This window comes from Lycium ferocissimum, chromosome 6 (genome assembly GCF_029784015.1).
Source record: "Lycium ferocissimum isolate CSIRO_LF1 chromosome 6, AGI_CSIRO_Lferr_CH_V1, whole genome shotgun sequence".
NCBI classification, from domain to species: domain Eukaryota; kingdom Viridiplantae; phylum Streptophyta; class Magnoliopsida; order Solanales; family Solanaceae; genus Lycium; species Lycium ferocissimum.
The window spans coordinates 13,367,636-13,439,724 of NC_081347.1; the positions used below are offsets into that span (position 1 = coordinate 13,367,636).

Sequence of the window (72,089 nt, forward strand, 5' to 3'; positions counted from 1 at the left end):
ACTTTTCTCAGTTAGACCGTTGAACTGTTGAAGGCCACAAGTATTTCGACAACAATATAATAAGTTTGTTTACCCCGAATTTAGGTAATCAATTGAATTTATAAGTGAGGTATAGGATATGTGGGCAAACTTCAATCCATTTTGGTTTTTCATGGAGTATATATATGGATTCGTGTGCAATGGTTTGTGTATATGAATCTATGCGTTAATAACTTGAATAAATACGTTGCTATGGATGATCAAGTAAATGATGTTAGAAGAGTAAGCTAAAGACAATAATATTCCAATGATTCGGACCAAAGAGAAGAATGATATTTTGATTTGCTATTACAATGCTCTAGATCCCAAAAAGCTAACCCTTAAAAGTAGGGAAATGCCTCCTATTTATAGTTTTGCCTTATGGGCCTTGCATACAACATAAAGCCTTTTTAGAATAAAGTAAACCCTAAAAAGATAAGGTTGGGTCGTACGGTCTGACACCCGTACGGTTGTCGGTACAAAGTGACAAAACGATGTTGACGCATGACGATTTTGTAACTGATTAACCGGACTAACGGCTACGATCAACTAGATCACGCTGAAGCCGGACCAACGGCCACGATCAACTTGGTCACGGAGCAATCGGATTGGCTGAGATGCCGAGTTTGGTCCGGAGATACCGGACCAACCAGATTTGCTTCACTTTTCTCAGGTCAGCCGCAGCCGATGCAATTTCACCGGTTCTAAGAGAAGACTCGGTGATCATGCCTGTCTCTTCTTATCTCCTGTCCCTGGTCTCACCGGTCTTGTATATATCCGGTTTTTATACAAAGTTACCTACCGATTTATTTTTAAGAAAGACTAAAAGTCAGTTTGGTTTCTTTTATAAGACTTTTATAAGTTGCTAGAACTCATAGATAAAATTTGTACATGGCATGCCTCCTTTTTACTAGTTGAATTTCTTAAATAAGTTCCAACATAACTTAAGTAAATATAATTCAAAAGAAAAGGAAAAAATATGTGTGTAGCCTCATTCAACAATGAAATTATACTTTAATGACATCACTCATTATATGCCAAGTTTGTTAACGACTCTTTTTTTTTTTTAATATTATTAGCAGGTGTAGTTTCAAAAACTATAATAACGCATATACGCTAAATGAAGAAAATAAAAAAATAAAAACTACGAGCAATTACATGGAATCACAAGAAGTAAAGGTTGAAAAATGAGAAGAAAGAAAATGAAAGATAAATAGTATACAAAATGTATTTTAAAAATAAAAACAATATAAAAGTCAAAACAAAAAAGAAATTAAAATAATAGAAACAAAATATAAATTAAAAAGAAGAGAAATTAAAATAATAGAAATTTAAAATAAATTTAACAGAAAATAAATTAAGATAAATAGAAAAGAAATTAAAAAGTTTCCATGTAATTACACCCCATTCTCAACCCCCCATGAGAATTGGAGAGTATAATTACACCCTCCCAATTACACCAAATTCCCCTCTAACTTGATAATTGACTGACTAAACTAGCATGATAAACAGTGTAACTACATCCAATTATACTCACTTCCAATTCCCTTATGACTTTCCAAACAGGCTCTTAATTAACCTGTTGGTGGAGATTGTTTCCGCTACAACTTTCTTTGTAAATCACCACCCAAGCTTTAATCCCCTTCTTTTTATATTATTTTCCATTTACTATTTTAATGGTTTTTTTTTTATTAATAAAACAGAAAAAGTAAAAAATGCACTTCACATATTGAAAATGACTTACATTTTTTCCTCCTTTTACCTTTTGGACTTAAATTGCCTGCAACATTAATTTTCGAGTTAAAAGTTTAAATTGCCTGCAACATTAATTTTCGAGTTAAAAGTTTCCCTCTTAATCATCTATTGAACCCCTATTGTCCTTAACGTTAATTTTTGAGTTAATAATGCCCCTCAGTTTTGATGAAATTAAAAGATGACACATATGGGGCTTTACTTAATTAATAGGTGACACTGTTTTATTGATCAATGTGACCCCAACAATAAATAGCCCGACCCACCTAGGTTAACCCGAAACAATAAGAAACCATTTGCTTGTAACTAGTTCTTCGATGCTTCATGTTTTGCAACTGAACGGATTAAAAAACAACAACAATGTCTTCTTCGTTCGAAGATGCCATTTTTCATTTAAAATCGGTGCAAACTCCAATTGATTCTAGGTCTAGGTTTAACTCAACTTATTTCATCCTTTAACAATAGTAGATTTTTAAAGTTCAATCCCAACAATTATCAAATAAATAAATTCGGATGGGTCAAGTTATTTATGGGTTGGTCTAATATCCACATGGATCAATAGGTCAGTACCACCTATTTAATTAAAGCCCCACATATAGCATCTTATAATTCCATTAAACGGAAGAGCATTTTTAAATCAAAAAGGGCAATCGGGTTCAATAGGTGAAATGAGGGACATTTTAACCAGAAAATTAAGCAAATAACTATTATATCCAAAGAAGAAAAGAAAAAAATGCGAGGTTGAGGTAAAATTTGCTTGGTGTATTAAGAAGTAGTACGGAAAAAAATTAAGAAGAAGTAAGAAGAAATACACAAATGGAATAAATTATGATATGACAATTAACGACTGAAAAATACCCACTTAAAAGCTGATTTTTTTTTGCACCAATCTCATGCACTTAAAAGAAAGTAATTAGTACAAGTAATAACTTAAATGTGCCATGCCAACATCCCGAGGGTAATGTTATTATAAAAAAGTGCCAAGTTTAAGAGAGCAATTAGTATAAAGAATAGTTTAGATGTACAAATATACGATGCCAAATTCAGAGGAGTTTCAAGATATCATGCTTTTCTTTAGTAATCCTACATTTAGCACTATTTGGTAGAAACGTTTGAGGGCGGCCTAACGTTAAGGTCTCTGAAAATGTTGGCTCCCATGGCGTGCTCATCTCTATTTTAACAGTCAATTGGGTCAAATAAATTTACTTTCTATGAAAGAATGAAAAAGAAATTGAAAACCATCTACTGAGACAGTTGGAAATACACTGTAGTTGATAGAGACAAAAGAAGCAGAGTCACTATTGTAGAAATAGTCTTAAAAAGGAATTGAAAACCATCTACTGAGACAGTTAGAAATATACTGTAGTTGATAGAGACAAAAAGAAGCAGAGTCAATATTCTAGAAATAGTCTTGTACGTTGTAAAGTACTTGACAAGCACATTTGAGATAGTTAGAACAATTGTTACGAAAACTAATCAGCCTAATTAACATTTTAATATACACTAATACGAAAAGTACTAGTAGTTGTTTTTCTTTCTCTGTATTATCTGAATTGTACTGCTTCCCCCATTTTAAATTATATAAATCTATTTTTCTTATAGTCTGTTTAAAAAAGAATCATTTCTTTCTTCAGAAACAAATTAATTTAAACTTTTCATTTATTCTTAATGAGAAGCTTTATTGCCTCAAGAATGTTATAAGTAATATGCTTAAAACTATCGGTTTCAAAAGACCTTTTCTCTTTCAAAAAATACGTGTCCAGTCAAATAATTTCACATAAATTGTAATGGAGGGAGTATTATTTTAGAGAGACGAAATTAAATACACTCTAATATTATTTAAAAGAAGGATGAATAGCACCTTTAGTCCCTATGTTAATGGTATATTATGATTTTAGTCCTTGTGCTATTCAACATACTACTATTGACCTTCAATTATAGCATGTGAGTGATTTTAATCCTTCAACTAATGGATCCTAAATATTCTAACAGAAAGTTGATTTTACTGAGGGTCAGTTCCGGTATTAAATTTATTTGGTGAAGAACCAGCGATCCTACACATTCCGAGGTGAAGAAAAGCTCGATATGGCAAAATCAAGAGTAGCTCTTTTTCTCTTCGTTGTTATACCACTGCCTATAATTTCTCATTCTGAGGGATACTTTCATATAAAAAAAAGAGTCACTTAACAAGATCTAACAATCTTTGTTGTCAGTGGAAGTCTTAGGAAAGGTTTTCCTGCATCTTTTTCATATAACTCTTATTCTAAACTTGGTCAGCAAATGTAATTTCTAATAGCAATCCAATGCAGTTGAAGGCACTTTGAAATCCACTAAATTTGGAGGTGAAGGAAAATATCAAAGAGGGTTGGTTTAAGCAGCATTCGCAGGCTACAAGAAAGAGCTTATTTTTGTGTGGGAGGGGGAAAGGGGCTCGATTTGTGGCGGTTCACCACAAACAGCAAGATAAGTAGAAACTTTGCATTTGCAAATAATGATGCACACGAGGAAGTTCGCTGAAATATAGAAAACAAAGCATTGATCCAAGATTGGAGGACTCAAATTGGAAAGCGATTCATCCATAAGAAGCAAACAATTGGTGCAGTTGATCTTCAACCAGCAAACCAGAAATTTAATACTGGAATTGACCTTCAGTAGAATTAACTCTTTGTTACAATATTTAGGGTCCGTTAGATGAAGGATTAAAATCACTTACATGTTATAATTGAAGGTCAATAGTAATAAGTTGAATAGCACAAGTTATGGAATATAGGCATACGCAGCGGAAGCAAATAGCCAGGATTGAACTTGCATGTAATAGAGACAATACATAATCAAGATATTAATCAAACACAAAATTGATATTTATCTCTTGAAGCGTGATTGCGGCCAAGAATTGAATCTTCAACCACGAACACACACTATCCACGAGATCGTCATACTTCAGCTCCACAGTTTTCTACTGTGTAACCCGAATATATCAGAATTTGTGAAATTCACGTGGGTGAATTTCTATGGAAAAAGTGTAGAAACTTGTAAAACTATTAACCTCCTTATGGAATAAGACCCCTATTTTATAACTATATATTTAGGGTTTTCACCCTTTTTCAAAACCTGTTGAGTCTTTATTTTCACCAAGAAATAATATTCCATTTAATTCTTTATTATCCGGGCACATCAGGGACCACAAAATTTAATTAACGAGGCTTCCTATTATGGAATTAATTCAAAAAATCTGAATTAATCCTACCATAATAAATTATGAATTATTCCACAAAAAAAATCGTAACTGCACTCCTCAGTTCTACAGATACCAATTAATTAAATTAAATTACTGACAATTTAATTCATTGACTAATTGAATCCTTTATATTTCTGCTTAACTTACATCATGTGACGGATACAAAATTCACATGCAGGGTTTTCACATAAGACCTATAAGCATCTATAAAAGGGTATCATCAATTTCAAAGTCGAGACATAGATTCTATCAACTAATTATTACTTCATAAATGTAATTTGCCATTATCCAATTTACCAGGAATACATAGACCCGCAATTGAGTCGTACCTTTTAATAAATCAAAATAATGAGCAAATCACATTGATCATAATAATTATATCAAGATTAAAAGTATAAGTACATTTAATGAACTAGAGAGCACTTATCTCTACGTGGTCCGTTCAATACATACAAAATGTACTAGCACAAGAAGACGGAATTATAACGTTCCCATAATGAAGATACATTATATTAATCTTGTACTACAATCATACCGATGGCTTTGTCCAAATTCCATCTTAGATTGTGAACATAAACTTTATACTTATAAGAACCAATAATTTAATCTTCCATGTATAAGCTAAACTCTATACACTAAATCATCTACTATACAAGTAAAGGACACACATACTAGTACATGTTCTATTTAACTCTTTATTAAAAAAGAATAAATAATTATTCTATAATAAATACTATATCCATACACATGGTTAATAGTATATATCCCAATAATCTCCCACTTAGACTTTTAACCATGACAATTGTTAGAATATACCATACTTAAACGCATGGTTAATGGTATATACCCCAACAATCTCCCACTCGGACTTTTAACCATGCATCTACAACTTTCATATGTATTCTTTTTGCATGACTACCAAAAGTCTTAGTAGTGCTTCGTCGTAACTGACCGGTTCTGTACTAAGATCTTCAGGGATCCTATCATGAAACTCTCAGAAAAAAATGTATCTCTTTTCAGGATCCTATCATTAGACTCTCCCAATAATATACATCGAACCAGTCTTGATTATATTCTTCCATTATGACTAAGTGCTACTACTATCATAGTCACACTATCATTTTCCTGGGTCCTAATATTATCTTCATTGCCTTTCTGTATCGAAATATTAACAACTTCATATAGGGTTATTTGCTCAACATCACTCCCACTACTTATAGGTAGTGAATTTCCTTATGCCTATTAATCTTTCTCCCACTACTTAAATGCAATGGAACATCAACCTTGACTTGTCGGTTAGATGTTCTTGAACTTTTGAATTTTAGATGACTCATTTGCTATTTCTTTGCTCAGTTCCTATAAAACTAGTTTACTTCTAGGGACTTGGTTTATTAAATAGTCCTTTTCTAAAAAAAAAAAAAATCAGCAATTGTATTAACAATTACCTTATTTTCTTTTAGGACAGTAAATAAATCTCCTTTCGTTCCCTTTGGATATGTAATAAACATGCGTACATCCGTTCTTGATTCCCACTTATTTGTTTTCCCTTTGAACACATGTACTAGACAACCTCATATCCGAACATGTTGCAGATTTGGCTCACACCCAATCCACTGTTCTATGGGTATCAAAGGTACAAACTTAGAGGGAATTAAATTAAGAATATAACTCACAGTTTCTAAGACATATCCCAAAACGAAAAAAGCAAATATAAATAAGTCAATCATTAATCTTACCACCTTCAAAAGGGTCATATTTCTTTTCTCTTTCACACCAATCTATTGTTGAATACTTGGTGTAGACAATTGAAAATGCAATCCCTTTATCTAATAAGTAACTAATGAACTCTACAAAAAGGTACTCACCACTACGATCAGATCGAGTGACTTAATATATTTTCCCTGACGCATTTCATTTTCGCCTTAGATACCTTGAAATTTTCAAAGCATTCGGATCTACAGAGCATCAAATAAATATATTCATATCATGAGTAATCTTCTATGAATGTCACATAATACTCAAAATCACCTCTTGCCTTGAAGTTCATTATACCACACAAATCAGAAAGGATTGGCTTAACTTATCATTAACTTTATTTCCTTTTAAGAGAAAAGGTTTCTTAGTCATTTTTCCTTCTAAATAAGACTACACAAGTTGGTAGTGCCTCCACTTTCAATGAACCTCAAAAGTTCATCATTTGATCAACTTCAAAATTCTATTCAGATTAAAATGACCTAAACACAAGTGCCACAGATAAATTCATTTAATTCACGAAAGAAAAAAAAAATCTCTTATGGGACAGATTAACATTATTCAGTTAAGAAGAAATATTAATTTAAAGTGTCCACACATCAATGTACCACAAGAGATAAAATGTTTATTAAACTCAATAACACAAGAGTTACAAGAAAAATAAACTAACTATCTATCTCTTGTTTGGTTAGAAACTGAAAATAAATTCTTTCGAACAGAAGTTACATATAATGCATTCTTTAATTAATGTCTTATCTCTATCAGAAGAAATTCCTGACTAGTAGTAATTGGGCTGGATAAAGTCTATTGAGAATTTGAGATATAATCATTAAATAGATCATTAGTTATGTAGTAAGAATAATAAAATTCAAAACGCACATCACACATACAACCATGCATACTGAATAGCTAGATTCGATAGGGAAATTTAACTATTCATGCAAACTATATGAGTCATGACAGATAATTCACCCCATAAATTCAAATAGGACCAACTCAGATGGAGAGTAAACTGCTAATTTAAGTTAGGTAAATATCACTTTTAATAAACCCTAGTTTCATTAAACTAACGTGTAACTCAGTTAGAGAGTCAAGACAAGCTATCAATTAACTAGGGACTGAAGCACAGTAATTTACCATAATGAATTTATCCGATGGGGAAGAAGACCTATGTCAACATATAAATTCATTATATCACTGTTATATACAATGGAGACCATAGAGAATGAACCCTACCACCATTGTTTGAAGAAATAAATTTTTTATTTAATAATTTTTTTCCAGAAAACAGCAAAATGACCAAAAAACTATCTAAACGACCCCGGATGGCCAAAAAGGGCTCAGTTCACGAGCAAATCTCGTGAGTATCACTCAATGGGTCGTTTCCGATGAACATACCAAATTTCGAGTCAATCGGAGTTCGTCAAAATCAGAATTCCGAAACCATGACCAATTCGGATAAAAAAATCCTTTTTTTCCAACCAAAATAGAATTTAAAAAACATCTACATTTGTTCAGTAGTTCTTATCACATATCATCATTAGCGTACTAATATACATGAATCAAGAACAACGAACAAAATTTTTAAAATATGTTTACATAATCTCAGTGTTGCTTTCTGGAAATTAGCATGTTTATGTAGTCATTAAATATAAAATTCAAAACACACCACATAGATATCCATGCATCTTGAACAACAAATTTCAATATAAAAGAACAATTCGTGCCGCATATATATGTGATGCCAGATATTCACTCTATAAATTTAAAACCAGAGCTAACTCAGACGAAGAGTATGCTGCTAATTTAGGCCAAGTGCATATCATTATCATTATCTCTAGTTCCATTGACCCAACATATAACTCAGATGGAGAGTTAATACAAGTTATCAACAACTAGTGATTATACCTAGTGACAACCCATAATAAATTTATCCGATGGGGAGGAAGACCTAAAGTCAACACATAAATTTATTATTTCACTAGTATTTAGTCATGAAAACCATAAGGACGAAAACCAGTAGATCATAGCCAAGTAATTTTTCCTAAAAAATTAATTTTTCAGAAATGAAAATTGCCCGAAACACCATCTAAACAACCCCGAATCACCGAAAAACAACATGATTCACTGCAAAGAAGTGAGTATTACTTACTGGGTCGTTTTCGATGAACCTACTGAATTTCAGATCAATCGAAGTTCGTAAAATTCTTGATCTCCAAAACTATGACCAAATCCGAAAAATAACAGATTCAGGATTTAACATAAATAAAACTGACATAACGGGTTGTTTTTTCATACTTAAAACACGTTTTAATCCGAAAGAACAGCCTAAAACCCATTTGAACAGCCTCAAAGATTATTTCTTACTGGGCGTTTCCAATGAACACACCAAATTTCAGGTCCATACGAGTTCGTGAAATTCTTGATATCCACAACTAACCAAATTCGTCAAAATAACCGTTTTAGGCATAGCTAAGGATTAAATAATTTGATTCAGGTTTCTATTTTACTTTTATAATTATCCCACGAGCTCAATGCATACATTGTGTCCCTTCTTTTGGGTAAGGCGTGCAACACCTAATTACAACAAATTGTCCTCACAATTAATACACTTGAGAATCAAGATATTATATTTCTCTTTTTGGGTGAACACCACAATATCTCTTCCCGTGAATTAATTAAGCGTTATTAGTATCTAAAGGTACATCTCTTTTTCAAGTAAATAAACCTTCACCACTAGTTTATACTTATACAGGACAATTTATACATGATACCTTGAGCATATTCTAATGAGTAAAATAAACTACTTTCATACATCATGTTTATTAATCGTAATTCTCAATTCATGTATTGATATAATATCACATATATAAACCTATTAAGAATTTCATAATTCCAAATAAACAAACCACTTTAATGGTAATCGTTTATTAACTAAAAAATTCTTAATTTCTACATGTCAGATACAAGTGCGTCATCAATAATACTCATATAATTATAAAAAATAAAATTGACCAATTAAAGAAGAATTCACGAGTAGCTAAAAGCTAAAACTACCAGCAACTAATAACCAATTAAACACTCTGTAATCAAGAATATAAAATTAGGGGCAGCCCTAAGGAGTCATGCCGCCGCCTCCACTAACACAGATTAGTCAATGCTCCTTTCCCTTTTTTTTTTTTCTTTTTTTTTTTAAAAAAATAAATTATATTTATGTTAGAAATTGTTTGATAGCCCAATATCAGGAAGCCCTGTAACCCCATTTTGGAACACAATTACAGCATCTCTTCCGCCGCCGTACACCCAAAACAACGAGCATCATCTGACCAACTACACAATGGCCATATAAGACCACTTTGTGTCCTTGATGTCAAGCCGCCGAGTACAAGCAATCAAAGGGACTAAACACTTTTCGAATACACAATTATTTAGTATAAGAATTAAACAATTTCCAGATTTAAGCGATTAAACTTAGAGGTGAAATCAAATTAATAGACACAGTCGAATAACCCATAATTATGCGACTATAATCTGTCCCAATCCTGACAGCATATCATATCTATAGTTGCACATATAAGCTTCTCGTTATCTATTTGGATGCAAGAAGGCTCTTTATGCCAATTGGAATACAGGCATACGCAGCGGAAGCAAATAGTCAGGATCGAACTTGCATGTAATATAAACAACACATAATCAAGATATTAATCAAACACAAACTTAATACTTATCTCTTGAAGCGTGACTGCGACCAAGAATCGAATCTTCAACCACGAACACACACTATTCACGAGATCGTCATACTTCAGCTCCACAGTCTTCTGCTGTGTAACCCGAATAATAGCAGAATTTGTGAAATTCCTGTGGGTGAATTTCTATGGAAAAAGTGTAGAAACTTGTAAAACTATTAACCTCCTTATGGAATAAGACCCCTATTTTATAACTACAGGTTTAGGGTTTTCACCCTTTTTCAAAACCTGTTGAGTCTCTATTTCCACCAAGAAATAATATTCCATTTAATTCTTTATTATTCGGGCACAGCAGGGATCACAAAATTTAATTAACGAGGCTTCCTATTATGGAATTAATTCAAAAATCAATTAATCCTACCATAATAAATTACGAAATATTCCACTAAAAAATCGTAACTGGACTTCTCTGTTCAATTTCGAAATCATACATTAAAGCTTATTTAACTCCCCATGTTAAGATTACAGATACCAATCAATTAAATTAAATTACTGACAATTTAATTCATTGACTAATTGAATTATATTTCTGCTTAACTTACATCATGTGACGGATACAAAATTCACCTGCAGGGTTTTCACATGAGATTGATAAGCATATTTAATGGGGTATCATCAATCTCAAAGTCGAGACATAGATCCTATCAACTAATTATTACTTCACAAATGTAATTTGTCATTATCCGATTTACCAGGAATATATAGACCTGCAATTGAGTCGTACCTTTTAATAAATCAAAATAATGAGCAAATCACATTGATCATAATAATTATATCAAGATTAAGAGTATAAGTACATTTAATGAACTAGAGAATTTGCTTTATATATTCAGTACAAAAACCCTTATCTCTACTTGGTCCGTTCAATATATACAAAATGTACTAGCACAAGAAGACAGAACTATACCGTTCCCATAATAAAGATACATTATATTAATCTTGTACTACAATCATACCGATGACTTTGTCCAAATTCCATCTTAGATTGTGAACATAAACTTTATACTTATAAGAACCGATAATTTAATCTTCCGTATATAAGCTAAATTTTATACACTAAATCATCTGCGATACAAGTAAAGGACACACATGCTAGTACATGATCTATTTAACTCTTTATTAAAAAAGAATAAATAATTGTTCTGTAACAAAATACTATATCCATACACATGATTAATAGTATATATCCCAACAACAAGGACTAAAATCATAATATATCATTAACATAGGGACTAAAAGTGCTATTCAAAGAAACTTTACCATATACAAATCCAAAAGGAATCATGTTTAATCCCTCTTTAATAAGAAGTTTATAAACGTATATAAAATATCGGTATATATAACTTGGAACGGTATCAACAAAGCTAAGATGGTTCAAATTAAAGTTTTAGTTTACTTTTCTTAGTTAGACCCTTGAAGGTCACAGGTCATCCGCCAACAATTTAATTCTCTTGTTAAGACTCATAGATTAATTGAATTTGTACATGGTTTGCCGCATAACACTACTTGAATTTCTAAAATGTGTTTCTCTCACATTTTAAATTATTCTAATTGCCTCTATATAAATATGATACCAATGACAAAAGATTAAGCAGAAAACACTGAAAACCCAACATTCAAATAAGTTTTCAGATTTTGCAATTATACCAAAATATAGCAACAATGACTTCATTGACTGGAAATGTAAACCATGAAGATGGGATTTTTCGACCAGAGGCTAATTTTTCTCCTAGTCTTTGGGGAAATATTTTTAGCTATTCTACTGTGGATAATCAGGTAAATATATATACACACTGTCAAACCTCTCTATAACGACGCCGTTTGTTCAGATAATTCTTGACTGCTATAGCGAGATGTTGTTATAAAGAACATATAATATAACATAAATATGAAAGTCCGTTCCAAATAATACTTGACCGTTATAGTAAAATATTGTTATAGAGGATAACCGTTATAGAGATGTCTCATTGTATATGCTTCTTTAGTTATTTCTTAGTAAGCCTTTTTTCATTCTTTACTATTAGCTTTGACAAAATTACTAACAATGAGCATTGCATTTACAGGTATCCGAGAAAAATATAGAAGAGATTGAGACCTTGAAAGAAGAAGTCAAGCACATGATAATAAGTACTACTAACAATACCACCATAGAGAAAATACATTTGATTGACACTCTCGAACACCTTGGTATTTCGTATCACTTCGAGTTGGAGATTGAAGATCAAATTAGCAAGATGTTTGATCTAAATGTCATCCATGAAGAGGATGATCTATACAAGGTTGCTCTATATTTTCGATTGTTTAGGCAACATGGCTATCCGGTCTCTTCTGGTATGTTTATATACCCATCTTACAAGTTTGCTTTCTATAATGTCTTAAGTTTGTATTAAATAGTTTTTGAACTAGCTCAAAAATAGTCTTAATAACATGGTGACATTGTTCGTTTTGGGGCAAGTCGCCACGGTTTCCCTATCCATACCTATACATAGTTTTTTTTTTTTTTCAACTGCCAATATGAGACTTTGTCCACATACTCAACAATAACTAACATAATGAAATATTTGTAAATTAGATCATTTCAACCAATTCAAGGACAACAATGGGAAATTCAAGGAAACTCTACTTACAGATGCAAATGGTCTGCTAAGTCTGTATGAAGCGGCACATGTTAGGGGACATGAGGATGTCATATTAGAAGAGGCTCTTAGTTTTGCAACATCCCATCTTGAAAGGATAGCACATAATACCTTAGATTCTACTCTTGAGAAACATGTAACACATGCCCTAATGCAATCTCTTCATAGAGGCATCCCAAGAGCTGAAGCACACTTTTACATTTCAATTTATGAGAATGTGGATTCAAGAAACGAAAAGCTACTGAGGATTGCAAAACTAGATTACAATTTGTTGCAAATGCTACACAAGGAAGAGCTTAGAGAACTCACATTGTAAGTTATTTTGAGTTACTTTATGCTTTCATTTGACTATTATATGACTTCTTAATAAGAAAAGAATGAAAAAAACGATGTTTCCAGCTTCTGGTCTTTGACATAAAGAAATTAACTTAACTAAGCATTAATCTTCTCTACTGTGAAGGTGGTGGAAAGATTTGGATCTTGCGTCTAAACTTTCTTATGTCAGAGACAGAATAGTGGAATGCTTCTTTTGGACCGTAGGCGTGTACTTTGAACCTCAATACTCTAGAGCTCGGATTATGCTTGCGAAGTGCATAGCTATGATTTCAGTAATTGATGATACATATGACTCTTATGGCACTCTTGATGAACTAGAAGTATTCACGGAAGCGGTGGACCGGTATGAATTTTGTCAGATAATTTATCTAGTAATTGAGTTAGCAATTTCATAGTATCTCTAGTCTGATTTTTAACTCTTTATTTCTAAGATTATTTCCAAAGAACTATAAAAATAGAGTTTAAATTATATACATCGTTTGAAAAGAGTTTTTTTTTTTTTTTTTTTTTTTTTTTTTTTTTACAATCGTGTCATCTAAAGGATATTTACGATAAGCTCCTTAAAAATGTGGTGTTTGTAATCTTGAAAACAACGCAAGTTACCTGCTATAACAAGTAAAAGTGACCTTAAAAGCAACCTGATTGTGTATAAATTAAACTCGTAAAATATTAGATCAAATCTTTACGGGGTAATATATATGCAGAGTGGGATACATTAATTAAAATATTTTCCGATCATTACAGGTGGAATGTAAGTGAAATAGATCGACTGCCAAATTATATGAAACCGATATATACAATTCTTCTCGATCTCTTCGAGGAATATGAAATCGAAGTCAAAAGCCAAGATAGATTCAATGGAGTTTATTACGTCAAAGAGGCGGTATGAGACTTAAAACACTAATATAATTTTCCTTTGATTTAATGAATTTCAAATATTTAATGGAAGATACAGAAGTGTAATAAATATTGTTTCATGATTAGATGAAAGAAATCGCGAGGAGTTACTATATAGAAGCTCAATGGTTCATCGAAGGAAAAATTCCATCATTTAAAGAGTACCTAAGCAATGCACTAATCACCGGAACTTATTACCTACTAGCACCAGCATCATTATTGGGCATGAGGTCAGCATCAAAGACCGCATTCGATTGGATGATGAATAAGCCTAAAATTCTTGTTGCTTCAGCATTAATTGGTCGAGTCATTGATGACATAGCTACTTATAAGGTATTGTTATACAAATTTGTACATATATTTTTACCAATATATAAATATTGTTTCTAACATTCTCATGAATCTTTTTTTTCCTTATAGATTGAGAAAGAAAAAGGACAACTTATCACAGGGATAGAATGTTATATGCAAGAGAACAATTTATCAAAAGCGGCAGTGAAAAGTAACTTTCCGAAATAGCTGAAATGCGTGGAAGGATTTGAACAAAGAGTGCATTAAGCCTACTTCTATGCCAGCTGAAATATTGATGCGTATTGTGAACCTCACACGTCTAATTGATGTTGTTTACAAGAACAATCAAGACGGATATAGTAATCCAAAGAATAACGTGAAGTCTGTGATTGAAGCCTTACTCGTCAATCCCATCAATATCTAGGGAACTTTTGATACTCATGAGTTGACATGAAAGATGGTCATTAACGAAATAAGTTGACACAAATCATTACTATACTTTATTCAATAATTTCATAAATAAGTAATTTGTAATCCACCATATTTTCTTTATCAAGTAAATTTAAAATTAAATTCCAATTATTTTAATTTCTGTGACTAAATTGTTTGTGCTTTTAGAATATCACTCAATTCGATGTATTTTGCCAAGCATTTTATGTTTTAACTTGATCTTCTCTTGTTCTTCTTCTTTTGTTGAAATTCTCACATTTTGTTTTTACATGAGTTTATTTGCAATATTTTCACTACCATATTATTTCCATCAGTTGGGTCTCTAGCTCGTTTGTATTTTATGGAGGCAACAAAGTCTAACAGGCTTAAAGGTTTTATATAGGAAGTTTTTTATTTTTATAAAAGACCAGGTGGCATCCACGTACTTAGCACGAGAATATTATGTAACACTCTTGACCCACAATTTAAAGGTGTCAACCGGTTGATCCGCAATCGGAACCGGACCCGGTTGGCTAACCGACTGGTTATCGATTTTCGAACCGGTTACCGGTTAACTAGTTCCGGTTAGCCGGTTGGTTTTGCTCTAACCGGGACCGGAACCGGTAGGCTTTGTAAAAATCGATAATCGGTTAGCCAAAAAACGTATTTTTTTTTTTTGCTTAATTACGTATTTACACATAAATTAACACTATAGTTTATTAGTTTATATATATATAAACATATATATATATATATATATGTTTATATATATATATATATATATAAATTAAGTTATGTTTGTATATTTATATATGTTATGTTATGTTATATATATATATATATATATAAATTAAGTTATGTTTGTATATTTATATATGTTATGTTATGTTACTATAAGTGTATATATATAAGGATAAGGCACTATTCCCTCCCCCCGGCCACCCAACTTGTACTAAAGTTACTAGGACATACCTTTCCTTTCATGGGGTCCTATTACCTCCCTAAACTATTTTTACCCGTAATTATTTGCACCTTTTGTGCTGACCTGGACTAGTGCGTGAGATCAAATATGTGAAATGAATAGGAGGTAAAAAAACATACTTTCTAACGTATGGGAAATTGCCACGTATCACTCCCAAAGCTTATGTGAAGACCCCATCATCTAAAATACACTATATTTCATCCTATATTCAACCGATTATACACCCAATTTAGAAGAACTCAAATTCTTATTTTGGTCTTAAATTCTCATCTTTTTCGACGAGGTAAGTAAATTATTGTGTAAATTCGTTATCCTTTCTCCATCTCATGTCGAATTTCTAGTTTAGGGTTTTAATTTTCTTCCCCAATTTCTGTGTATGAAATTTTATGGTTAGGAATGGCGAACAACTTGTTGAATAAGTTGTGTATGGACGAAGAAGATCCTATGCTCATGTTACACCTCAAAAATTTTCAGGTCGTGTGCATTGTGAGTAAACTAATGTAAGCATGAATAGGTCATGGAACACTTATAAGGTTAAGGAATACTCTTAACAAATGTTAAGCAACTGTCTAAAGGTTCCGGGATCAAGCAAATCGAAGAAAATAAGTTTGTCAAAAATTTGGCAAAATTTTGGATAGAAATTTTGGGGTCAACTTCAGAGAGGTCTATCTCTGGGTATATCAGGAGTTTTAAGGTGTTTCAAGAGCCTAAAATAAAATTCGTCGAGTCTAGTTTCCAACGCAACAAACCGTTAATCGATACGACATCAGAGTAGAGAGTTATGGGCATTTTAAAATGGATTGCCAAAAGCCCGCGAACCTATGCGGAAATTCTAGAAACCTCTTAAAAAGTCCATTCATTTCGGCCCACCAGCCCAACCCGAATTGGACTACTACATCTACCCCTTTAAGTCATCTAAATCACCTAATTTCTCACCATTTCTCATCCCCACACTTCTCTAGAGCCTTCCACACTTATCTCCCCATTATAAGAGAGTTATTGAGAATTCTTGAAGGTTCTACAACATTCCACAACCTTCCATACCATTGAAAGAAGATCAAACATCAAAACCTTAAGATAATCTATGGAAGATGATTATTCTTGCTTCTCTTCAATGTTGTCATAAACTTGAGCTTGGGAGAAGTTGAGTGAGGTGAAGTTCTTCCATTATAAGGTATGTTCCCCATCTTATCTATATGATTGAGTTGGCTTAAAAGTTTTATAACTCTTGAAAAGGAAAAGAATCAAAGTGGAGAAGTCACAAAGTATTGAATTGAAGATGATGACTATGGGATGAATTTGAAAGGAGATTTTGGATTAATTTGAGATTAAATTGAAAATAATTTTTTGATTATGGTATTGTTAATATTGTTATGGTTGGTTGAGAAATTGGGAAAAACATCACGTGAGATGTTTTATGGAGTATATTGGTGTCGATGATGATGTTGTTGATATTAGGGTTGCTATTGTTGTTGTTTTGTTGGTATTGTGATTTACGGGCCGGGGATATAAATGAGAGAAATCTTGCTCGAATTTTTTTAAAAGGGAAATTAATTTGAAGACTTAAGATAGCATATGACGATAAGCCTAACGATGGTATGAATTCTCTTGTATGTAGATTTACGAGCTTGGAAAGATAGTATTAAGTAGTAGGAGACCAAAAAGTTATGTAAGGCTAAACCTTTTCTTTCTAAAGGCATGACTCTTTTCTTATGAACCCATACATATGTTCCATAATATCCTTATTTCCAAAAAGCTAGAAGTTGATGATTCTCAAAGTTCTTATGATGCTAAAGATAGATCTTTTCTATGATGAAAACAATGATGATGATGATTCCATTTCTAGAGATTTCAAAGCTTATGGTCTTGATGCTATTATGAGATTATTGAGTTTATTTCAGGATTTTCTTGATTTCATTCATTATTGTTGATCTCAGCTTATGATAATTTTTCCTTCAAGGTGAGATATAGCTATGATGATTGTGCCACGATATAAATCAGAGGTTACTGACCTTACGCCACTCCGATAAAGTAGTAGCTTTTATTTGGGCTCTCATGCATGCTATGAATATAATATATGTATATAGCTATTTTGTGATATTACTGAGTCCTATTATTTCATTTTACTTATGCATTGCACTCATTCTCATTCTTCATATATATATATATATAAGGCACATTTGACAGGGGGTGACGATGTGGCCTATGTTGTGGTGTTCATGTATATATATATATATAGGCACATTTGACAAGGGATGACGATGTGGCCAATGTTGTGGCATTCATGTATATATATAAGACACATTTGACGGGTGACGATGTGGCCTATGTTGTGGCATTCATGTATATATATAAGGCTCATTTGACGGGGCACACGATGTGGGTATATGTGGTGGCGTTCCTATATATATATATATATATATATATATATATATATATATATATATATATATGTTTCCTGATATACAGTCATACAGATTCATTCAGATTCACATACTCACTGGCATGTCTCAGATGTTTTTCCATGATTTTATGTACATGTTGATCTTATGCCTTACATACTCGATGAAATTATTCGTACCGACATCCTTTCTTGTGGACGTTGCGTTCGTACCCGCAGGTAGACAAAGAGACGGACTAGACCCTGTAGGAAACCGTCTGCGGGTTTCAAAAGCGCCCTCCAGGTTGCTTCGGGCTGTGATTATCGGGGTACTACTCTTATGTATATATATACTTGGGCAAATGGGGTCCCGCCCCGTCTTCACGGATTCCTGTATTATACATAGAGGCTCGTAGACAGATATGTGTAGCTAGAAGTCCCGTATCGTCGTCAGTTCATATTGTTGTATTATATTTTGGTAGCATTGTTGGCCTATGTTTATGGACATAGTTATTGATGCTTATACAGCGAGGTGTCTTTATCTTGTGATATATGCCCTTATAGATTATGATAACCATGAGCTATCTTTGTGGTCCACCTAGAAATGATTATGAGATGTATGTTCGGAGGTGCTCGGTGGGATAGCTCCGGGTGCCCGTCATGGCCCTCTGGTTGGGTCGTGATAGCTCAATTCCGGTTGCGATGCAAACATGGCATTTTGTTGAAAATGTAGACTTCTTGGTCTGATCGCAATCCTGGAAGGAGATTTTGGTCTTGTCATCACTATGAGGTTTGTGGTCATATTCTAATTTGGTTGATTAATTTTAGTGTTAGTGTTAATTAGAAGTGATTGTATTCTTCAAATTTCAGCCCATGAACTGCAAGTTTTCAGATGGAGAGATACGGAAAGAGTTGATTAAAGAGCAAGGTTTATTATTCCAATATCGGTGAACAAAATCAAAGAGTTAGAAGAAAATTACGAGCGTGTTCGGGTGCATTTGGATGAGCTTGAAAGTCTTAAGATGAAATATGATAATGTCGACACGAATTCACTTGAACTTGAGGAGAAAATTTAGTTGGGTGAGGTTAAAAGTCTTACCCTTCAATATGATAATCTGAACATCAACTCGATTGATCTTCAAGATTCAAAAGATAAAAGTGAGTTGATTGAGCTTCAAGATTCAAAAGATAAAGGTGAGTTGAATGAGTTTGAAGATTCAAAAGAGGAGAAGGATGAGTTGAATGAGTTTGAAGATTCAAAAGAGGATAAGGATGATTTGAATGAGCTTGAAGATTCAGAAGAGAAGGGTAATTTGAAAGAGAAGGATATGACAGAAAAAAGAAAAGTGTACCAAAGGTGTTGGTTTAATAGAAACTTACTTTGGTGTTTGATGGTTTGTGTATTTGTTGTGTATCTTAGTAGTTTATTCGAAATGGGCAACTTGAAAAAAAATCAAATGAAGTTGCCATAGTAGCTAGTGTTCTCTTAATAGTACCTCATTTTCTTTGTTGTAATGGTACTTGAATGATCTCAGATAGGCTAGGTTAGATGTGTTTTGTTGGATGGTACATTTTGGTATTGTAATGAAGCATTGTTCTGGTATTTTAATGGTGGTCTTGTACCTACACTTGTTTAGTTTATCCCACTTCTCATAGTGGTGTTGTTTCACTAAATTTTGATAACTTTCTTTTGGTGTTGTTTGAGTAAATGTTGGGCAAAATAAGATCACATAATGCAGCAAATTGCACCAGATTTCAGCAAAAAAAACGATTCTCAAATGCCATAACAACCTAACAGTTTTTTCACTCTAAAAGTGCACAAGAATTTGTCACTTAATTGTACCAGATTTCAGCATCAAAACCATTCTCAAATGCCATAACAACCTAACAGTTTTTTGAGTGACAAAATGCACCAGATTTTTTCACTCAAATGCACTAGAATTCAGCATCAAAACCATTCTCAAATGCCATAACAACATAACAATTTTTTGAGTGACAAAATCTGGTGCAGATTTTTTCACTCAAATGCACCATATTCAGCTTCAAAACCATTCTCAAATGCCATAACAACCTAACAGTTTTTTGAGTGACAAAATGCACCACATTTTGTCACTCAAATGCCTCATAGATAAACAAAACAGTTCTTAAACATTGCATCTAAATAATAGAATTCAGTACTATTTCATACATAAACATAGTTTCTCACATAACAAAAAACAAATGGTACATTTGAATACCAACATGAACAAAACAGTAGATTCAAACAAACAAAATACAACACCTCCAGCTGGTACTTAATTAACATTAGATCTTCCATGGGTCTCTTAGCAGTGAAGGATTGGTACTTTGGCTTGCATTAGCCCTTGCTTGATCTCTAATCTCTTGAAGCCTTCTTGTTATGAGTGCTTTAGCTCCTTTCCACTTCAGTCCACTTGTTGGTTTGAAACCAATATCACCAGTTATATCAGTTGATCTTACTATTTTTTTGGTCCAGTAGATACTATTCTTTAACTTGGCAGCCCAGGCTGTTTAAAAAAATAATCATAAGTTGAAGTTATTAAGAGAACAGTACAATATAGTAATGTATCAATACTTAAATTAAAAGTTGTGATGCCATTCTTAGCTTGAAACACACCTACTCCCATCACTCTTGGCCTTTTATATGGTGTCGTTCTTGCCACACCTTTTCCTTTTCCTCTAGTTTGTTTGAACTAGGTACGGAGTTGAACTAGGTGCAGGCTCGTACTTTCATACGCTTAAACCAACTCTCGGAAGTGGATGGTTAACATCCCCTCCCACATTTCTTCCCACACTTTTTCTTTTCCTCGAAGGTGCGGTTGAACTATGTGTAGGGCTGGAACTAGGGTAAAGAGTACTTCCAATGTAGTTGAACCAACTTTCAAGTAGGTGATTAACATCCCCTCCCATATTTCTTCGCACACCCCTTCCCCTTCCTTTACCACTTCTAGTACCTCTGGTTCTTTTTGTACTTTCAGCAGCTCTTGAAGAAGTTTTAGGTGCCACATTTGGTGTTGTGTTAGTAGCAGATGGAACTTCAAAAGAATCGTGTTTTTCTTAGTCTACCTCTCCTTTCTTCAGCAGTGTTCAACTTAATGTTGTTTTCTAACATACAAAGACATATATATTAGAAGACATAACCAATATTAGAAGACACACAATAAAATAGTACATTACCTTTGGTCCCTACCATTCTTGTTGTTGAACTTGATGGAATTGATGAAACAGGATGATCATGTGCATCAGTTGAACTTGATGGAACTGATGAACCAACATTTTTCAAAGGACACCCTCTTCTGTTTTGACCCTTAACATGGCAGAGACCTCATGTCATAGGCATACCACTTTTATTTAATTTCCCAAACTTCTTTGTTTAATTTTGCTCTTTCCTTTTATTCTTTTTGGGCCTGCCTGGCATTGGTTTCACCACTGGTGGTGCAACAACAGCATGTCTATTATCAGGCCAAAATGGCATATTAGTTACAGGCTGAATGAAGTGAGAATATGTCATCAAATATCTCTCCCTTTTGTAGTAGCTGTCAACATATTCAGTTGGGTCATATTGTTTAAAAATCATGGCAGATATGGCATGTGCACGCATGTGGTATCCCCCTAAGCATCCATGATCTACAACTACATACGCTCTTTCTTAGATAAACAAAGTGTTGTTTGTCTCCTTCTAATACTTCATATCCTATTTGTCCATTAAATTCCAATGAACAGTCCATTGCCTTGTGAATATTATCCTCCAATATCTTCATTCCCATTGGAGAAATGTCCCCTATCCAAGTATTTGCAAATTAACTTAACCTAGCAATTCTAGTCATAACTTTTACTCTTATCTCCTCAAGCATGCTAATGATACTTTTGTGCCTAGCTGCCAAAATCCAAGCATTGACACTCTCACACATATTTTTATCAACTGAATCACACTTCACATCAGTGTTAAAAAGCACCTTGCACCAATACTCTTTATCATAGTAGAGTAGATCATCAACTATTCCCTTTCCAAGTTTTCCCAATAACTTCATATTTGCATTAAATTCTACCTCATAAGTTCTTTTAGCACACTTTCAAAATACTTGCTTCCTTTGAAGCCCTCTCCATTCCTTTGACCTCTAGCAAGAATGTGCCTAGCACACCTCCTTTCTTCACAGGCTAACAATAGTTCCCTAGTTGTTAATTCAAATCCCTACAACAGTTGGCATCAAAGTATGAAAAAACAGAAAGAATAAAGAAACAAAAAATATGAAAATAACTAGATAGCATGATAAGAGAAAAAACAAAAAGAATAAAGAAACAGAAAGTATGAAAATAACTAGATAGTATGATAAGAACATACCTTTTGCATGTCTGAAATAATGGTGTAGCCTGTGTCATCTCCTAATCCCAAGTCCTTCTTCAACAAAGTCAAGAACTAAGTCCAATTATTTTTGTTCTCATATTCCACTACTGCCCAAGCAAGTGGAAGCATTTGGTTATTCCATCCTAACCCAAAAGCACATAGTAATTTCCTACTAATTCCTTTAAGGAAACAACTATCTAATCCTATGCGTTTCCTAATAGCCATGAATGCCTTCTTGGGTGCATCAAAACAGATGTAAAAAGCTTCAAAAACTGGCTGACCAAGGTCATTAGCATCACTAAGTTTAACAACACAACTACTTCCAGGGTTTTTCCTTAACAACTCATCCATATAATCAAGAATTCTTCCAAGCTCAAGAATATGATCTCCCATTATCTCCTTCATCATCTTAGCTCTTGCTCTCTGAGTTGTGGTCTTACCAACATGGACTTTAAACTTCTTCCTAACTATCTTTTGCAACTTAAAACTCTAATGTTTGGTTGTTCAATTATTCTCTTTTTAAGGCATAAGCCAAGAATTTAGCATTGCACATGGAATTTCTGGAGGATTTTTCACAGCTATGAACTGGAATGTAAGTCCTAATAATAAAATTATTACTTACTTTGTCAAGTCTAGCAAACAGAAGCCACTTGCAACCTTCCTTGCAACACCTCACCCTTGCTCTATTAGGCTCATTAACATACTTCTCAATCAACTCTCCTGATCGCATACCTAGTGACTGCATCCCTAAACTCATTCACACTCACAAAAGTCATTCCCAACTGCCACACTATTTTTTTACAAGTTGGATCAAATCTCACAACCTTTGTACTAGATTTTTTTTCTTTTTGATTTTGACAGTTTTACCCTTCTGTGTTGCCCCCTCTTCAAGCCAATATTCATCATCATCAGTTTTATAGCTACTAGGATCAGAACTTGGGTAATATGGTTCATCACTTCCTAGTTTGCCTTTTAAATTTTTTTTACCTACTTCTCATAGTCTCATCAAATCCCAGATCTAGTCCAGCTTCACCACATGGTACTTCTTCAGTGTCTTTTGAAATTCTTTCCCTTGTATTCCTCCTCAATGCTTTTCTTCTCTCATTCTTAAGCTCTATGTACTCCTTATGTACATCACTGAAATGATCATCCTCTCCAATTGTCGCGCCCCGAACCATGGCTTGGGCGAAATACGGCACTCGGTGCCATACTACATGTGACCGAGCAAACCACATGGCTTGCTAAATCATCATGAGGCATACATGAGCGGAATTATAGCATAAAACATGATGGGTTTTAAGAAAACACATGAAGTCATAAAAATTTATAAAATACTTATTTAAAACATGAATGCTGAAATACCACGAATCAAGCCAAGAATGGCTAAACAACTCTGAATATCTGACCCAACATAACTGCATAGTATAATCTATGAACCCTCTGACATGAACATGAGTTTGCTAAACATACTTGCTGGGACAAGGCCCCCATCATACCTTTAAGTGCATAGCTAATAACATAAAGATAACTGTCTAAACCCCGAAGGAGATAGGGCTCACCAACAAGCTGATAAGTACGGAGACCTACTAAACAAATGCGTCGTCCTGTAGATCGCATACCTGCATCATGAAATGCAGGCCCCCGGGCAATAAAAGGGGACGTCAGTACATTGAATGTACTGGTATGTAAAGCAACTGAAAGAAATAACATGGGACATGAAATAACACAATAAGAAGTGAAACCGAAAACCGGGCATGAACATGAGCGTGTGTGTGTGTGTGTGTGTGTGTGTCTATATATATATATATATATATATATATATATATATATATATATATATATATATCATGAGTAAAAACATGGTAAGTAGGGAGAGCATTTTATAAACCAACAACATGATATCACCACGTGGGTACGTAGAGTCTGGTACCTCGCCGGACCAGTAGAGCCCCCATACCCTGCCAGGGTATAAGGTGTAACGTACCTGATAGGTCCATTCAGTGTAAAATTAAGGAATCGTCCTAACTGGGCGGAGCGATCCTTGTCCTACGGTGGCTACAGAGTTTTAGACTATCTGAGCCTTCTCGGTAACTCGTGCAACTCCCAAAAACATGAACATGATATAGCTGGCTAAGAAGCCCGTAATTTTCGTGAAATAACTTATAATCATGATTTCACGAAATAACTTGTAAACATGATTTCATGGAATAACTTGTATTTTGCAGGTATGTATCTTGAATCATAGCATGAAGATAATTATATAATACAGTTGCATGAAAACTTGTAGACATGTAGGATATTCGTGAAATAAGCATATTTTTTTTAAAAAAAAACATGCATGCAAGAACCCATGGAATACGAGATATGGGTTTTCATGAATTACATACAGATTCTCAATAATCATAATGAAATATCAAGAACACAATGAAGAATTACTAACAATTTCACACATATTATAATCGTGGGACATGAGCCTAGGGTTATCATAATCATGGTCAAAACCCTTTCATATAACTTCGTAGTGTATAGAAGAAGGGCACGGGGAAGAACAATGATGTTCTCACAAGTCGATAGAAACTCTACATACCTGGTAATGCTCTAAACTTGTGTTAAAAATCTGAACTTTGAATAGGAATCCCAAAGCCTAGTCTGAATCCCTCTTATTTGGGTTTTCTTGAAAACCCTAGGTTAAGAACATGAAATTGCTACTTAGAATTCATGGAAAATTGATGGAATTCACTTAGGATGGTCTTAAGGGGCTTACCTTGATACTTGGAGAAGTTGAGGCGAGAGAGTTTTCGTGTTAGGACTTGAGAGGAATGAGACTTATGAAATAAAACTAAAGTTCCCGTCTTTTAATAGTCTCAGTCGCAGTACCGCTACGGACCGTGTTATGGTCCGTAACACATGTTACGGTCCGTAACACTGGACCGTAACGTGCATCAAAATTCCAGTGAGCTTTTAAGTTTTGGAGGTTGGGTTACGGCGACACGTTTCGGGCCGTAACACGTGTTACGGTCCGTAACGATGAACCATCCTTTGGTCCAAAAGTAACGAGACGATGATTTTTCAAGCATACCTATTACGATATGAATGACGGTCCGTAACACCCTTTGCAGTCGTTCCTTGGAGCGTAACACTGGGTTTTCTGAGCTGAGACATATTTTCGATTCCAACACTCTCCTTCTTGGGTTTCTAATCTCCTGAGTCATGAGTATGGTTTAGTACGGATTTTATAAGGTGTTACACTAGTCAAGTCACCATTTTCAAAATCAGGACTATCATCAGTTGATTCATCAGATCCCTTTACTGAAAGTTCACTGTTTTCAGAATCTGATGGTGCAACAGCTAGATCTATTGGATCTTGAGTGTTTGGAGGTACTATTTCTAATGGAGGAGAAATATCTAGGGCATTTTTTGGGGCAGTATTTTAGGGTTGAAGCTGGGGAATTTAAAGATACCTCGCCAACTTCAATGTTTTGACTAGCACTTCCTTGAATGGTCCCTACCCCTTTATAAAGAGAAGAATCAGATTCCTCCTCATCCATGTGCACATATACTTCCAAAATCTGCCCACTTTGCAAAGTCCTCCCAATTCCTGAAAGAACCCTATCATTGTCAATATTTCCTAAAATGCCACTGTTAGGTCGCCTAATACTAAAGTTGCAACATGAGTTGTACCCTAGGTCTGTAATATAAGCCTTCAGCTCAAAATAAGAAAGTGTATCAACATCAACATTAGTAAATTCACTCATTACCCCACCCTATCTTGCTTCATCCTCATACACTAAGTTCCCACCATGATACAATCTTACAGTGATAAATGTAAACCCACTCATACCTAAATGCAAACAAGCACAAACAACAACAAAATTTCATCATAATTCTCAACAAACTAAGTAATCGACAAAAATGAGAAAAACTTACTAAAGGAAAAAAGCAGTGTAGACATGCAAATCAAGTGGGAAATCTAACATTTTAGCAGCAATTCAAGAAAAATACTATTTTATTTGATTTAACAAAATCGCAAACCTAAAAACCCCTAAAACCGTAGACTAACACAAACCCAATTAAATGTAGTAAAGGACTAATTTTTGGTCGAAATGTAATCTTATCCTTCCAACTGAACTTGAATCCACAAGTTGTAACACCAAAGAAATAAATAAAAAATAAAAAAAACCTAAACTATACCTTTTTGAGCTGGACTGAAATAGAAACGTTCGAATGAAGAACTTAATAATCTACATATTTCTTTTCACTCTATTAATGATGAATTGCAAGAGAATTAAGAGGAATTAAGGATTCGGGGAAATCTTGTTGAAGGATCGAAGAGGTTCGGCTAATTTTGGGATTTCTTTTGGTCGAAATGAACAATGTAATAAAAATTAAAAGGAAAGTGAATTGTCTTGGGGCCCAGAGCGCGTGTATAACACAGATTGTAATATAACCGGGACTCTAGTACAGGTCAGCACAAAAGGTGCAAATAATTACGGGCAAAAATAGTTTGGGGGTAATAGGACCCCGTGAAAGGAAAGGTGTGTCCTAGCAACTTTGGTACAAGTTTTTTTTGTGGGGTTGGGGGGGGGGGGGATAATAGTGCCTTATATATATATATATATATATATATATATATATATATATATAGTAACACAACATAACATATATAAATATACTTAAGTATATATATATATATATATATATATATATAGGGGGGGGGGGGGGAATAATAGTGCCTTATAAGGTATATATATATATATATAGGGGGGGGGGGGGGAATAATAGTGCCTTATACCTTATATATACACACACTAGTCTCTATGAACGTGCCTCACACATTATCCCCTATCAGTTATATTGTGCAATTGCATAAAAGAAAAATTATTGTATAAACGCAATTGTTGTAATAACATTAATAAAAGATAAGTTTTCTCAATCAAAATACATTGTTAAAGCATTAGAACGTTTAATTAGGTTGTAACCTAAAGGGAATATGCATATGACCAACAATTCAATTATAGGAAGTGTTGGTCCTCAAAATCCTTGCAAATGCAGTTTGTTAGGAACATACCCCAAAGCTTTAACATGAAAATATAAAAAAAATTGCTAAAAAAGTTATCACGTGAATAATTGTGAACGCAAGCATTGTGATTTAACAGCAGCCGGCGAGTTATTTTTATGAAACATTTTCTAGTAAGCCATATGTCTTGTCATGTCCTATCGGTAAAAATAACCATATATAAGTGTTCTTATAATTATTATAGTTTCTATTCATATAATTGGAGATGAAGATTATGCATATTATCTTGAAAAAAGTATTGACGTGACAATTCACGTATGCGCATATCACTAACTTTACTTTCTTCTCCTTTATTACGTATCTCTACAAGGTATTTGCTGCTTAATATATATTAAGAAATGAACATCACAATTTGATGATTTAAAAAAAAAAAAAATAGTAATAACATAAAATTCTAGAAGACAATAGGCATGAACATTAACAACACATACTTTCAACTCCGGTTGGGGTGAATCCAAGACTTCAGTCATAACCAACATAAGTTTCCTCCATCCAACACAAGTGAATACCGAAAACAACATAATAAGTTATATATAATATGATTTTGATATCTTTCATACTTAAGGTCTTAATCCCGTGAAATGAGAAGCTGCAATAGTTGAGCAACCTCTAGACTTGCAAATGTATAAAAAGATAAAACAACTAAACCAACATATATACATGAAAAAACTAAATTACCATAAGACAAATTCATCATATTTTGGGCCTGTGGCATGGCTGATAATTAAAACGTATTAGGAGTATTAAAAAGTGTAGTGAATCAATGTAAGTAAAGATTTGCTCACTGTATCTGGTGTTCAATTGGATCAATTTCTTTATTCATAAATGAACTAAACTGAGATTCATTAATCATCCGCGGCTAGTTATCAATTTAAAATTCAAGGCATTTGAAATTTCTAGTATTGTAATATACAATAGTTCGTTAGCTAAGAAATTACTTGAATGTGGTTGGTTATAAAATTTATTCCTCAAAACTTGAGGCTTATTCACTTCCAATTCCAATTTAATTAGCTAGTGCTTTTTGTTTTTTGACGGGGTTGGTGCTGTAACATTCGTAAGTTTGTTAATTAATAATGTTACATAGAATTATTAATTGCTTGACTGCTAAATCAAATGGTTGTTATATAATTTTAAAAGGATAGCTGGTTTTTGCACTTGCATCTCAACTCAATACAACCTCTTGAGGACCTAGTCTCATAATTGGCTCTAAATATGATTATTTACTCAATGTCTTTTGAGTAAAAGACTGAATTTTTACGTTTAATTTTAAAACATTGATAATTATACAGATTGTCAAAATTATCATAATTCTACATAAGTTGGATATGAAAGGAGTTAGTCTACCAATTTTGTGATGGAGTAGGAGAGAACTTGAAACCAGTTTGGAGTCTTTGAACTTATTTAAAATCAATATCAAAGATAAGAATGTAAAATGGTCATATACCTTAAAAATACATCTACTAACTAAAATCATACAAGTAAATACTTTCATCTTTATCAAAATTTGTATATCTTCGGTTCCTTATATGATGTGAATTCCTAGCTTATTGCAAGTTAGGAACAAAGACAGAGAAAATTAATGTTAATATTATGACAATGAAAATATCATTCATTTTTTTTAATGTGCATGCCACTGAAATAGAGATTAGCTTTCTTGAGTTGACACACATTTATTGTTCTTTTGCAAAAAATCACAACTCATGTATTCTCCCAACTATTTTCCTTCATATATAGATGATCTCTGTAATTAAGATTTTTGTGTACATGTAGATTCATATTGAAACACACACCAGAACTCTTTTTTAATGAGAGTTCTGTTTAATGAGAGGTTCATGAAATAATAAGAAGTATGTAAAAAATTTTTACTCCAAACCTCGTTTGGTTCAATCCTTAAATCACATGCCTTCTTGTATGTATATAGACAAACAAAAGATTGTCTATAACAACAACAATTAATGAGGACTTAGACGAATATGTTACCCTGTATGCTAGAGTGTCCAATTCTTAATCATTTCAAAAGTAGTATTTGTTTAGGACTCTATTTTCAATCGGTGATATTTTTTTTTAATTTACCAAAATAGCCATTGAAAATGTGGTAGAATTAAGCTAAAAGGGTATAAAAGTCGTTCAATATTTTAAGGATATTTTGGTCAACCAACATTTATATTCATGCTTTTATAATAATATAGATGGATATATGTACTACTTAAGTTATGTTTGTATATTTATATATGTTATGTTATGTTTGTATATATATAACTTATGTGTGTGTGTGTGTGTATATATATGTTTAAGTTATATGTATTATTTAAGTTTATATTTACTAACAAGTAACAACTTATGAGTATTATAAAATTCATGATTGTTTTTTTCTAAGTATATAACTTTCTATTTTATAACTTAAGTATATGTATATTATAAGTATGTTCTAAGTATATTGTAGGTATATATATATTTAAGTTATATGTATTACTTAAATTTTATATTTACTAATAGCTCATGAGTATTATAAAATTCAAGATTGTATATTTATAAATATATATAGTTATAACTTTCTATTTTTTAATTTAAGTATATGTATATTATAAGTATATTCTAAGTATATTGTAGGTGTTTTCTTAACTTAATATAAGTAAGAATATGAACACAAGTAAATAGAAGAAAGCTCAATGAGCCATAAGAATATGAACACAATTAAATAGAAGAAAGCTCAATGAGCCATAATTTTTATTCATTAATGGATAACATTTATTTGCAAGTTATAATTTTTTTTAACTTGCAAATAATACATGAGTTGTACAAGAATAAAATTATATTGTAAGCACCATTTCACTAAGTTCTTCTATATTATATTCTTCAATTGGGATATCTTCCATGTTGTCAATTTTGGTCCCCTTCACTTGCTATTAAAAATTCAATCTCTTCCTCTTCGCCTTGCCTCGCCTCTAGCCTTTGGTTGGGCCACACCGATCGAATCCAATCGCGAATGCAAACTAGTACTTTCAAGCTAAATCTGGACAAGGAGTGTCTATGATCTCCAATTTGTTGTCTTCCTTGGCTAAATTCACTTTCCGAGGCCACGATTGATATTTGAACGTTAAGTATATCCCAGCCATTCTTGCAAGTACCGGATAATATGCCTTGTATTTCTTCCACCATCCTAAGACGTCCACTTCGGGCATGGTCATTATCACCAATGGCTGCTTCAAATAAAAGTTAAGTTCATCAAAGTTTGCAGTAGTTTGAGTAGTAGAAGAAGACATTCTCCAAAAAACACCTAAACTCGATATGCCTTTTCCTTCATTTTGAGAAGTGGAAGTACTAGGTGGTGGAGGTTTGGGAGTACCACTTTCTTCCAAATTAGAATAATATTCAAAAACATTTCTAAGCTCAATATCTATGGTTCTCTGGGCCTCAAATTGTGATGGTTCCTCGGGGGTAATTTCTAAAAATTCATAAATTTGTTTAACCAATTGAGAGGTAAAAGAAATTTTAAGACAAGGATTTAAAACAGAACCCAATATGAATAAAGTTGGTATGGGAAAATAATACTTCTTAAATTTTTTCCTCATAGAATGAACAGCCACTTGGTAACCCAGTTTTTCCTTATACTTAAATAAAACTCTAGCTATTTCGGTCAAGTATGCTAAAATTTCGGTAACTGCGGGATAAAATTGTCTAGAAAAAACAAGAACAGCATTGTAAAAATGTTTTAAATGTTCTTTAGATTCCAAAACATCTTCCCAATCGCAATCATATAACCACTCCGAAACCTCTTTATTGTGATTGTTGTGAATATTTTGTATGGCAATCCTATATTCATATGCTTGTTGTACCATAATGTAAGTGCAGTTCCACCTAGTATCAACTTCAACTTAAATTTTCCTAGGTCTAAGACCAAGACTCTCACATTGATTTCTAAAATCTCTCATTTTAGTCTTACTTGAATTATAAAAAAGAAAAGCAACCGCATCTCTAACCTTTTGAATAGAATCATCAAGTAAGGAAAGACCATCTATAACAATCAAGTTTAAAATGTGACAACTATATCTTACATGAAAAATATCCGCTAGTGGAGGTTTTAATTCCCTTTTTATAAGGCCAACCACTCTTGTGTTGTTAGTAGCATTATCTAAAGCAATACAAAATATTTTTTTGTAAATGTTAAAAAATTTCACAATAGTTGTCATTCCATCTGCTAAAAATTTACCGTCATGACGACCCTTACCATCATCATATAAATAAGCTATAATTCTTTTTTGCATGACCCAATTATCATCTATTCAATGACATGTAATAGCAAAAATTCTAACTTATTAAGACTAAGACCAATATCGGCGGTTAGGGAAGCATTACAATTTAAAGAATTAAGTGCATGACGCAAATAAAATCTATACTTTTTTATATAAATCAATAATATCCGCTCTACAAGTACTTCTAGGAATACCCTCAAACATCGGATTATAACTACGTTGAATATAAGTAACAAAATCCGGCCCCGAAGGAAAGGAAAATGGTAAACAATCATAAGCTACCATTTTAGCTATCTCTCTACCGTCTTTCTTTTTGTTGTAACCAAAAGATTTTCCGGTATGTAGCTCTATTGTTTGTTGAGTACCCCCTACGGAGCCCGTTCCCTCTACCTAAACGTCCGGATGTGTATTCAATAAATGAGTCCTTAGTGAACCCGTTCCCCCAGGCTTACTGTTCTTACACTTGAATTGAAATGATTTTTTACATATATTACATATGATTATTTTCCCTATCTCTAGTCATAAAATTCCAAACTTTAGAGATCGGCATACGAATTTTTGTCGTTTTTTGTTGTGTTTGTGATTGTTGTGCTTGTTGTGTATCACTATCTCCTATCGGATTTTCCGGTGATTGTGTTTCATCATCATCATCATCATCATCAACAACAATTTCATTATAGGTTGGGCCAAATCGGTGTTCTAATAGTTCATGTTCTAAAATTGGATTATTTTGAATAATGTCAACTTAACCTATCATATATGCTTCCGTTTCCAGCACAAATGTTTCCTCCGTAATTCTCCTCCCCCCCCCCCTCCCCGCCCCACGACTACCACTGCATCTTCTAACTCTCTTAGACATAATTAAATCGCAAGCAAATAAATCACGAGAAAATAAATAGCAAGAAAATAAATTGCGAAAATTAAAAATACAGTTGGAATGAAGGTACCAAATTGCCGAAATAAATTCCGCCAAAACAAATGTTGAATTGCGGCTAGACTTGCAAATCCACCAACTCCACCAACACTTTGTTTTTGTATAGTTGCAAAATATAAAATAGCTAATAATTAAGAATTTGAGATTTGAGAAGAGAAAATTGGTATGGATGAAAATAAAATGGAGAGGGATTTATATAGGAGTGGGAAAGGGGTTAAAGTGTTAAAAATAAAAGTTTGGGGGGTTAGGGGGGAGGGGGGCCAAAAATGGGTTTTTAGGACGTTGCCAATGGCCAAAAATAAATTGGACTGCTGGGCAATGGCCCAATAACGGTCAGATCTGCCCCTGTTTTAATTTTTTAATTTAAATTTTGACCGTTAACCGACCGGTTCGGTTTAACCGGTTACAGGTTCATTAAAATAAAAACCGTAACGGGCCCAGTATACCATGATTTTCGCAACCGCTAAACCGGTATACCGGGGCCGGTTCCGGTATCGGTTAAACCGGTTCCGGTTACCGGTTAACCCGGTTTAACCGGAACCGTTTAACAGGCTTAGACCCACATTCTAACTTTTATATTTTAAATGCTATTTTTTGTTATGAAACAATAAACTAAAGCAAGAATATATGTATAACAAGAGAAAAGAGATTTCTCATTTCTTATAAGGGATGAAATACAATGAAGAGAACCTCTTTATTTATAGGAGAGAATTGACTTGGTGCCAAAGTCACAAATCCTAAAATTCCTCCTAAAGATAGACATCACAATATTATAATAATATTTATAACACTCCCCCTTGATATCTATTTCGATAAATAATATGCCTCATTAAAACCTTACTAGAAAAAACCCAGTGGGAAAAATTCTAGTGAAGGAAAAAGAGTACATATTTCTAATAATATACATTTTGGTTGCCTCATTAAAAACGGACAAAACCTTGTATGAAAAAAAGAGTACAACATGTATTAACTCCCCCTGATGAGAACTTCAGTCCAAATATTTGAGTCTACGCATTCCAATCTTGTGCACCATCTTCGCGAAAGTTGCGGTTGGTAGAGACTTGGTGAACAAATCGGCCATATTATCACTTGAACGATTATGTTGCATGTTGATATCACCATTCTTTTGGAGCTCGTGTGTGAAGAACAACTTTGGTAAAATGTGCTTTGTCCTATCTCCTTTTATGAATCCTCCCTTTAATTGGGCAATGCATGCTGCATTATCTTCATATAAGATTGTGGGTATTTTATCACATTTCAAACCACACTTTTCTCGAATGAGATGTATCATTGACTTCAGCCACACAACTTCACGGCTCGCTTCTTGAATAGCTATTAGCTCAGCTTGATTTGATGAGATAGCCACAATAGACTGCTTTGTAGATCGCTAAGATATGGCAGCACCCCCACAAATAAATACATAGCCTGTTTGAGATCTAGCTTTGTGTGGGTCAGATAAACCTTGCATCGGCACAACCAACAAGATCGGGACTGCAATTGCTAGAATAAAATAAGCTCAAATCGATAGTTCCCTTTAGATACCTCAATATGTGTTTAATTCCGTTCCAGTGTCTTCTTGTACGAGCACAACTATATCTTGCTAACACATTAACTGAAAATGCTATGTTAGGCCTTGTGGTATTGGCAAGATACATTAGTGCACCAATTGCACTGAGATATGGTACTTCAGGACCAAGAATTTCCTCATTCTTTTCTTGAGGTCGGAACGGATCTTTATTCGCATCAAGTGATCGAACAACCATCGGAGTACTTAATGGATGTGCTTCATCTATATAAAACTGTTTCAACACTTTCTCTGTATAGGCAGATTGATGGACAAAAATGCCATTTGTCAAATGTTCAATTTGCAAACCAAGGCATAATTTTGTCTTTCCAAGATCTTTCATCTCAAATTCCTTCTTTAAATAATCAATTGCCTTTTTGAGCTCTGCAGGAGTTCCAATAAGGTTTATGTCGTCAATATATATGGGAAGTACACCAAATTCCGATATTACTTTCTTTATAAAAACACATGGGCAAATTGCATCATTTGTATAGCCTTCCTTCAACAAATATTCACTAAGGCGGTTATACCACATGCGCCCGGAGTGCTTCAAACCATACAATGATCTTTGTAATTTGATTGAATACATTTCCCGAGACTTTGAACTACATGTTTCATGCATCTTAAATCCTTCAGGGATTTTCATGTATATTTCATTTTCAAGTGATCCATATAGATAGGCTGTAACCACATCCATCAAATGCATCTCAAGTCTCTCATGGATAGCGAAACTAATGAGATAACGTAACGTTATTGCATCCATAACAGGGGAGTATGTCTCTTCATAATCAACACCAGGCCTTTGTGAAAATCCTTGTGCAACAAGACGTGCCTTATATCTTTGTATCTCATTTTTCTCATTTCTTTTTAGCACAAAAACCCATTTGTAACCAACAGGTTTAATGCCATTAGGTGTTTGTACTACAGGTCCAAAAACTTCCCGTTTGGTAAGCGAGTTTAACTCTGATTGAATTGCCTCTTGCCACTTTGGCCAATCACATCTTTCTTGGCATTCTTTAACGAGTTGGGTTCAAGATCCTCACTATCTTGCATAATTCTTGTTGCAACATTATAGGCAAAGACATAATCCACATTTATTTCCAATCGATTCAAATTAGTCCCAACATTTATTGATATTTCCTCATTTTCTTGAGTCTCAGGCTCATTGATTCCTTCAAGAATATCAGTATTGTTCAAATCTTGAATTTCTTTGTGAGGTTCTTTCGTAGTGTCATCTTGACCATTTATTTTTCTTTTTCTAGGATTTCGATCCTTAGAACCCAATGGTCTACCACGCTTCTGGCGTGCTTTGGACTCATTTGCTATGACACTAGTAGATGGTCCTACAGGGACAACAATCCGAATTGGGACATTCTCTGCAGGGATATGTGATTTGGTAATCCTTTTCAAATTTGTAAATGCGTTTGGCATTTGATTTGCTATTTTTACGCAAGTGAATAATCTTTTGGACCTCTTGCTCACAAATAGAAGCACGTGGATCAGGATGAGACAATGATGAATTATTCCACAAAATTTCCTTTTTATTTCATTATTCTCTCCCTTAATTTTGGGAAAATTGTCTCATCAAATCGACAATGCGTAAATCTATAAAGTTGAACAAATCTCCAGTTAATGGTTCAAGGTAGCGAATAATGGAGGGCGATTCAAACCCAACATATATTCCTAATCTTCTTTGAGGATCCATCTTGGTGCCATGTGGTGGTGCTATAGGCACATATACGACACATCCAAAAATTCTTAGATGGGATATACTAGGTTCTTGCCCCAAAACCAATTGCAACGGAGAAAATTTATGATAGTTTGTCGGTCTGAGACGAACAAGTGTTGCTGCATGCAAAATAGCGTGACCCCAAACAGCCATGGGCAACCTTGTTTTCATGAGTAATGGTCTTGCAATCAACTGCAGACGTTTAATTAATGACTCTGCAAGGCCATTTTGAGTATGAACATGAGCTACAAGATGTTCAACTCTTATCCCAATTGATAAAAAATAATCATTAAATGTTTGGGATGAAAACTCTGCAGCATTATCAAGGCGAATAGACTTTATCGGAATATCAGGAAATTGTGCCCGTAATCGAATTATTTATGCCAATAATTTCGCAAAGGCCTGGTTGCGAGATGACAGTAGGCACACATGAGACCATCTAGAAGAACCATCTATTACGACCATAAAATAGCTAAATGACCCACTAGGGGGGTGAATTGGTCCACAAATATCCCCATGTATACGTTTCGAAAATTTAGGGGATTCAAACTCAACCTTTGTAGGTAACGGCCTAATAATTAACTTGCCTTGACAACAAGAAGGGCAAGAAAATTCATTGTTTAAAAGAATCTTCAGGTTCTTTAATGGATGCCCATTTGAATTTTCTATAATTCGTCTCATCATTATAGATCCAGGGTGTCCCAATCGATCATGCCAAAGTACAAACGTATTGGAGTCAGTAAACTTTCTGTTTATTTACTTAATGCCTCAATTACACCAATTTTTGTCCAATATAAGCCAGAAGACAAGGCAGGGAACTTTTCTATAACAACTTTCTCGCCAAAGATATCCTTGGTGATACCAATATATTCAAGATTCATCTCATCAATTATTTTAATATGGTATCCATTTTGACGGATATCTTTAAAACTTAATAAGTTCCTTCGGGACTTAGGAGAGAACATGGCATCGCTTATAATGAGTTTTGTTCCCTTAGGAAAAATTATAGTGGCTCTTCCAGAGCCTTCAATCAAACTAGTACTACCAAAAATGGTATTAACATTTGCCTTACCCATAAGTAAATGAGAAAAATATTTTTTGTCTTTGAATATCGTGTGTGTAGTAGCATAATCAATCAAACAAATGTCTTCATAATTGGATTTTAATCCAAACTTGCTTTGAGAATTATCCATATCTTCAAATCACATATACAAGTAGAATAAATATACACTAAATATTAGTAAAGTAGCTCGTGCCAAAGTACCTGCTTGTAAAGCTTAACCATCTATAATGTGAATAAGAATAGTCCAAATAATGTACAGGGAGCAGATAATAGCGGAAATCATAATTAACATGGCAATCATAATTAACGTGCAAATAGCCAAAAGTCTGTTGTATCAATGTACGTACACTTGAAAATTAATCATGAATGAGAGTCAATGGAACACATACACACCATATATAGTACTTACTCATATCTCCTTTAATTAGGAAAAATAAAGTCTTACAATTGTAAAGCAAATAGGATATATAAAATTTACATATGCAGCATTCTTGAATCACAAGAGATTCTTTTCTTTTCCTTTTCTTTACACATTAGATTATTTTCCTTTGTTGTTTACTCTTAAAATAGGTGTAACAATGACCTATTCAATATTAGTACCACCAACAATGGGAAAGAATAACATGAAACAACATATATGTGATTTCTTTAATTGCCAACGGCATTTGCTGGGTGTTAGAATATTAACCTTAGACATGGTCTGTACAAAATACATAGAAGAGGTTTACACGTAATAATTCAAATGGTCTCTTGGCAACAAAAATAAATGTCCTCTGCCTTGTTAATAAGCAAACTAACTTCAATATTAAACCATTATTTAATCAAGACAAACAGATTAAAATTTTATTAATAACTAACAATAACAATGGGACTAGATCTAGACTAATTAATACTAATTGAAAGACTAGTACTCATGTAAACAACTACTGTTACATGATCTTTTATTCACTAAAAACGATGACTAGCAAAAATTAAAACAAACTATTCAATCATCTCTCATAACAGATCCATCACCAATCAAGTGATTTATCCTTCCTTCGGGGTGCTCAAAGAAATCTGCTACATCCAAGTGTGTGATGTCAATTTGATTTTCAGAGATAAAATTAGTTTTGGGATTTTTTTCTTTCCTTTTTATTGATGCCTGATAAAGCTCAACCAAGTGCTTCGCCGTACGAAAGGAACGGGCCCAGTGTCTACTTCCACCACATCGATAGCATTTATTTTCTGAGCCACGTGCTTCTGGCACTTCATGCCTCTCATCCTTCTTTTTCCCCTTTTGGTGGTAATTTTTCTTTGAAGGGTGATTAACACCAGGAAAATAATTTCTTCCTTGACCATTATTGTGACCATGACCACGACTATTATCACGACCATGACTATTATCATGACCACGACCGGGGCCACGACCTTTTTCACACCTGGAGTAGTTGGCATACACCTCATTCACTTTAGGGAGTGGTGCAGCGCCAGTAGGTCGATTCTCGTGATTTTTCATCAGCAAATCATTATTTTGTTTAGCCACAAGAAGATGAGCAATCAAATCGCAATACTTTGTGAAACCTTTCTCTCGATATTCTTTGCAGGAGCACATTCGAGGCATGAAAGTGGAGAACGTCTTTTCCACTGATCGAATCACTAATCGTTTCTCCACATAGTGTCAATATAGAAGTAATTCTGAATATCTCAGAGTTATACTTCATAACTGATTTGAAATCTTGTAGCCTTAGATTGATCCATTTGGGTCGTGCTTTTGGGAGGAAGACCATCTTCAGGTGGTCATACCTTTCTTTCAAGTTTTTCCATAAAACGAGTGGATCTTTAATAGTAAGATATTCAATTTTCAGGTCCTCATCAAGATGATGACGCAAGAATATCATAGCCTTGTCATTTTCTTGGTTGGATGCTTTATTATTTTCTATAATGGTGTCTCCAAGACCCATAGCATCAAGATGGATTTCAGCATCTAGCACCCATGATAGGTAGTTCTTGCCCAAAATATCAAGGGCAACGAACTCTAGTTTTGTAAGGTTAGCCATAAAATAGAGAGAATAAAAATAGTACCTTAGCCTTCAAAAATTTCTTGAGACGGTAGAGTCTCATGCTGATAACGTGTTATGAAACAATAAATTAAAGCAAGAATATATGTAGAACAAGAGAGAAGAGAGTTCTTATTTCTTATAAGGGATGAAATACAATGAAGAGAACCTATGTATTTATAGGAGATAATTGACTTGGTGCCAAAGTCACAAATCCTAAAATTCCTCCTAAAGATAGACATCACAATATTATAATAATATTTATAACAATTTTGAATATGTTATTAAGTTGTTATAACTGTTTGTAACTTGTGTGGATGGCTAAAATTGAGTTTAGAGGGGTTTGGACTATGTATATGGGTCTAATATGGACTTAATTAATAAACTTTACTGTAAAAGAAATCTAGTGTAGCTACAATCGTAGGACTTCGACCGCAATAATTTATCAACAAAGTGGAAAAGCAAAAGAAACTAATGACCTGTGATCGTAAGGATTTGAGCCGCGCTCACATGATTTGGATGACCCAACAAAGTTGCGATCGCATACGAATATGCGATCACATGCCAAGGTTGACCAAGTCAAGGCGATTACTTTTTTTGTGATAGCAGGAGCGCTCCTACAATAAAGGTGTTGTCTAGCCCAACTCTATAATAGAGTAATCTTGTGATCAGAGTCTTGAAAAGTATATGAATATGAAGAGTTCATTTTTCTAGTCACTCTACTAACAGTTATTACCTTAGAAAATCATTTTCTTTGCTGAAGAAAATCAAGAAGAAATGTGATTTTTATGAGATCATAACTATTAGTTGAGTGACCATTTGAAAAATCAACCCTGAGTATGAATACTAGGAATTTTTCTCATTTTCAACACTTTTGAATTATCAGAGCTCGGATTTGAGGGTGATTTCACTCTAAATCAACATTTACTATTAATATAAGGCCCCTGCTACTATTTTGAAGTTAAATATGTGAACGTACACATGATTTAGCCTTCAAAGATTAGATCAAACTATAAAAGTTCACTGGTTTAGTCTAAAACTCCAAAATTGAAAATTTTGGGATTTGAATCAAATTAATGAATCTAATGAACTGTCGCGCCCCAAAACCCACCCTAGACGTGACCGGCATCCGACATCATGAACAATATCAGAAGAACCTAAACAACACAATAATAACACTTGAACCCGCCAGGTTCAATATTCGCCTCCAACAGTTTATAAAATAAATGTAATATCAAGTTCCTTTTTAATAATCTTTCCTTATTAAATTAAACAAAGTTATAAGTAACTACATATATCAGGATCACAATTATGAAATTAGATCAGCGGAAGTCTAATGTAAGTAAACAGTCATAAATGTGGCAAACACCCATTAAGTCGTACGAGAATTTGACAATCTACCCACAATTCTGACAACTATCTATGGAGCTTCTAAGAGACACAACAATCATCTAACTTTGGGACGCAGCCCGAAAATCTAGAATAATAAATGAAATAGGAAGTGTCTCATGAACAAGAATGTGGGCTCACCAAATCACGACGACGGCAAGTTCTCTAAGCGTCGAGAGTATCACGAACTGCTCTTCTCCGTTACCTAACATACCATAAAAAATAACAATGGTATGCAGTACTTTCGTACTCAGTGAGCGCCTCGGGGACAACAAGTAAAATAAAAATAAAATATAATAATACATAAAGAAATCAGTTCTGAAAAGATAGTATAAAAACAGTTATTCCACTTTGTGATTCTTAATATCATTTGTTAAACAGTTTACAAAGCCATTTCAAAATCCCAGTTTCAATTATGCTTTAAATCAATCAGGCATAAATACCAGTTCCATAATAAAGATGGATATCACAATCCCCCATATAGGCTCAACTCAATATCAACAACACTGCGCAATACACCAGAATATGGATTCACAGTGGCTACTCTTCCTCCCGAATAGCAAGGCCATTAATACACCCCAGGTAGTGAACTCGGAAGTGGCCACTCTTCCCCCTGAATGGTAAGGCAATTAATACACTAGGATCCATAGTGGCTACTCTTCCTCCCGAATAGCAAGGCAAACACAACAACAAGGTCCATGGCATAGAAGCCGATTCACAATTTATCTCAAAGTAGTCACACCATCAATAACATTAAAGTTCATTATGCCATATCGAAAGATTAAGTCATTCCAGTCAATGTTTTGAAAACGTATAACTCCTTTACAAAAGATTTCCATGTCTCAATTCATCAATAAGAATGTCATTACCAACTCTTAACCATCATTATTAAGCATCTCTCATAGAGGAAAACATTCATAATATCTTATACATATATAGGGTTTGTTACAATTTAGGTTTAATGTGGGTTTGTTCCCTTACACACATTAACCACCATTTAGACATGAATTAGAGTTCAAGAAACATGAAAATATTACTTGTCCTTCATTCATTAAAGAATCTTGAATAAAATTTATACTTCCAACAATAGTTTCAAAAAATGATTTTCATTCAAAATAATTTTTCAAAAGAGAGACATACAAATCATCTTTATAGTAAAAAATGATTTTTAAAAGAGACATACCTTAATACGTTAAACAAAGTTTAACAATTCACTTTTGTAATGAAGAACACCCAAACCCTAGCTTGAATCACTTTGGGAAGAATTATGCTGCAAACCCTAGGTTTTGGTCACAAGAATCATGTTAAGAATCATGGGTTTGATGTTAGAATAGATTAGTAATGTTAAGGGTGAGTTCTTACTTTGATTTGAAGACTTGGAGGGATGATTTTCATCCTTCGGGTTTGGAAGAATGAAAAAATATGGGAACAAAATAAGACCATACCCATTTTAAACCCCATTTTCTGCCAGAAATGGAAGAAGTACATCTTAAAAGGATGTCCCGTACTTTAAAGGACGTCCCGTACTTTCCAGGCGTACTTTGGGCAAAATCTCCAGCTTTTGCGCCTTTCAAGAAATGGACATAACGTTTTGTACCTAACTTTCCTGGGGCTGGGCGACCTACCATTGGAAAGCTACTTCAAAGATATACAACTTTCGTCAAGGAAATTTTTCCAAATTCGCAGCACATTTTCATGAAAATCGCCCAGAAGATAGACCTACCAAAACATAGGCGAATTTAAGAGCCCTTAAGAACTTCAATTGTTGGTTTGACTTCAAAACGACCATCTTCCACCCGAATTCATCAAGAATGGATTCATATAGATATAATATCATCTTAACACTAGATTTTTACATATTCACACCTAATCCCAATTTATGGAGTGTTACATGAACGATAGAGGACTGTAATAGACTAATAAGACTATAAATAACCTAGCAAGCGAGTAACCTACAAAGCAATGGACTGGTTGATTTGCTGAGTTTGATTAGCTATACTTGGGGTTTGTCTTTAACTCAAAACCCAAGTTTGGATATTCACTTGTATGGGTGTATTTGCAACTATTGAACCTTTGTTAGTATAGATTAATGCTCTTCAACTGATTCTTGATGCTTTGTAATAGTATTTTTAGTTTTGATTAGGGGTACATTAAGACCTTATCCCCATGTGCTCATTTAGATAACTAACATATTGTATGATTTGAGACCGGAAGCAATGTCTTGAAAACTAGTTCAGGATTATACTATTTATATGTTAGAATGAGCGCATACCTGTAAGCAAGTTCAGTTTTGTGAACTGGAGATCTTTCAAGTTATTTGACCTGCATCTTACGATTTAACAAAATGCTAATTTGTTGCATGTTTCAGCATCAACTGTATTTAAATGCATGTATTTTTTCATCAACTATAGTCATCAGCATGATCATGAAAGTTGCATGATTTATTTTAAATTGGGCAGCTGAGTCTTGACCATATCCTTGAGTAAAATTGATGCTTTGTTATGCATAGACTGAGCTGGTGTCACTCGACTAGCATTCCGAAAGTACACCCTGCATCGGGAAAGGTAACTGAAGGGCACGTGGATGAAAGAACAACACTAGAATAAAAAACTTTCTACTTGTTTATTTCATTGAAAGACATACCTATATATCCAAACAATAGTGAAATCAAAATAAAGAAAAATGAAAAAATAGAAAAATGAAAAAATCCCGTACACTTGTCTAATTTCTATTTGCTATAGTATAACAAACTTTGTCCTATCTATCATGGAATCTTCCCATCACTATCTAAATATGCTTGTTGATTAAGATTGTCTTGATCGTATGGCTCGTGTGATTTTTTCAACTTTGGATGGTTGAGATGAAACCATTATTTGGGCTGGATTTTGATCAGTTGAAAATTGATGACATCTTTGGGCCTGAGTTGGACAATTCTTTGAGCCCAATGTTTAGGCCATATTTCATCTCTTTCTTCTCTTTGCTCATATCTGCTCCATTTCCACTTCCTTTCTTCTTCAACAAATTTGTTGATTTGATAATTTCTACATCTCCCTCCCTCCCCCCACGTTGGACGGGAATGAAATGATGCCCAACTTGCGAGAACACCAAAATGTGATGGTCCAGATAATGATTTGGTAAACAAATCGGCTAATTGATCTCGCGAAGGAACGAATGAAAAAGAGATTAAGCTAGCCAAGTACTGTTCTCGAACAAAATGGAAATCAAACTCCACATGTTTGGTCCGCTCATGAAAGACAGGGTTTCAAGCAATGTGAATTGCAGTTTGACTGTTAGAATCGATTGAAACTGGAAGAGATGGAGAAATGGAGAGATCTACTAGCAATTGCGTGAGGCAAGTAAATTTAGTTACCAATCTTCTCATAGATCGATACTTTGCCTCTACAGATGATAATGAAATTGATGCTTGCTTCTTTGATTTCCAGGAAATGGGGGAACCGCCTAAACTGATGAAAAAACCATTGACTGATCTTCGAGTGTCTTTGCATGAAGCCCAATCAGCATCTCAAAAAGTAATCAAAGAGAATAAAAGATTAGAAGACATAAACAGACCTTGTCTAGGATGTTTTCTCAGGTATTATAGAACTCTTAAAGCCGCATTGAAATGACAAACACAAGGTTGCTGCATATATTGACTTTAAAGTCAATACAACAAAGGAAAGATCCAGCCTTGTGTGTGTGAGATAGTTTAATTTACCTACTAAATTTCTGTCTTTAATTTTGCGAGAACACCAAAATGTGATGGTCCAGATAATGATTTGGTAAACAAATCGGCTAATTGATCTCGCGAAGGAACGAATGAAAAAGAGATTAAGCTAGCCAAGTAATCGTTTTCGAACAAAATGGAAATCAAACTCCCACATGTTTGGTCCGCTTCATGAAAGATGTGGTTTCAAGCAATGTGAATTGCGGTTTGATCGTTAGAATCGATTGGAAACGGAAGAGATGGAGAAATGGAGAGATACTAGCAATTGCGTGAGGCAAGTAAATTTAGTTACCAATCTTCTCATAGATCGATACTTTGCCTCTACAGATGATAATGAAATTGATGCTTGCTTCTTTGATTTCCAGGAAATGGGGGAACCGCCTAAACTGATGAAAAAACCATTGACTGATCTTCGAGTGTCTTTGCATGAAGCCCAATCAGCATCTCAAAAAGCAATCAAAGAGAATAAAAAATTAGAAGACATAAACAGACCTTGTCTAGGATGTTTTCTCAGGTATTATAGAACTCTTAAAGCCGCATTGAAATGACAAACACAAGGTTGCTGCATATATTGACTTAAAGTCAATACAATAAAGGAAAGATCCAGCCTTGTGTGTGTGAGATAGTTTAATTTACCTACTAAATGTCTATAAATGGTAGGATCAGTTAGTAGAGGTCCAGAATCTATAGTAAGTTCTAGAATCTGTAGTAAGTTTAGTAGTAGGATCCAAAGGAGAAGAAACAATAGGAAGATGAGAAACAAAAAACTTATTAGGAAGGTCCAATATATATTTTCTTTGGCTGAAAATAGCACCTTGTGGTTCTCTCAGAATTTCTATCCCTAAGAAGTAATGCAAGTGACCAAAATTTTTGATTTTGTACTCAGAATTAAGAAAATGCTAGAGACTAGTGATTTTAGAGTATGATTGACTGAAATGAGAATATAATCCACGTATACAACAGTGATAGAAATAAGATCCCCTGTGACTCCGAAGAACAAAGCACAGTCATTTAAAGAAGCAACATAACCTTTAAAACTAAGTGCCCTTGCCAATCTAGCACACCATTGCTTAGAAGCTTGCTTCAGGCCATATAGAGATTTCCTTAGTCTGCATACCAAGTTAGGATTAGGTGAATTGAAACCTGGAGAAAATTTCATGTAGACTTCCTCATGTAGTTCACCATGCAATAATGCATTATTGACAAAGAATGCAATATTAGCATGTTATACCCCGCATTTTGTACGTCGGAATATTTTAAGTTGGTTGCGATACGTTAAGAACAAGGCTATTTTTTTTGACATTGTTTTAAGGCACAAGTTGCTTATGAATTTATTGGCATGGAATATTAAGAAAAATTTGGGACCAAAATATGAATTATGGAAAGTTAGACATTTCATGAAAATTTGGGGCTAAAAGTGAAGTTTTGGAAATTTTGATTCATGAAAAAAGTGACCATGTGGCCATGCACATGACTTGTGGGTCATAGGCCAAATGTATGAGGTATATAGGTAATATTAGATGACTTATTAAGTCATCTTCACCATTTCATCTCCTAGAAATTTCAAGAAACATGAAGAGAAAAAAAAAAAGGAGAAAACGGCCAAGGGCTGGCCGAAACTTGCCCTTCAATTTTGATCATGGAAAATTCTTTTCTTCTAGTTTTTCTACCAATTAGAAGGCCCTCGTTAATGTGGAGTAGTTGTTGGAACAAGAAAACCGCTCGTTGTCGCAATTCACCAACCTTGGCCGTGTGAAGAACATGAATGGAGAAGGTAAGATTTAATCATCTTTACATGTATAATAGGTGGTTGTGCATGTTGTGATATGTAGAAATGAATGGAATTCATGAAATTATGTGTGTTGAAGATGAGCCGTGCATGTGTTGGACTTGGCCGTGTGTGTGTGTTGTTGTGTAGGAGAGATGAACTAATTGTATTTAGCATGTTTGGGTGTTGTTGTAATGTGTAGAAATGGATGAAAACCATGGAATTTGTATGTTGTTGTTGTGTGCCGAAAATGGGCTGATTTGGTGTAGGCATGTGGGACTAATGTGATGTAGTATTTTGGTTGTCGTCGTTGTGAATTCCATGATGTAAAATGAAGTTTTAATGATCCAAGTTAAGGTTATAATTGTGGGGGCTGAATTGGAAGATAATGTGATCTTGATATGGTTTCTTGAATTTATGAAAATGGAGTTGCAAACGCATGTATTGTTGACATAATTTATGAATGTGGAAGAAAGAAAGGTGTTGGCAATGTTCTTGTTGAATTGGAATGGTTTCGGGTGAGAAGCATGTATTGGATTGGCTTGTTTGATCATTGAGCAGATTGTTTGAAATGTTCTTGAATCATGTGTGAATGGTTTCGGATTGGTGCTTGAACATGTAATCGTCGATGTTGGTTTGAATATACGTAGTTGAAATGAATATAAAAGAATGTCGTCGAATTATGTAGAAAGGAGTTATTAATGCTATAATGCATTTTGAATTAATTATTGATGTTGTTTATATGGTTGTTGGTATTGTTGTTGAAGATTTGGCCGAGTTGAATTCTCGGGGATGTCGTATTTATAGGGGAAATGCTGCCCAAATTTCTGTAGATAAAATGATGGTTTGGAATTGGATCCTTCGGTGCTTATGACTAATGGTTGATGCTTAATGACGTTGTTGTAGATTTCGAGAAGTCGAGACGTAAGTTTGGATTAACGTAGGAAGCGGACGAGGTATGTAAAGCCCATTCTTTCTTTCTTTTGGCATGTCGTAGTTGAAAAGTAAGTTATGACACGCATCCCGAGGTAACTCTATTCTTGCGGTCCGAGCATGTTTATGGTCCTTATTTGTTTCTTGATATTCCTATTCTTACGTAGTCAAATTATGGTCTTTATGTTTTTCGCATGACTAAATTTCAAAAGTTGCATAAAAGTTTGTTTTCAAAAGAGTTTTGTTCCTAAACGATTCCGAAACTACGAACGTCTGTAACTTTCACATAAGGTCTCGGATCGCTTCGATTTGTTCGTAGAAAGTTCTAAAGTGAATAAGGTTTGTAACTTTCCGAGGCGGACTCGGATTGGTTTGGCGTAAGACTATGGTCCCTATGGTTTGAATATGACTATGATCCTTATGGTTTTGTTAATACGTTTATGATGTATGCTATGTTTCCGAAAGATATTTGATATAACTATTGTCCGACTTTCAAATGACATTCCGTTCTACTATTTCATTGAGTCTTTGAGATGTTTTAATTGCATTTGGTTTCTCACTACTCGCTCGTGCCGGCCTCAATATGTCCTTCTCATCGCGTCCGGGCCAGGGCATGTATTCGTGCACGACTCCATTGCATTATTCACCGCGTCCCTCACTAGAGGGCCGGGGCACATTATATATATATATGATGATGATGTGATGATGGGGATGGCGGCCAGGATGGCATACCGAGTCCCTTGCTAGCGGGGCCGGGACACGTTATTCACCGCGTCCCTCACTAGAGGGCTGGGGCACGTTATATATATATATATATATATGCATGCATGCATGATGATATGATTTTATTTACCGCGCCCCTCATTAGAGGGTTGGGGCACGTTATATGTACACTTTATATATGTATATTATGATTTTAACCACCGAGTCCCTCGCTAGAGGGCCGGGACACGCTACATGTTTCTACGATGATTTTATAACATTGACATGCATGATATATGTTTTCGAAGGCAAGTCTTATGATTTTCTCTCGTACTCTTTACTTCGGTATGATCCCGCTTACTATATTTCATGCTTTACATACTCGGTACATATTCCGTCGACCCCCTTTCTTCGGGGCATTTCATGCGCGCAGGTACACCCAGATGAGTTGAAGATATTAGCAGAAGATGTTCCAGCGGGATTGGCGAGCTCCATTTTCTCCGGAGTGCTGCCGAGTCTGAGCATTATGATATGGTTTCATGTTCCATGTTAGAGACTTTGCAGACAGTGTCGTGGGTATAAGATGTCGGTTATGTAAGCGGCTATGTAAGCCGATGTGTTATTACGCATTGTATTATAAGTTCTATATGTTGCAGATTTTCTTTGATTCGAGAAAGGTAAAAAAAAAAGCATATTATTCTACGAAAAACTTTCGTTATGTATTTGTGTCATGATTTGAGAGCCAGCGTGATTATGAGTATTATGTGAGTCAGCGGGTTCGCTCAGCCCTAAATAAGGGTCGGGTGCCCATCACGCCCTAACAGAAATTAGGGTGTGACATAGCATCAAATTGTGAGATGTCCCAATTCTTCTTAACTACAATAGTACACCTTATTGTAGTCATCTTGATAACTAGGGAAAAAGTCTCTGTATAGTCAATCCTCTCCTTTTGAATATCACCCCTGATAACCAATCTTTCTTTTAGTCTTTCAATAGTTCCATCAGAAAGATACTTGACCTTGTATACCCACTTACAAAAGCACCATGTCCCAAGTATGATCGGATTGCAAAGCTTGTATTTCATTAAGCATAACTTGTCTCCAACCAGGGTGTTGAGAATCTTGATAAATGGAAGAAACTAAATGAAGTATGTGTTGTTTGGATGAAGATAGAGTGTTGAAAAGTGACACATAAATTAAGAGAACCAAGTAATATTTTTCACTAGCCAACTAGTCATAAAAAAATATCACTACACTTGTAACGACCCGTTTGGTCGTTATTGCGTTTCTGGCACTTTTGACCCTTTTCCGAGATTGGTTAGCTCACTTTTGACCCGAGGGAACCGTTGACAGGCTTCCCGTGGTGTTCGAGATTGATTTGGTGACTTTTTGGGAAAAATTGGCTTTAAGCGAAAAAGAGTTGATTCAAAGTTGACTTTTAGGCAAACGGACCTTTTTCGAAAATCCGTCAATTTTAAGAGGTTCGGATGATCGTTTAGAACTTTTATGTATATCTGGTTCGGTTCACAATTCACTCGGATGCATTTTGGGACTTGAGTTGGTAAGTTGGAAATGAGGTATCGGGAGTTGACTCGGTCAGCGAGACCTCCGTTGGAAATTTTGAGGCCACGAGTGAGTTCGTAGCGTGTTTTCATGTGGTCTGTGTGTGTGGTTTGTGAGCAGATGACCACAGGAGTGGTTTGGAATTTCGGTTGAGACTTAGGAAAATATTTGTATTCTGGTACCTAATGTTCGCCATAGCGGCACCAGTGCCGTCCCAGCAGTGCCGCTGTTGCAGTGGGATGGCCGCTGGGGCGGCCAAGCCTATTTTGGCCTGTAACCGTCCCAGATGGCTGTGATGGAGGCAGGCGGTGGCGGCTGTTGCGTTATGCCCGTGCCGCCGTGGCGGTATCGGGCCTGTTATTTCATTAAGTGTGTATTAAATAAGCCCTTAGTCTATCATTTATCGCCATTACGAAAATTGAGCTCTTGGGAACTGTTTGAGAATATTCTTAAAGAAAACTCTTGGTGGTAAGTATTGCTAACCTCTTTACCAATTCCTTGTTCCTAATCATCATAGACTCCTCTTTCCTTATTAATTCCTTAGTAATGGAAGATAAAAGTGGATTTAGTGAATACTCTACCTAGGCTTTTAAATGATGAAATTGATTGGGTTTATGCTATATTATGATGTATCTTGGGATGTTAATCATATATCTTCCATTATTAGTGTAGAATCCTTAAATCAAAGAGTTAGGGTTTATGCCCAAAATTGGGGGTTTTACTTGAATTTCGAAATTGGGTGAATCCTTGAGTTGATTTAGCAATTCGTTGTTGGGTTTTGATCACCTAGTTCTTAATTTGATATTTTACTCTCGAATTTTCCGTTTTGACCTTGTGGGGCCCGTTTTCCCATATTCTAGGGTTGGTTTTGACCTAATTTGAATGATAGCAATATAGGTATCAATCTTCATGATTTCTAATCTAGATTTCGAATATGCCTAGACTTCTTTGATCTTAAGGCTCAGCGGAAGGGGAAAGCGAAGGAGTGATTGTTGGTGTTTGCTGTTCGGCCATCCAGGTAGATTATGGCTTACCTTTGGTGAAACTTCGTGTAGTGAAGCATATACTTAGATGATATTATCGGAGAAAGCATGTAAACCTTTGGGTATGAATTTGGGCTGGATATTGTCTTAGGTTGGGCCCTGTTGCGTGATTGGGGCTAGCCACCCCGTTGTGTTGTGACTTGATTGTTCTTTTGTGTTTTCTTGATGCCAAGTGTTGTTAGTAGATATTGGAATCTATTGTTCCATCTGGATTGTGATGTTGTAGTATCTTACAGGTTGACGTTGATTCGAGGATAGAGTTCTATATGACATATGTAGTCTTTCATGATATATTGTGGCGTACCCATATTGGTACTTGTGACATTGATATGTTGTTGGCGTACCATGTTGATACTTGTGATATTGATCTGATTATTGATGTTGATACATGCATTGCACGCATTCTCATGAGATACTATTGATACATTGTTGGTACTTGATGAAATACTGTGATGAGCTGGGCTCGATTTTTAAATGAGAGTGACGTGAGAGTCCGATATCCGATGTTAGTCCTGGAATCGTGAATTGAGTGAGTGCATGGAATCCGCGGGTCCCCCAGGGTGGTGCCGGTGAGAACCCTCGTGGGCAAAGATCCAGGACGAGGGGCACTTAGACTTTGCGAGTCACCTTGAGTTGTGTTATCGAGATGTCGATACTTCCGTCCGGAATACATGGTAGACAACATTTTCATGGCATTGCATTGCATTCATACATTATTGCATTGCATTGCATCACGGCTTACATTGAGATGATCTGGTGTTTTTACTTGTGATGTTGGATTCAGATTGGACATATTGAGACTTGGCACATTTGGGATTAGACGCTCTACTTAAGTGATGACGTGTACTTAGCTTCGATTATGTTTGACTTATACTTGTTGATTTATCTGCCTATCTTGCTTTATTGTCTGAATTATGTTAGCTATACTTGGTCAGTCTATGATACCTACCAGTACTGTGGTTTTGTACTGATATGCACTTGCTGCATTTTTTTATGAATACAGAGTACCAGGTTGGGTCTTCCTCCGTCTCTCGTGGCTGATAGTCGCCTTCAGCTTAGCATCGAGTTTCCAGGGTGAGCACGAGTCGTTCGCTGCCTTGAAGACTCCTCTTATTATTATGTCTTACTTTTCTACTCTGAGACACAGACAGATTGATGTGTTATTATATTCCAGACTTGTACAATTTCATTTAGATGCTCTTGTATGGCTTAGACCAGGCCCTGGGGGTATTTTCCTTATTTCCGCACTATTTTTATTATATATTATTGTGAGACTTGTTGACACCTAATTTTCACCTCATAAAACGTATATTTTAATTTTCATATTTCCCGAGTCCAAGACGGGGTAAGGATGCCCTTAAAAAATTAAAAAAATTAAAAATCCTGCGAAAACTACAAAATTGACGTTTAATTATTATTTTCTGAAAATTGAAAATTATAAGAAATTACGAGTTATTTATTTTCATAAATGTAATTCAAAAATAAATAATACACATCCCGTTCCGTCTAACTCGCGAAAATTATTAATCAAGACAACGTATGAATTGCGGTTTACTTTTGACTACATTTTTCACATCCTTGAATATCCTCCGGAACTATATCAATATTAGGCTCGTTTTGAAGCTAATATTTTAAATTTGCAAGTTTTAAATTTTAATTAGCATAAATAACTATTTTATTTAGTTATATATGTATTTATATTACTTAGTCATTATTTGATTTAAATTGGGAAGAGGGCTATTTTAAAACTCTAAAAAAACTAAGGGGGGAAGTTTATAAAAAAAATAAAGGGTGGAAGTTTATTAAAAATAAACTTCCACCCCTACTCTTTTATTTTCCATTTACCCGACTCCTCTTCTTCCTCTTTGAGGCGAAATGGGACGCCTTAGGGTTTGCTTATCAGTCTAATTAGCGGCGTTTCATGGCTGGTGTACGCCAAATTTTTTAGGGCTTCTGTCCTCTACCATGTGTTCTTATGGTTACCAAGTTTATTTTCGTGTAACTTATTTGTTTTGATCTTGAAATTAATTCGAATTGGGATGTTGCTCAGTTCCTTCATGTGTGTGGTTGCCATGGGGCACCCTCGAAGCTCTTAGCCATCTTGTGCACTACACACAACAAATGAAGGATCCAGGGATAATTTCCCATGAGTCCGTTCAAGTTGAGTACTATGCGTTGGGGATTTTATCTGGTTTTGTAAAAATCCAGTACTATTATATCGTTAGAATTTAGCATTTTTGTTTTATTAATTACGAGGCGTGCTATTCTATTTTTTCTAATTTTTATTTGAATTTTTAGGGTACAATTAGTAAGATTCTAGCTGTCTTATGTGATTTTTATGAAGTTTTGTTGGATATGGCACGATTTAGTACAATTTCTTTGGAAAATTTGGTTTATCTTTTACTGAATTTTGAAATTGTTTGAATTAGGGGTCAAGAATTGGGGGGAAACTCGGTTATTGGTCAAAAATTCTATCCATTTCTATCCCTAAACCCTATTTTAGTGCTATAAATAGAAGAGTTTGGTTGCCATTTAAGGGTTTTTTTTTTTAAAGAAAATTTTCTTGGAGAATTTAAAGGGTTTCTCCGAGAATTTAAACCTTCTACTACTAAAAATACTATCAATATATTGTTATATACCAAGAAATACTACAATATACCAATATACTATATTATACTATTCATATACTAGCAAAAAATCAAAAAAACCAAAGGCTGTTTTTTTCAAAGGATAAGTGCTAGTGTTGAAGTTGTTTTGATCCAACCCCTCCTTTTGATCTTTTAGTTGCCCCATAGAAAGGTAATCTTCCTATTCTAGCTATTTTTATTCGATTTTAGCTTCAATGTGCACCTAAATGATTCTATCTTCGTTTTGATATGTGTTTGAGATCTTGGATATCGATTTGGTTATCTCTTTGCTTTAAAACTTGTTGATAATGTAGTCTTAGTGATTGTTTAAGCTACTATAAGATGGTTTAGTTGGAATCTGGATCAGGTTAAGTTTTTTTTTTCCTGAGTTTGAAACTTAAAGGAAATGAGGCATGATTGGTTGTGTTTGGCTATTAGTTTGGTTATATTAGTTGTTTGAGATTCTAGCACTGTTATGGCAATCTTTATTTGAATTTGACACCTTTCTATAGAAATTTGTGTGTTTAATCTTGTCCTTGTTGATTTTACGCTCACTATGTTGGAAGAATGACCTTGTCATGTTGGTTAAGGATCAAGTTTGTTTGTTGGTTTTGTTTGTTTGACATGGTTCTTGGTCTCAAATATTTTTTTTAAAACCTGATATAACTTTAAAATTGGTCTTACTATAAAAGAGCTTGGATTTCTCAGAACTATTGAGTCTAATTTTTAAAGAATGAATTTGGTTCCTTGTCATTTGCTGTTTGTTTAGATTAGTTCAGTTGGTTATGAATCACCTTTAATAGTCCAATGTTTTTAAGAGGTTAGTTTGATGAGCTTGTGTTGGAAATCTGGTTTGAAATAGCTTTGATGTTTAACATTCTCTTCTTGGTTTGTTTGAGTATTTCTGGGAAAGATTGTGGCACTTTTTGTGTATCACAATGTCAAAGGTGTTCATGGCATGTATTTTGATCTTTTATAATCCCTAGAACTAGGTAAAATTTAAAAATGGCTCTTCCTAAAATATGGATAAGGTTCCAGCTTCTTGTTTTAGTTATGTGGCTGTTAAACTATAAGGAGAACTTGTGTGATCCATTGAGACCGTTTGCTCTGTTTATACACTGTCCTGTCATTTTTGACCTTTGCTAAATGAATAAAAAGTAGACTTCTGAGGATTTGGAAGCTGCTAAGAGTGACATAAAGCTTTAAAATGAAGACCTGTTTCATTTTAAAAGGATAGTTTGAGGTCCTGAGTCTTATTGTTGTTTGAATTCTGAGGGTTTAAGGGTTATTTTTAAAACCTGTGTGTGTTGTTAATACTTATCTGGTAAAGTTACTTTAAAAGGAAATAGAGGGTAGGAAGTTTGAAAACCTATTTTCAGTTTCAAAACTGGTAATTGGGGGAACTAGGCCAGTTCCTTAAACTATTGTATGCTGTCTTAATCTTGTAGTAACTTGTCTTCTTTCTTTACTGGTCATTTGTCAAAATTGTCATGTAACCTGCTCTATGTCCTTGCTTTGGGTTTGAGTATTGAATAAGCAGTCTTAATATATTCTTGTTCTTGGATTGCATAAGGGTATAAAAGAAAATTAAAACTGAATCTAGGAGGTGTTAAAATTGAGTATAGTGGCAGTTCATGTCCCTTTCCCTTCACTTTTATGTGCTTGATTCTTGAGGTTTGACCCATGGCCAAATCTTCCCTTCTGAAGTTATACTATGAATCTGATAAAACTTGGACTTTGTTGAACCTAGGATAATGCTAAAACAAGAACTAAAGTTGTTTTTTAAGAGAACCCAGTGTAGTATTTGCTCACCTGTACATATTCTTTGCCACTTGTTTATGAGTCTTTTATGAAGTTTAACATACAAGATTCCCTATTTCACTTAATTGTTTGAAGCTAAAACATGTTTAATGAATTACTTATGAACCTAGGATAATGTCATGTACTATCTCATTTCCATTTTTGGATTATGTGAACCTTTATGGCTCTTGTTTGAGACTGCCCTTATGTCACACCCTAACCTGATAGGGCGTGATGGGCACCCGACCCTTACTTAGGGCCGAGCGAACCCGCTGACTCTCGTAATACTCATAATCATGCTGGGCCATTAAATCATGAAAATAAAACATAATGGAAGCTTTTCAAAGAACCACACACTTTTCATCTTTCTCAAAACAAATAAAACCTGTAATCATAGGAAATCAAGATATAATACATAATGATACATCGGCTTACATAGCCGCTACAAAACTCGACATACACCATACGTGACTCGTCTCTGCAAAGTCTCTAACATAGAACATGATGCCACATCATAAACACTCGACTCGCGCAAAGACTCGGGAGGAAATGGAGCTCGCCAATCCAACCGGAATAACTTCGCCGACGTCCTCTACTCATCCGTAGTACCGCGTGGCATGAAACGCAGCCCCGAAGAAAGGGGGTCGCACGGAATATGTACCGAGCATGTAAAGCATGAAATACAGTAACAGAGTCATAATTGAGATAAAAGTACAGAAGCGAGGACGATATTCAGAATATCCAACCTGCTTACTCTTAAGCTCAAACCATGCATAATCATATCATATCCAACCTGTTATGGGGCTTAGTGACACAATCAGACAATCATTCTGCACATGCGTATACATATAGCGTGTCCCGGCCCTCTAATGAGGGACTCGGTAAGTAAGATCATATTACCATCATATATATACATATAGCGTGTCCCGGCCCTCTAGTGAGGGACTCGGTGAATAAGATCATGTTACCATCATATATATACATATAGCGTGTCCCGACCCTCTAATGAGGGACTCGGTGGATAGCGTGTCCCGGCCCTCTAATGAGGGGCTCAGTGGATAGCGTGTCCCGGCCCTCTAATGAGGGGCTCGGTGAGTAAAATCATCATATACATATAGCGTGTCCCGACCCTCTAGTGAGGGACTCGGTGAATAGTATAGTAGAGCTGTGCACGAAAACATGTCCTGGCCCGGGACTCAGTGAAAGATGTAACAATCATACGCACGAACAGAGTAGTGAGAAACCATATGCATAAAAATCATCATTACCGACTCCACAGAATGATCAAAACGAACCTTCGTTTAAAAGCCAAACAATAGTCAAGTCAAGTCAAGTTTCCTCCGAGGGTCACTCGGGAACATATCAAACATCATAAACATATCAAAGAACCGTAGGGATCATAGTCAGATACCAAACCAATCCGAGCCCGCCCATGAAAGTTACGGGCATTATACGCTATAGAACTTTCTACGAACGTATCGAAGCAATCCGGTTTTGTCTATGAAAGTTACGGTCATTTTTAGACATAGAATCCTTTAAGAACAAAATTTCTTTATGCAACATTGAAATCCAAGCATACATAAGACTTAAGGACCATAGTCCGACCATATTAAGGATGCCAATATCAAGAAGCGAATAAGAATCATAAACATGCTCGGAACTTAAGAATGGAATTACCCCCAAGGCACATATCACGTCATACCTTACTTACGTCTAAGACATGCCAAAAGAAGGAAAGAGTAAGCTTTACATACCTCGTCCGCTTCCTAAGCTGTTCCGAACTTAAGTCTCGGCTTCTCAAAATCTACAATATCGCCGTTAGACACCAAGCATCAGTCATAAGCACTTAGTAATCCAATTCCAAACTAGCACTTTAGCTACAAAATTTGGGCGACATTTCCCTTTATATGCCTAGCCCGAATTCTCAATTCAAGAACCAACAACACCAACAACAATACCAATAGTATTAACATCATTTCCAATACCGACGTATGCCATAAAACATTTCCATTAATCGTTTTCTAAATTTCTCAACCAATCAAATTTGCGATATAACTATTTAATAATTTTATTTCCGTAAAGGAGTCGAAATTCATATGAACAACATCAATAACAATAGCCTTCACATTTTACAAGGTAATTACATTTATTTCATCCAAAATTCTCTTCAAATCTCCTTCCATAATTCACAACACCAACAAACGAATTTATCAGACTATTCCCTCCGTGCTAATCCGTTAAAATTCTAAATAAACTCGTTAACAATGAAAAGGAACCGTATTCATACCTTAAGCATGCAGCCCCCACGTTATCACTCTTCTCCTTGGTTGATTTTTAGCTCAAATGAAGACAACGCAACAGACAACACTTTTCTCTTCATGGGCTTCGGAATTGGGGCTCGCATTTTTGGTCAAAATTGGTTTTTCTTCTCTCCAAGGCTCTTCTCTCTCTCTTTCCAGAATTTTCTGGTGTTCTTGGTCTGAAAAATGATAGGAAAGGGCTGAAATTTCACTTAAATAGGCATGGGTCATGGGCCTAACCCGATTGGGCCCGGTTTGGGCCTAGCCCACTGACCTTTTCACCTTAAAACGTCCATATCTCCTTATCCCGACATCACCTGTGGGTCCATGACCTATGGTTGAAAATATAATTCAATTATCTACAACTTCTATCTTTGGTGTTTTTTCAAAATCCAAACTTATAATACCGTTTCTGCCCCTCGAAGTCAGACCACCCGAAAACGTTACTTAAAAATATTTGCTTGGAGGACTTCCACTTTGATTTGGCTCAAGGGTCCTCCTTGAGTTATGTTTAACTTCACATATATGATTCATATAAATTGTCGCATGTCCCAAAAAAAAAATCTCAATGTGTGGGCCCTACCTCGGCTTGCGAATAATCCGACGTACAAAAATACGAAATATATACCGTCAACGTGAGTTTAAATTATGAAGCAACAACATGATTGTCAATTTTTAAGCACGTTAATAAGGACCTTCCAATTGGTTGGAGCTGTTTTTAGAAGACTTTTTTTTTTTTTGAATCAAGATTTGAGGGCTCAAATTCTCGGTTCCATGGCCGAATGGCCTCTCTTTATTTTTCTCCAAGGTTCTTGAATTTTCTAAGGGTGAGAAGATGAGGAATATGTCTACTTAGTCATCTAATATCCCATATATAATTCATCCAGTGGCCTATGGCCCACCTACCTTGGACGGCCACTTGGCCATTTTCTTTCATGAATTAATAGTTTTCCAATATTCACTTTTAACCCCAAATTTTTCTTAATATTCCATACTAATAAAATCATAAACAACTTATTCCTTAAAACAAAATCGTGGTTGAAAGTCTCGACCTCATATTCCGTAATAGTCTTGTCCTTAACTTATCACAGTTAACTCGGATTATCCCGATGTACAAAATACGGGATATAACATCCTTCCCCCTTTTAGAACATTCGTCCTCGAATGTTCAACTAATCGCATAAGGTCTTATAGGAATCTCGGGGGTTTCTCTTCGTACGATAGTTCTCCCGTTACTTGGACATCAACCACGAAGAATACTCTAGAAGAGTCACCGATGCATTTGCGAAGCACAGACACATGAAACACTGGGTGTACTGCTTCCAGATCAAAGGTTAGGTCTAACTCATTGGCGACCTGGCTTACCCTACGAATGTTGTAATAATGTCCAACATATCTCGGGTTAAACTTCTCTTCCTTGTCGGATCTCTTTACACCTTTCAGGGGTGATATCTTCAAGCATATCCACTCGCAAATCTGGAATTCTAAGTGTCGACGCCGATTGTCGTCATATGATTTCTGTCGTTCCTGAGCTGCTAATAGCCGTTCCCTACTTTACTTATCATCAGTTGATACAAATCTGAAAGAATCTGACGCATAAATTCACTCTCTTAGCGATCAGCTAGTTTTGACCATCTTGTCTAAATCATCTTACAATCCCCTTTACTCAACTTGTAACATTCTAGGCACATTATCCCGTGTCATCTCTTTATCTTTAATTCAGCAAGTAACTTCTTTCTCGATGTCAGCCGTACTCGTAGCTTAGTCAGATCTCACCATTACTATCGGCACGACCTTTCAAGTCGTATTACAAGCCTATATCTCATTCTCTTTTTATTTACGGGAAAAAAATTTCGCAGTTTCCTCTCGTATTTCTTACTATCTCAAACTCGCACGCAGAAATACCAACAAAGGCCTCACGGTGGCCAATATATATATGTACATATCATATCATATCACGGCCACACAGGGCTCCCAATATCAATAATAGTACGAAAATGATGAACATACCTCGTATGCCCGACTCAAACTGCACCTGTTACACTTTTTTGTTTACTTCCCTTTTCAGTTTTCAACTTTACATTTTGATCGTACTTTAATACCTTATTCGACATATACCTTTCATACCTTTGCTTACTCGCGTGCTTAGTAACTTCCAATATCGGCCTCACTTCCTTCGTTAATGTCATTCTTCCGTCGCCATCAAAAGTCGAGTAAGGAATCTCATTTCCTCTAACTTGGCTCTATGGCACGATCTAAGATGTGAAGGAAGAGTAACCACCCTAGATGCCCCGTAGCCTCGTTTATAAATGTGGCGCGCTTCACACCATAAACAAGACTCTCTACCGGACACGACTTTGCAGAATAACCCCTAGGACGAACTGCTCTGATACCAATTTGTCACACCCTAACCTGATAGGGCGTGATGGGCACCCGACCCTTACTTAGGGCCGAGCGAACCCGCTGACTCTCGTAATACTCATAATCATGCTGGGCCATTAAATCATGAAAATAAAACATAATGGAAGCTTTTCAAAGAACCACACACTTTTCATCTTTCTCAAAACAAATAAAACCTGTAATCATAGGAAATCAGTATTATAATACATAATGATACATCGGCTTAAATAGCCGCTTACAAAACTGACATACACCATACGTGACTCTGTCTGCAAAGTCTCTAACATAGAACATGATGCCACATCATAAATACTCTGACTCGGCAACACTCCGGTGGAAATGAAGCTCGCCAATCCAGCTGGAATAACTTCTGCTGACGTCCTCTACTCATCTGTAGGTACCTGCATGGCATGAAACGCAGCCCCCGAAGAAAGGGGGGGGGGTCGATGCAGAATATGTACCGAGCATGTAAAGCATGAATACAATAATGAGTCATAACCGAGATAAAAAATACGAAGCGAGGACGATAATCGAATATCCGACCTGCTTACTCTTAAGCTCAAACCATGCATAATCAAATCATATCCAACCTGTTATGGGGCTTAGTGACACAATCAGACAATCATTCTGCACATGCGTATACATATAGCGTGTCCCGGCCCTCTAATGAGGGACTCGGTAAGTAAGATCATATTACCATCATATATATACATATAGCGTGTCCCGGCCCTCTAGTGAGGGACTCGGTGAATAAGATCATGTTACCATCATATATATACATATAGCATGTCCCGGCCCTCTAATGAGGGGCTCGGTGAGTAAAATCATCATATACATATAGCGTGTCCCGACCCTCTAGTGAGGGACTCGGTGAATAGTATAGTAGAGCTGTGCACGAAAACATGTCCTGGCCCGGGACTCAGTGAAAGATGTAACAATCATACGCACGAACAGAGTAGAGAGAAACCATATGCATAAAAATCATCATTACCGACCTCACGAATGATCAAAACGAACCTTCGTTTAAAAGCCAAACAATAGTCAAGTCAAGTCAAGTTTCCTCCGAGGGTCACTCGGGAACATATCAAACATCATAAACATATCAAAGAACCGTAGGGATCATAGTCGCATACCAAACCAATCCGAGCCCGCCCATGAAAGTTACGGCATTATACGCTATAGAACTTTCTACGAACGTATCGAAGCAATCCGGTTACGTCTATGAAAGTTACGGTCATTTTTAGACATAGAATCCTTTAAGAACAAAATTTCTTTATGCAACATTGAAATCCAAGCATACATAAGACTTAAGGACCATAGTCCGACCATATTAAGGATGCCAATATCAAGAAGCGAATAAGAATCATAAACATGCTCGGAACTTAAGAATGGAATTACCCCCAAGGCACATATCACGTCATACCTTACTTACGTCTAAGACATGCCAAAAGAAGGAAAGAGTAAGCTTTACATACCTCGTCCGCTTCCTAAGATATTCCGAACTTAAGTCTCGGCTTCTCAAAATCTACAATATCGCCGTTAGACACCAAGCATTAGTCATAAGCACTTAGTAATCCAATTCCAAACTAGCACTTTAGCTACAGAAATTTGGGCAGCATTTCCCCTGTTTATATGCCTTGCCCGAATTCTCAATTCAGTAACCAACAACACCAACAACAATACCAATAGTATTAACATCATTTCAATGCCGACGTATGCCATAAAACAGCCGCACACCGTTTTCTAAATTTCTCAACCAACCAAATTTGCGATATAACTATTTAATAATTTTATTTCCGTAAAGGAGTCGAAATTCATATGAACAACATCAATAACAACAGCCTTCACATTTTACAAGGTAATTACATTTATTTCATCCAAAATTCTCTTCAAATCTCCTTCCATAATTCACAACACCAACAAACGAATTTATCAGACTATTCCCTCCGTGCTAATCCGTTAAAATTCTAAATAAACTCGTTAACAATGAAAAGGAACCGTATTCATACCTTAAGCATGCAGCCCCCACGTTATCACTCTTCTCCTTGGTTGATTTTTAGCTCAAATTGAAGACAACGCGGCGTACAACACTTTTCTCTTCATGGGCTTCGGAATTCGGGGCTCGGATTTTGGTCAAAATTGGTTTTTCTTCTCTCCAAGGCTCTTCTCTCTCTCTTTCCAGAATTTTCTGGTGTTCTTGGTCTGAAAAATGAGAGGAAAGGGCTGAAATTTCACTTAAATAGGCATGGGTCATGCGCCTAACCCGATTGGGCCCGTTTTGGGCCTAGCCCACTGACCTTTCAGCCTTAAAACGTCCATATCTCCTTATCCCGACGTCACCTGTGGGTCCAAACCTACGGTTGGAAAGCTAATTCAATTATCTAAAACTTCTATCTTTGGTATTTTTCCAAATTCCAAACTTATAATACCGTTTCTACCCCTCGAAGTCAGACCACCCGAAAGCGTTACTTAAAAATATTTGCTTGGAGGACTTCCCCATTTGATTTGGCTCAAGGGTCCTTCTTGAGTTATGTTTAACTTCACATATGTGATTCATATAAATTGTCGCATATCCCAAAAAAAATCACAATGTGTGGGCCCCACCTCAGCTTGCGAATAATCCGACGTACAAAAATATGAAATATAATACTGACAACGTGAGTTTAAATTATGACGCAACAACATGATTGTCAATTTTTAAGCAAGTTAATAAGGACCTTCCAATTGGTTGGAACTGCTAGAAGAATTTTTTTTTTTTTGAATCAAGATTTGAGGGCTCAAATTCTCGGTTCCATGGCCGAATGGCCTCTCTTTATTTTTCTCCAAGGTTCTTGAATTTTCTAAGGGTGAGAAGATGAGGAATATGTCTACTTTGTCATCTAATATCCCATATATATTTCATCCATGTGGCCTATGGCCCACCTACCTTGGACGGCCACTTGGCCATTTTCTTTCATGAATTAATAGTTTTCCAATATTCACTTTTAACCCCAAATTTTTCTTAATATTGCATACTAATAAAATCATAAACAACTTATGCCTTAAAACAAAATCGTGGTTGAAAGTCTCGACCTCATATTCCGGAATAGTCTTGTCCTTAACTTATCACAATTAACTCAGATTATCCCAATGTACAAAATACGGGATATAACACCTTACTTATGACTTGTTTCAAGTTGAAATGATCCACTTGTACCTAGGATAGTATCAGGCTCCTTTTAACTTTTTGTTGTGGCTTGTTGTGGCCCTGTTTGGACTTTATGTTGGTGTTTGGATCTATTTGTTTAATCCTGTGGATGAGACCTAACCTTAAGTCACCATTTTGAGACCCTATAGCGCCCTAGGAATTTTAAATGAATGACATGATCCTTATGATTAGTTAAAAATCTATGATCATGCTGGGCCTTGACTGAACTTGAAACCTAGAATATTTGTTAAACTTGCAGACATGTTCACTTAGTATTTGAACTTGCTTAAGGTTAAAGTTAGTTAAGATGGCTTAAAATCTTATTGTTGGATCCTGTGACTTGTTTGAGTAGGAAATATGGCTAAAAAATGACCTTTCTAGGTCTGATTTAACTCCTTTTCAGTTTAAAATAAATCTAATGATTAAACTAACCCCCATGGAATTGCTTCTTTGGCTAGTTGATCTTGTTGAAAGCTGATTAAGACTGAGTGTTGTCCTTGTTGATTATTTGTGCATTCCTGTCCGATTCAGATAGGTCTGAGATACCCAAACAAGTCTATGGTTAGTATGTGCTATATTAGTAAGGATTTGGCTTCGCTCTACGCTAATTATTCTAGAGTGGTTTTCAAACGAATGACATAGGTTACCCAAGCGGACAAGGTGGGGGTGGGTTCTCTAAGGCTGTGGGATGACCGCATAGCCACTCGACCTTAGAGACCTCAAAAGAATATATTAAAGGTTTTTTAGTGAAGGCGTGGCTGCAGCTCATCCCAGGTCGTCATCCTTTTGACAAAATGTAAAATAAATGTTAGGAGTGGCAGAGTATGCATGCATGAATGACACTTATATTTTGTGAAAATTTAAATACATGAACAATTAATATCACATAAACAATTATATCATGTAAGGCAAACAATATTGGAACCTTTATGGTTAGAACCTTAGCTCGTCCCCAGAAGAGTCGCCATCTATAGTGGGCGTTGGGAATTCTAAGTTTAACCGATTCGCACATACCTTATAAAAAGAGGGAGATGTCCCGGAAAAGTACGGTTGCGAATCGTACCGAGAAAGTCAGAAAAACCCGCCAACCACTTAATGGTGCTCGAAAGGATACATTTTAGAGTCGCCACCTATTCTTTAGGAAATTAGGAAAACCAGTTCGAAAAGGGTTTATCTAACACTATTATTTAAAAGAAATCTAATCTACCAAAGTCTGGATAAGGGTTCTGGTGATCCCCGGGGAAGGTGTTAGGCACCCCGGTATTAAGGATCCGCTCAATTGCGGTTTACCTATGGGTTCTAATAGTTTACCTTATGATTATAAATTATTTCTGACAAAAATTGCTTAAGTCTAGATTTCCGCAATAAAAGAGGGTCATTTACATGCAAGGAATACATTTTTTGAGAAATCGTCGAAGTATAATTCTGCTCAAAATTGAGCGTGGGTGTCGGACTTGAACACCTAAGCTAATACCCGAAGGCTCTTAGCCTAGGTAGGACTCCACATAAGTCCACCCAAAAAGATTTTTCAAAAAAAGGAAGCATTTTAAATTTACAAAAAATAGTTTTATGAAAATAGTTTTAACATATTATCATACTATATATATACCGTAATTGATTATTTATTTTTTATCTATCAATCATATTCTATGCTTAGCCAAAATTTAATCCATGTTTGAACGAATTTTATATTTACGTAAGTTTTAATACATCCAGAATCGGTCCATTAGTTCCAAACAGTCTAGAACGGTCCCAGGCAGTCTCAGTACCAAAGTTTCAATAATATCAATTTAGTCCCGCAACTTTCTCAAATATAGCGTTCTAAGTCCAAAACAGTGTCGGGCCATTTTTATCCAATTTCTACACGAGTTTGAATTTAGTAAAATGGTTTTGGGCAATTCTAAATTGTATGACAATCATATAAAGGTTCCAACATAGTGAATTTAAAGGCACAAATACGAATTTCAACTGCATAAAGTAAAGAGTAAGTATTTTGGGCCGACCAAGCCCAAACGAAAGTATTATGCAAGTTTGTCCCTAAGTCCATACGTATGCTCCATTTTGCTTCGAATTCATTCAACTCGATCTAGATACGTTAGTGGGGCCCCAATGGGTTTGGATGGAAAAAGATACAACGGGTATACAAAACATTAGAATACATCCCCAAGTAAACTAAGTACGGTGAATTAAACTAGACATGATTATTACATAGCCGAAAATTTAATTACATAATATTTGGGCCTAGCCCGTTATAAATATAACTTGAAACTGCTACCAATACTACCAAAGGAAACCCAATAAAGATAGGGAGCCACTAGAATCGAAAACACAAAAGCTGTTGGCCCAAAAGAGCTAAATCATCAAAGGCCCAGAACTGGAGGCCCAAGGCTAGAACCTCAAAATTTCTCTAAGTGTAGAAGCCACTATATGCGCTGAATATACATTGATATACACCTCTCTAGGAGAGAAAAACAATACTTGCATACCATCCTATATATATATTCAGTATACACCTCAAACTTGACCTCTTAATCCTAAGAACCAAAAGGTTAGATCAAGATCCCCACAAAACTTCATTTTAACCAAACACCTTAGACTTCTAATTGATTTTAAAAGCAGACAAGATCCCAGAATTTCAGTTAAGACAAAGCAGTGATCTACTCAACATCAGAATGACCTCAAATGAGCCGTTAAACTCAACTACAGACTCTAGGACCATTTCCAGAAACAAACAGGGCTAGAAAATAATTCAGATGATGAAAGAATTAGACAAAACACTAGGTTGTAGTTTTCAAGTAGTGGCATAACTTAAGCAAGAACAACATGTATGTTAAGATGGGTAAGAGCAAGTAGTAAGATTTAGAGAGTGAGGAGATACAGGAATACAAGTCTCAATTATCCATAAATAGCTGTCTAAATGATAGAATATAAAGACAGGAGTTGATAGAGTCATCCGGGTAGTGAATCCATCCAAGTGCTCACCCTAGAATGCTCGGCAGATAGCCTTGGGACTCAGTCAGCGAGGCGAAAAAGTCGAACCGGTCATGAATTCTGCACTAAAAAAAGAATGCAGCAAGGTAAAATCAGTACAATAATACGTACTGAGTAGCCATCATAGGCCGACGACAGTTAGATAACATATGCATAAGAAAGAGACTGAAAAAGTAGACATGCTCACAATCAGATATAACTCAACACAAAATCAAGTATCAAATCCAAGTACTTACATTATCAAGTCTAGTATATCACCTCAAAATCCACTATAAGTCTGAAATACAATCTCAAGTACCACAATCAATACAAGTATCATAAAGATCAACCAACAAGTCCAATACAATGCCATATGTAAATATGAGATGAATGCAATGCAAATGCAGTGATAGACACACATTTTGGCCAGAATATCTCGTCGCCTCGACAATCATGACCCATGGGGGACCGCTAAGTCCATGTACCTGTTATGGCGCACAACTTGATATAATAGTCAATGTTGCAGAAAGTGCAACCCGATTCCAGTCAGTGTTGCGGTGCGTGCAACCCGATCCAAGTAAGTGTTGCGGCGCCCAACCCGATCCCAATATATGTATAAATGAGGGCATGATAACAATGCCAACAAGAATATATGAATCAATGGTGCCACACATGGACACATGCCTCAATCACAATATCAATATCATAACCTCACTTTCCTTTCCAATAACCTCAACCATGATAAATATGCTCTCCGAATCATAAGGTAATCACTAAGCATTAACTCTAGAATCAATCATGTGGCGACAAGCCCACAACTCACAAATAAATCAACAACTCAATAGAACACAGTAAGGCGACAAGCCATAGTCAACAACAATACCAACTTAAGTATTCCATCCCAACTCCATACCCGAAGGTTTACATGTTTTCTCCATCAATCACTAACTCTACGTATGATTCGCTAACCGAAGTCTAACCAAAAAGTAAGCCGTAACCCACCTGAAAAGCTGAACAGGAGCCATGAACCGTCACACTTTAGCCTTGCCCTTTCTTTACGCCTCAAAATACTCAAAGTCTAAACATATTCGAGTTCTACCTTAGAAATCAAGAAGAACGATACCCGTAGTGGTATACTTCTAGTTAGGTCAAATTCTAACCCAATGAATTGAGAAAACGGGCCCACAAGGATAAAACGAGAAAGTGGAAGGTGGAATATGCAATTCAAGCTCTAGGTGATCAAACCCACTAATCAATTGCTAAAACAACTCAAGATTAAGCCTAATTCGGATTTGAAGTAAAATCCCCAAATTTGGGTATGAACCTTAATTCTTTAATCCTCAAATTAACAACTAATAATGGAATAAATAAGCTTAACAATAAAGAAATCATCAAATTCTATGGTTATACTAGTCAATTTCACCATCAATTTCCATTTAGGAAGTCTAAACCCATTTCAAGAAATTTAGCATAAGACTCATCTTCTCTATTTTGATTCTAGTGATTCTAAGCATGGATTAAGGATCTGGGAAGGTAAATGATTAAGTCTAGGGTCAAAGATCTTACCTCCAAGAAGATTCAGTCCAAAAGCTAGTTAATTCTCCCAAAGTGTTCTTAGAAAGTGATGAAGGGAAATGATAGGGTCTAAAGGTTTTAACTTAAGAAAATTCTGGAAATACTGTCCGTCACTTGCTGCAACGGTAAGGTCACCCGCTGCAGCAAGCTCACCACAACAGTTAATGGCCGACTAAAGCACCTCACGCCCAACTCGTCTAGCTACTATAGCAGTAACATACACGCTACAGCGAGTGCGCCTCAGTGGATATCAGTCCGTTGGGGAGACTCACCACAAGGTCTTCCCGCCCGCTACAGCGGTCTCTGCCTCGCTAAAGCGAGACCGCTACGACGAGTCTGTTACCGCTACAGGGGACACCAAACACCAGATTTTTCTGGTTTTTAACACTTTCCAACCCGAAATTCGACTATCACCCGATGCCCCACAGATACAAAACAACCATGCACATACACATAAAATGTGCAACGAATTCATCCGCGACCTCAGAATTTCCAACGGAGGCCTATTTGACCAAGTCAACCCCCAATGGCCTAAAACCAAAACGCTCCCAAGTGCATTGGGAACTGAACCGAACATACTACTAAGTCTCAAACGGTCATCTGGACCTCTCGAAACCAATGAAATTTTGAAAAAGATCCGTTTACTCAAAAGTCAACTTTGGGTCAAACATTCGAACTACAAGGCTCCAACTTCCAAAAGTCACACTGAAACTTGCCTGATGACCTCGGGAAAGGGTCAATAGGGGTAAAAGGGTCAATAGCACTATAACGACCAATCGGGTCGTTACCTCATATACTAATTAAACAATCGCTCGTCCTTGAGCGACAAGGAAAAGAAATGGGGGAAAAGCACATGAATCAGCAAACAACTGGGGATATCTCTCGCGCATATCAAACTCAGTCTCCCAAGTAGCCTCTTCAACAGGACGCTTCCATTGAACCTTAACAGAAGCAATCTAGTTTGACCTCAGCTTCCTAACCTGCCTATCCAGAATAGCTATAAGCTCCTCCTCGTAAGACAGATTCTCATGAAGCAACACAGAAACCCAACGAACGATATAAGAACCATCAGAATAATATTTCTTCAGCATTGACACATGGAAAATCGGATGAACACCTGACAGGCCCGGTGGCAAAGCCAATTCATAAGCAACATCTCCAACTTGACGGAGAACCTCAAATGGGCTAAGGTACCTCAGGCTCAACTTGCCCTTCTTCCCAAATCACATAACACCCTTTAAGGGTGAAATCTTCAGAAACACCTGCTCACCCTCAATAAACTCTAAGTCCCGAACCTTCCGATCTGCATACATCTTCTGTCGACTTGAAGGCCGCGAAACTTTTCTCTAGGTCCACGGACTCTCTCAAAAAATACTTTCAAAGGCATCAAACCACCCAATAGGAGGACGACACCTCCTACCATACAAAGCCTTCAATACCTATTGTTGTACGCACGGACTCTCTCAAAAAAATATGACGTACGCTCTCAACATATCCTCGAGCACCTGGATAGTCCTCTCGGATTGACCATCAGTCTGAGGATGAAAAATTGTACTAAGGTCCAAATAAGTACCCAACTCTGCCTGAAAAGCCCTCAAAAAATTGAAAGTAAACTAGGTACCTCGATCCGAGATAATAGAAATAGGGGCCCCGTGCAATCGCACAATCTCACGAATATAAATATTGGCTAACTTCTCATCAGTATAAGTGACCTAAACTGTAATGAAATGAGCGGACTTAGTCAACCGAACGGCGCAATCCTCTCCACTTCCACCAGGAATGGGCATCCTGCGAAGCACACCACTGCGCCACCGGTCCCGCCTATCTCTCTTCGTTCTGCATATCAACATTCGCCTCCGAGGATGAACAATTTAATAAAATAAATCTCAAACTTCATAAAATATAAGAATTAAATAGCGGAAGTCTTTAGTAATCAATACTTCAAACGTAAAAACGTGCCCGAGAGTTAATCAATAACTCAACAACTACCCACAAAATGTATACTATGGAGCTTCTAAATAAAGGAACACAATGTCTAACTCATCGGGACGAACAACCCGAAAAACTAATATAAAATAAACGCCCCCAAAATAAATAAATAAGGTGTCCCACGAATGAATGTGTGGGCTCACAAATCAAATCGGCGGAAGTCTTTAGTAATCAATACTTAGTCAAAGTCCTTCCTAAATAACTTAACAACTACCCATAAGAATGTATCAAGAACTCTGAAAAACTAATATAATGAATAAATAAATAAGGTTTCCCACGAATGAATATTCTCACCGTTACCGGAGTATAACATACCACCAAAAAACAACAATGGTATACCTGAGTACTTCGTACTTAGTGAGTGCCTCGGGGACAACAAGTAATATGAAAATAAAGTACAATAATACATAAAGAAATCAGTCCTAAAAATCATGTGAAACCAATGTAAGAACAGTTATTCAGTTTGTGTATCTCAATAAGAATTATCAAAACCGATTATAAGGCCTCTTGTCAAGGTATAACTTCAAATATGCCTTTCAATTGATCATAATTAACAACAACAATTCCATGAGAAAATAAGAATATCACACATGCCAATACAGGCCCAAGAATCAAGCACATCGAAGGGGTGACCGTAGAGGTTCCCTTGTCACAGCGAACCACACCGGAATATGAAATTCAACGGTGGCTATCCTTCCTCCCGAATATCTAGGCATAATCACACCCTAGGTAGCGAATAAGAAGTGGCCACTCTTCCTCCCGAATGGCAAGGAATTATCACACTAGGATCCATAGTAGCTAACCTTCCTCCCGAGTAGCTAGGCTAAACACAACAATAAAGTTCATAGCATAAAAGCCGATTCACAATTTATCTCAAAGTAGTCACACCATCAAATAGCATTAAAGTTCATTATGCCATTACGAAAATTCACAATTCCATAGATAATTTTGAAAACATTTTCACTTCTTTAAACAAGATTCCTTTGTCTTAGTTTCGTTGTAAAGTCATCAATACCAACAATTAACCATCATCACTGATCATCTCTTATAGAAGAAAGCGATTATGATTTCATATACGTATATAGAGGATAATACAATCAATTTTTAATGTGGGCTTGTCCCCTCACGCACACCAACCATAAGAAAAGACATGAATTAGGGTTTTGCATGAGAAGTTCACCTTTTTATTCAATAAAGAACCTTTGAGAAGAAAACATATATCCATGATAAGGTTTTTAAAAGAGAGACATACCTTAGTATGTTAAACAAAGTTTAACAATTCACTTTTCTAGTGAAAAACACCCAAACCCTAGCTTGAATCACTTTAGGAAGAATTATATTGCAAACCCTAGGTTTTAGTCACAAGAATCATGTTAAGAATCATGGGTTTGATGTTAGGATTGATAATCAATGATTAAGATGTTCTTACCTTAGTGTTGGAGCCCTAGAGAGATATTTTGTCCTTAGGGTTTTTGAGAGTAAAAAGAATGGAAGAAAAACTAAAATTTTGCAACTTATATAATTTAGCACAATCGACGGTTCAAACGATGGAGTGTCGAACAGATCAACGGAGCGTCAAATAGATCGACGGAGCGTCGATCTACTCCGTCGAATGGCTTTGTGCTAGGTTATTCGATGGTACAAAAGATGGAGCGTCGAACAGATCGACGGAGCGTCGAACAGATCGACGGAGCGTCGATCTACTTAGTCAAAGTCATGAAATTTCCAGTGAGCAACTTTCTCTTCCTTACTTTCTGCGGTGAAAAGGACGGAGCGTTTAATAGATTGACGGTACAAAGGACGACCGTCGAACCTCCTTGTCGTGAAAATGCAGTGAATTTTCATTTTGACCATCTCCTCTTGGGTCTTTAGCCTAAAGTCATGCACGTAACCCAACATATAAGGTTCCAAAGGACTTATACAATGCTTTCACACTCTATACGGATTTACGGGATGTTACATTATCCCCCCCCTTAAGATTCATTCGTCCTCGAATGAGAATAATAGTCTAGAAAAGAATTCACTAAACCACAAGTTGCTTTGAACAAACACAACGATTCATCCATGAGTAATTTAAAATGCTAGCTCATACCTGCAATAGGGAACAAGTGAGGATATCTCTTCTTCATGTCCTCCTCTGCTTCCCAAGTAGCTTCCTCAGTATTATGGTTTCGCCACAACACTTTAACCGATGCCACATCCTTCGTCCTCAACCTTCTAACTTGACGATCTAGAATCTGAACCGATTTTTCTTCATAGGTTAACCCTTCATTAATTTCAATCTCTTCATGGTTCAACACATGGGAAGGATCAGGTTTGTACAACCTCAACATCGAAACGTGAAACACAGGATGCACCATGGCCATATCGGATGGCAACTTCAATTCATAAGCCACCGTCCCAATTTTCCTAACAATCTCGTAAGGGCCAATGAAACGGGGACTAAGTTTCCCCTTTTTACCAAACCGCATTACTCCCTTCATCGGCGACACTTTCAAGAACACCTTGTCACCGACAGAAAACTCTAGCTCACGCCGCCTCATATCGGTATAGGACTTCTGTCGACTCTGAGCTGTCTTGAGCCGTTGCACAATAAGATTAACCTTCTCAATTGCTTCATGAACTGAATCCGGACCCAACAATT

The 72,089-nt window shown here is 35.6% G+C and overlaps 2 protein-coding genes across 2 annotated transcripts; one reads left to right on the top strand and one right to left on the bottom strand.

Annotated features, from left to right (window-relative positions):
* Positions 1-12,107: 12,107 nt before the first annotated feature.
* On the top strand, positions 12,108-15,239 carry LOC132060672 (sesquiterpene synthase 31-like). Its single transcript, XM_059453647.1, has 7 exons — positions 12,108-12,282; positions 12,570-12,837; positions 13,079-13,454; positions 13,603-13,821; positions 14,223-14,361; positions 14,463-14,708; positions 14,796-15,239. The coding sequence occupies exons 1-7, from the start codon at positions 12,169-12,171 to the stop codon at positions 14,892-14,894; spliced, it is 1,461 nt and encodes a 486-aa protein (XP_059309630.1). The 5' UTR covers positions 12,108-12,168; the 3' UTR covers positions 14,895-15,239.
* Positions 15,240-38,425: 23,186 nt separating this feature from the next.
* Positions 38,426-39,476, bottom strand: LOC132061129 (uncharacterized). The gene is made up of 2 exons (XM_059453995.1): positions 39,204-39,476; positions 38,426-39,085 (listed from the first exon to the last, which is right to left on the bottom strand). The coding sequence occupies exons 1-2, from the start codon at positions 39,474-39,476 to the stop codon at positions 38,426-38,428; spliced, it is 933 nt and encodes a 310-aa protein (XP_059309978.1).
* Between the last annotated feature and the right edge of the window lie 32,613 nt (positions 39,477-72,089).

Coding starts and splice junctions, on each gene's coding strand:
- LOC132060672 (XM_059453647.1), top strand. CDS start 12,169: ATGACTTCATTGACTGGAAATGTAAACCATGAAGATGGGATTTTTCGA. Junction 12,283..12,569: donor ATTCTACTGTGGATAATCAG/GTAAATATATAT, acceptor TTGCATTTACAG/GTATCCGAGAAAAATATAGA. Junction 13,822..14,222: donor TTCACGGAAGCGGTGGACCG/GTATGAATTTTG, acceptor CGATCATTACAG/GTGGAATGTAAGTGAAATAG.
- LOC132061129 (XM_059453995.1), bottom strand. CDS start 39,476: ATGGCTAACCTTACAAAACTAGAGTTCGTTGCCCTTGATATTTTGGGC. Junction 39,086..39,203: donor GGTATGACCACCTGAAGATG/GTCTTCCTCCCA, acceptor CACTATGTGGAG/AAACGATTAGTGATTCGATC.